Source organism: Drosophila willistoni, chromosome 3R (genome assembly GCF_018902025.1).
Source record: "Drosophila willistoni isolate 14030-0811.24 chromosome 3R, UCI_dwil_1.1, whole genome shotgun sequence".
NCBI classification, from domain to species: Eukaryota; Metazoa; Arthropoda; class Insecta; order Diptera; family Drosophilidae; genus Drosophila; species Drosophila willistoni.
The window spans coordinates 20354411-20412030 of NC_061086.1; the positions used below are offsets into that span (position 1 = coordinate 20354411).

At 35.7% G+C, this 57620-nt stretch overlaps 4 protein-coding genes across 5 annotated transcripts; 3 read left to right on the plus strand and 1 right to left on the minus strand.

The window, feature by feature from the left end:
- Nucleotides 1–2186: 2186 nt before the first annotated feature.
- Nucleotides 2187–3687, minus strand: LOC111519149 (putative odorant receptor 98b). Its single transcript, XM_047009394.1, has 4 exons — nt 3318–3687; nt 3069–3258; nt 2370–2970; nt 2187–2305 (listed from the first exon to the last, which is right to left on the minus strand). Exons 1-4 carry the CDS (start codon nt 3628–3630, stop codon nt 2255–2257), a joined length of 1155 nt encoding a protein of 384 aa, XP_046865350.1. The 5' UTR covers nt 3631–3687; the 3' UTR covers nt 2187–2254.
- Nucleotides 3688–12783: 9096 nt separating this feature from the next.
- LOC6647340 (protein fem-1 homolog CG6966) lies at nt 12784–29070 on the plus strand. Its single transcript, XM_002070457.4, has 5 exons — nt 12784–13338; nt 25977–26337; nt 26402–27002; nt 27064–27892; nt 27956–29070. The coding sequence occupies exons 1-5, from the start codon at nt 13279–13281 to the stop codon at nt 28139–28141; spliced, it is 2037 nt and encodes a 678-aa protein (XP_002070493.1). The 5' UTR covers nt 12784–13278; the 3' UTR covers nt 28142–29070.
- Nucleotides 29071–30955: 1885 nt separating this feature from the next.
- On the plus strand, nt 30956–31681 carry LOC6647339 (zinc metalloproteinase nas-13). Its single transcript, XM_002070456.2, has one exon. The coding sequence runs from the start codon at nt 30956–30958 to the stop codon at nt 31679–31681; it is 726 nt and encodes a 241-aa protein (XP_002070492.2).
- A 2533-nt stretch (nt 31682–34214) lies between these two features.
- LOC6647338 lies at nt 34215–55654 on the plus strand. 2 transcript variants are annotated; one of them, XM_023178570.2, is made up of 7 exons: nt 34215–34246; nt 39836–40792; nt 45857–46395; nt 49643–49865; nt 50593–50720; nt 51612–51780; nt 54958–55654. In XM_023178570.2, the coding sequence occupies exons 2-7, from the start codon at nt 40384–40386 to the stop codon at nt 55353–55355; spliced, it is 1866 nt and encodes a 621-aa protein (XP_023034338.1). In that variant the 5' UTR covers nt 34215–34246; nt 39836–40383; the 3' UTR covers nt 55356–55654. The 2 variants fall into 2 exon arrangements, with proteins under 2 accessions (XP_023034338.1, XP_002070491.2); XM_002070455.4 differs by having other exon boundaries at nt 54980–55351.
- The last annotated feature ends 1966 nt before the right edge of the window (nt 55655–57620 follow it).

Here is a 57620-nt window from a genome sequence, read left to right on the forward strand (position 1 = left end):
CATAATTTCTGACAAATAAAAGGAGAGGAAGAACATTTACAGATATAAACCGCAAAAATTATGGGTCCCCCACACAAATGAATGCTTGGCAAATGCTTCAATCGAGCATGAGAAGGCGAACATTTTTCAAAAAGAGAATGGAAAAAAATTGGTCAACGGAATGCTCGTTAAAACTAAAACAATTGGACAACATAAATTAGCAACATTAAAATACCAAGTCAAAGAATTGGTTGCCGGATGTGCGAGCGATTGATTCAATTAATTGGCAAATTAAAAGGGGGGAATTTCCCTCGTTAAACGACAAAGGAACAATGTTAATGGATGGGGAAAGTCAAAGAGAAAGGGCGATATTATGACAATGTTAGAAAAGCAAATAATAAACGGTTTCTCTTTCTCTCTCTGTGTGTGTGTGTTTCTGTGGGGTCGAAGAAAAATGAAGCCAAGGGCCAAAACTGGGCCCGAAATTGGGCCGACACAAAAGTGACAGACGCCCATGGGGGTCCTCTCACTGGCACAATTGAATTTATTATGGCATTTCAACTCGACAAGCATCAATTGAATGAAAGTGGTCCAATACCGTCCCCGCCCACAATTCCCTACTCTCACACACACACACACACACAGACACAAACACACACACATATAAAAATAGACAAAGAGCTGATGCAATAGCATCATTATTGGACTAAACCGAAACTATTTGCCTCAATGGGCCACACAACACGCCACGGACACACGAATCGAGAAAGCGAGAGACCAATGCAGAGACATGGAAAGTGAGAGGGACAGAGGGAATGAGGGAGGGGGACATGAGACATAGTGATAGTCCAATGCCCTCGGGGTGTATTTTTCGCCACTTTCGCCAGTTGGCAGCAAAAAGTGTTGACTGTCTTTGATTTTGTTTGTCTGCCTGCTGCCTGCAACTTGACTGCTTGGCCATGTGTGTAAGTTGTCGTTGTTGTAACCATATCCTCGACTCTGGGGACTAACTAGAACGATTACACACTGTTTGTCCCATATCGATTGAGCTATATAATTTACAAAATTCGTTTGAATTCGTCTCCATGCACTTAATTAAATGAAAGAAACTCTACAATAATTGTTAGTAAAGATTGCAGATAGAAATTAGGTGGGGGTGAAGTGGCAAAATAGGTTTTTTCATTCCACCATAGATCGGCCAATTAACTGTTTTGCCTTTTGGTTTCAAACTATGTTTGTAATCGCTCGAATAGAAGCCCCCGTCAAAAGCTTATGAAAAAAAAATACTACGAGGAATATGTGTTAGGGAAAGAAATTTTTAATCCTGCCAATTGTGCTGGGTATTCACGTGCTGGAGTCAGATATATGTACATATATACATGAACGAGGGCTGCCTCAAGAGTAAAATAAATTCGTTTATTAAAAGTATGTCTAGTTTCCCCAATTGTTTCAATTTTGTGACTGTTTAAGAGTAATTTAAATATAAAACATAAGCCAAGTGACAAGACTTAATTAAATTTTACATGATTTCTAATCGATAGTTCTGTAATTGAGATAAGTTTTATATGTAATCTCTTATGCTAAGCAAACAATTTTTATGTTAATTTACTTTAATGTGCCTAATACCCTTGAGGGTTAGGGAATTTCTACGCCAATGTCGTCTGCACGCTCATGGCGACCATATCTATGGGCACAACAAAGTTAAATCGTTAAAATCCTTTGACCATGTCACACTTTTATACATAATCGTGCTCTGGCACGTGCAGACAACCGCAATGTTGGCCGAGGATATGTATGCAACAGAAAATAAAGCAAAAAAAAAGGGGAAAAATTGGCAAATATTACGTATGCGTGCGTTCAATGTCCGGGAGGGTTGCCAACAATGCAGGCCAGGCATTAAGCGGGCACAAACAGAGGCTTTAACCAGAAACCACTGGCCTCGGGGTCATCTAGTATTATCTGTGCGGCAGATTCTATACCCTTGTAAATGCTGGATTTGATGATTGAGTTTGAAGGAAACCATTTGGCATTGTTTTCTGATGTTATTCCTGATATTCATCAATACGTAGGATTATTGAAATATTCTGAAAACTCATGGAGAAATAAAATTAAGCGTTGCATACTTTTATGCATACACCTTGGGAAGGGTATGCAATATTTAATATCCATTGTAGTTATTGCCTTTAACAAGGCTTAATTAGTGCAGCTTAAAGTTTGATTTTAATAATCAGTGAACAATTTACACACAATCAAGTTGATTACAGATTATACAATTTTAAGTGACCGAACGTAAGAGCGTTATATATGATCCAGCCTTTTGTACAATCTGCAATGAGTTATGGCACTGATTTGAGAAAACGAAATGTAATTTCTGTTAGTGTATGTCTCACCAATATAAGTGTAGCCAAATTGGCTTCAAAAAAGTAACCATCAATGTGAATGCCACGCTGGGAACGCATCATGGATATCTGTAACGAACGTCCAATGCCTGGATTATATACCCCAGGCCAGTTGCTCGCATAGATGGCCCAGGCAAAGCTTCTGCTTTCCGTTTTGACACGTTCACCGCAATAGCAATAGATGGAAACTTGAACCAGTATGGAGATTATGAATGCACCATAGAATAGCATACCGGGCTGCATCAAATTGTTGGACAACTGAAGGCACAGGACACACAAATGCAATGAAGCCGCCAGAAATTCTGTGCATATGAGTGGCCTGAAGTAGCTATTCAAAGCATAGCCAAGACTTAAGGACTCCTGATACAAATGGAAAATGTGTGCCAGTTCCTCTACAGATTCCCTAAAATGGTTGTCTTCCAAATGCAGCATTTTGTACGAAACGATTTTCAATAGTGCACACAAATTATGAGTCAGCGAACAGAATAGTGTATCCACACACACAGTTGGCAATATAACGCCCAAGGCGGCAGCAATATTCCATAAATAGGCAACTAAGTAAAAAAGTAAATGCCCATTATTCCAAGGATACCTGTAGAATAAAAGAGAAGGATATAAGAATAAGATATTTAAGAGAGTCACTCATTTTTTAAACCTACAGAGGGTTTCTATTTTGTTTCATTTACTTACATGCTCGGAAAGGGTAATATTCTTGACTCTATGTGACCAGTTTGCCAATATGAGCTGAACATACCTAAAAGAGGCATCAGGCAAGCCAAGAGTCCAGCTAAAAGAAAACAATTCTTATACAATCTGCTTATTAACTGATCACGTTGATTTTCCCTTGTGACAATCTCGGCATAATCTTTTTGTAGACATTCTGGAAAAAATAGGCAATTTTACAGCTCAGCTAATACCAAGGACTTAATCAATGCTCACCCCTTTCAAGGACGTGGCGAAACCTTTCAATGAGTTGTTGAAAATCCTTATACAAATAAATTATGAGTCCAATTTTATAGAGAGCCAATAAATCGACCAGTACAGAGCATAGAGAGTCGGTTAATTTATCCAAATTGTGTATATTATGTAGACCAAATGCTATGGTAAGGGGCAGAAATGTAATCACCGAGAAAATACTACAAATGGTTCTTCTAAGATATGGTTTTCCACAATTTCCATCCGCTTTTAGTATATCGAAACCCAAAAGTCGAAAGTAGACTGCTTGCAGACTTAGAAACTCGTCGGTCAGCATAGTTTAGAGTTAATTTAATGACTAATCTAATGACTTGACACCAGCCTTTTATAGGGTAATTTTGCTCATTAGTGACTAGAAAATCAATAGAATATGATTAAAAATTTAGAATCAGTTCAGGACAAAAGAACTTAAGTGCTTTACATTTCCATGTGATATTTGGCATTGTCCTTCACAACATATTCCCATTTCTATGCAAATTCATAAGCCTAACTAAACTTTTTGATATTTGCACAATAAATTATACTTAATTAAAAACAATTAAAACCCAATTCCATTTCTTAAATCTGGCCAGAAATCCCAGTTTCCATTTTGCGCATTGGACTTGAATATTCGGATTTGAGTATGAATTCGGTTGAATGTTGTAAAGTGCAGCAAGCAAATCTCTTGGCCATTGCAAATATTTGGCAAACGTTTCTACATAAAATCCCTTAAGTAAATAAAAGGCATCGATCTGCAAAATACCCTATAACATAATGAAATTTTTAAAATTGATTCTTATTTTAAACCAAACTATCTTTGTAATTCGTTATTGTCTTATCAACACTCTGTTAACAAATTTTACTATTAAATTTTATACAATAATTTCGTTTATTTTGTTATAATTAGATGGAATTTTTGTGAATACTTTGTAGACCTTTTTAATATTCTTCAACAGTTTTTAAAATGTTTGTTGTAGGCAAAGATTTCTGAAGTAAATATAAAGATTTAGACAATAGAAAACTCTTGCCCTTTTCTCCAGACTCCCTTTATTTGAATATACCCATTCAAGTTATCCTGTATAGGGTATGAAAATTAAACAAATCTTTGCCGCATTTCAAATGTGAAAACTTTTACTGTTGTCCCTTTTACGTTGCCTTCTCTGCTTAACTTGAGTTTTGTCTTTGTGTTCTATTTGCTCTCAACATTTCAGTTTATTTCGAAAATATTTTAATTATTCAATGTTTGCTTCTGTTGTTGTTTTTGTTACTTGCTAAGCTCGTGTCAACTTTTGCCACACATCCCCAGACCCACACACCCACACAGACACACTCACACTTGTATGCTTAGCACATACAGGGTGCGTTGTGTTGAAAGGTCCTTTCGGTGCTTTCTCGAGTTCACAGATCATGGCATTTTGCTCAAGTTTTTACTCAACAGTTGGTCAAAAACTATTTGTGCAAACATTCATTGAGTTTTGCAACAAATTAATGCAATTACACATTCAGCAAAATTTTGCTAAGCTAAGCCACTTAGATGTTTGCTAACCAAGTGCGAATTGCGGTGACAAATATTGATAGCATAATTAATATCAATTTCAGATAGCTTAATTATTAACAAAAGACATTAGACGATTACCTAGCACTTTTTGAGCAATAATTAATTAAAATTTCTACCGCAAAAGACGGAAAGATGGCTTAAGAAACCAAATTCGAAGGCTGCATCAAGAAGAAGTTTTTGCAACTTTTGCAAACTGGACCCGGTCAGTGGCTGTTCTGGCACCTAAAGCAAACATTGACAGACAACCACGCCCACACTTGGGCAAAGGCAAAATAGAGTTTAGTTTATATAGTATACATTTTGTAGCGTAAAAACTTGCTCGAAACTCACTTCTCTCAACTGGTAACTGGCGCAATTCTACAGCGGGAACTGCGAGTAGAGCAAGAGGAGTGGTGGGGTGGTGGGGGGTTGTAAAACTCCCAAGAACTTTGGCCAGTCGGCATTGTTATTGCCACTTTTGATAATGTTGTTGCTGTTATTCTTGTTGCACTTGGACTTACTCTTTCTGAGGTAAAGTGTGGCCTTTTGGCCAAGTCATAGAAATGGGATACATAATCATGGGCTTATCCCTGAACGTTGATTGCATTTCGTCTCTTTGCTCAAAGAAAACTAGTTGCCACTAGTGTTTAGCCTCTAGAAGGCAATAACTTAGGATGTGAAATTCTTTTCCTCTTTTCTATTATAAATATTTAAACTATAGGAACTTCTCATAAAGAATTAGGCTATGAAGAAAGACTTTAAAATTAATGTTTTCAATCAAATTCTTAGACTTTCCGTACGTTCTGAGATCCCATTTAACATTCTAGATATGTAAGTAAAGAAAACGAAGAACATTTTTCTACAATGTATCGTAAATGTTTAACTTGTTCAATTCAAAAAATGGCATTAAATCAAGTGTATTTGCTGTGTCGGTCCTTCTTAAGTTGTCTGTGCGTTGTGTTGGTGGCACTTTGGCTTGACTCTGGCTGGCATTGCAATGCTCGGACAGCAGTTGAATCCAAAATGAAATACTTGATTTCAGCCTCCATGGAATTTTCGTGCAAGTGCAACGGCAGCTCGAGCAGCGACAGCGACAGCAAGAAACTCCTGGCGAGAGGGCAGCCAGGCAGGATAACTTTGCTGCGCGCACACAGGAAGTCAAGTTGGCATCGTTGCCGAGCTGGTGAGCTGGTGAGCTGGTGGGGTCCCGACTGCCTTTGGCTGCCGACGCAGTTTGCTTAAAATGTTTAGTGGAAAGTGTTTTAAAATACATTAAAAAGTTCACGGCTGCCATGGCACGCATAGAATTTATGCGAATTTGGTGAACTCTTGAGTGGAAACTTTTTACATTTTCCTGGGTAGAAAGAACCACCGCCCCAATCAACTTGAATACATATTTTTGTTGAGTTGTCGCTGTCGAGCTCTCTTAAGCGCTTGCAAATCTATGGCATGCCCCCTACTCCTCTTTCCCCAACCCAAACCAATAAAGAAAAAAAAAACTTACCTGTAATTACTGTCAGTCGTAGTCCTCTCTCCAGTTTACTGTGGTTGCTAAATATACAATTTCATTCCCAGGAAATACTTACTTATCTTTTGTGTAACTGTATCTCAGTAATATACGAATGTGGTTTTGTTTTTTAATACCTTGTAAGCACATATCATTAAAAGGGTATATCAAATCTTGTTTAACACATAAAAAGTTTTCTTTGCATGGAGCTGTATAAAAGTAATTAACTCAGTGAGTCGAATTGTCAAAGAAGTGTGAGTCATTGTATTAATTTACTTGATCTTCTTGGGTATCTTAAAGTCGTAGCCTTTTGTTTTGCCGGATATTTACGCTTCATCTTGTTTGGCCTAGAGCATGTTTTTCATATTTTCCGCTGTCATCATTTAATGAGCTACTTTTACTACCCAGATCATATTTATTTGCCATTGGAGAAAAACTCAATTTTAGATACTTTCTGGGGGGGCTAGTCGCCATTTTCCACTGCTTTCATTTCGCTGCCTAAATGTGTATGTGTGTGTGTGTGTGTGTGTGTTGTGTGTGTGTATGTTTACGCTCGAAGAAAAACTGTCGAATTTGCAAATGACGAGGCCGTATTTTATTTTAGGTTTACGCTTTTTTTTCTCTCTCTCTCTTGCCTTTTGTCTACACCAAATGGGGGAAATATATTTTTGCAAATAAACAAACCAAAGTAATTTGTTTTTGGATGCTGTGGGAAAATGAACCATCCTTACAGTTATGTGTTATATGTATATTTTGTTTTTTGGTTTTTTTTTCGCTTGTTTTTCTCTGTTTGTTGTTATGTAAATACTTTTGGCGAGTTGTCAGGCCAGCTGCATTTTATCCCTAGACTTTTCATGCCAATCATCATTCTCCATTTTGTAAGTAAATCGCATTGCTGAAAGTCATTTAGTAATTTGCTCAATTGATCAATTTAATTAAAGTATTAATTCGATTTAATTAAATAACCAATTTAAAATACAAATGAGAACACAAAATGTGATAAAAGACACACGCACAGATACGAAATGAGGGCAAAGGCAAGCAACATTAATATTGCATATTGAATTAATATAACAAATGAATGTGGTTCATTTTCCCCATACACTTTCCTTCACTAGCTGTCATCAGTAGGGTATAGTTAACTTGTGAAAGTATTTGCTACAGACCAGGAAGAGTATTTTAAATATATCAAATAGAAAGGGTATATCCAAGATGGACTATTTGACTCTAAAATGTAACAAATTCCTAATTGTACGTTTTGCTATTCGAAATTTGCGTACAACAAGTCGTATGAGTAATTTGTGAAATCGAATTTAAATGAAGTAAAATTTAAACTAAACTTAAAGAATTTTCAATTTAAAAAAAAATACATAACAAATAAATAAAATTAATTATATTTTTGATTTGAACTTTTGAATTTCAATGTGTAGACCGCGTATTTATGTTTGCATGTGTATACCCAATTAGGAAAAGGTAAAAATTGAAAGAGAGAGAAAAAAATGTATATGAAATTTAATTTATTTGTGTCAATTCATTGCAATAATAGTATAAATGAAATGATAAAAAGTAAATTGAGCAAAATAACTGAATGTGAATGGAAATTGCATTAATTAGAGGGAATTGAGTGTGTCTTTACTTCGTAAGTTTATTCATTTGCTTTTATAATTTAAGTAAAGGCCACTGACTGTCATTTCCTTGTTGAATAATAAATTTGCAATAATTGATGAAAACTAATTTAATATTTGGTTTCATCAATTAGTCATATACTCGGCAATTATTCTAACAGTTGACACAAAATACTCGACAATTGACACATTTAACCAACTATTGAGTTGCAGAAACATGTAATTTACTTTCCAAATCCTTTAACTCACGCACACACCTTTTAAGTGTGTGCGTGTGTGTGTGTGTGTGTGTGTGTGTGTCAGTGTATGTGTGGGGGCCACAATGAAAGGCGTAAAGTAATCATCCAACCATAATAGACCATAATCGGTTAACGACTGAAACGAAGCTGAGCCAAACGACATGAGAAACGATATGAAATGGAAATGAAAACAAAAACCAGACATGCGCCATGGGCATCTGAAATGCTCTTTACAGAAATTTAAGAGTACTTCCTTAACGTATTAATTGAATTAGGGTGATCCATAGCTGAGGAATCTTTAAGCCAAAAAAAACAAAAATATATTAATGGCATATAAACAAAGAATGATAACAAAACGAATACGCGTAAGACTGAAAATTTTAGCATAAAATTTAATTAATTGCCATAAGAGAAATTGCCCAGAGGGGCTAGAGAAGAGTAGGTAAAGCGGAGGGGGGGAAACAAAAAAAAAAGCAGGCCCTACATTGACTCTGGCAGGTGTAATGGCCGCTGGGTAGCGAACATCACACGATTTTGATGGCCATAATGACAACAATTAAATATAAATCACCGCGCAAAGAGCAGGAGTATAAACAAGGAGATGGAGATGGAGCTGATGGAGAATCCACCATGACACGGCTTTCTGTTTCATCCACGCACGCATACAATTAGCTTTTATGGCCGCCAGGCAGAGCCGAAATGGGCGACCATGACCATGGTCATGGCCTCCGGACGCACTTGCCGTATGGTAATTTGAAAATATGGTAATTATGAAGCAGGCTTTTGCTAAAAAATGAACAAACAAAAACAATAAATACAACAAAAATGCAAAGAGAAATGGAGAAGCCAACACCAAGAAAGCGAATGAGAAAGAGAGCTAGAGAGAGAAGGGGAGGGGTATTCCACCTCTGACCCAGTCGATGTCTGTTCTAATTAGGCGTACATAAATTGCGCCACAAACAGCCACAAGAACAAATCCTAAATAACAATTAAAACAATTTTCAAGATTAAAAACACCTTACGGGGCGATGCTTTAATATTTTAATTAAAAATTCTTTAGCCGCAACATGCTGCTCCTGCTCCTGCTGCTCCTGCTGCTGCTGTTGCTGGTCTGTGTACCAACTCCAACACTCCATGCCACTCCACAATCCACTTTACGGACAGAGGTGCGAGCCATTGCGTATATGGGCCCAATGGTCGAGTACTACTCTGAATGGTCTCTGGAGGCCTATGACTTTGAATTATTGCTGGCCAAGTCATAAATTAAGTGCTGTGAAGTGCGTGGCCCAAAGCTGTGTACTGTACGAAATGGCGGGACGGTTTTTGGTCCAGAATGGAACGAGCAACCTCCGCAACCAGCAAGGTGTCCAGCCATTGGTATGCTTTGGCCATGTTCAACATTTACCAAGGCCAATTGAAGCAGATCTTGAGTTTGCTTGTTGTAGCTATCATGATTAGATGAAAACTCTAAAGTGTTGGCTTTTCGTCAAAAATTTGTCAAAAATCTGTAAAACATTTGTTTGCAAATCAAATATATTCTCAGATTCTTTAACTCGAATGACAACTGTTGTGCCCAAGGTTGCCAAATTGTTGGTAGAACGGTACTGAATTTATGATCACATAAGGACTGACTACAGAAAAGTGTTAAATTAATCAAAAAAGTCTTCATTCAATTTAACTTAGCTTGCTAATCTACGCGATTTTTTGAAAAATAATCCAATCAATTGTAACAACATAATAAGCAAACTAATAATTAATAAAAGTACACATAGATGAGTCTAAATATGGCAATAGATTGATTAAACGTTGCCATTTACATCTGATTGTGACTATGTAATTTATAGAACTTTGTACTGAACAACGAGGATCCGGGTTCGAATCCCAGGCTAGTGTATGGATGTAGTTTTCGTATAAGCCGAAGGCCTTAGTTGCCAGTGCTTGTAAAATATAGTTAGGTTGATAGTTTACAACTATATCCTATACTTTAATAATAATAATAATAATAATATAGAATTTTGTGACGTGTTTAAGAATGTTTTTATTCTAATTTAAGCACTGATTTCCACCTTGACCCACCCAAAAATTTGTTTTCTCATTAAAATAAATTCGTTGAAGTAAAGATTATATTCCATAACATGGATTCTATACTTATTATTTATTATAATTTTTATAAAGCAATTATTAAGCTTTGTTAAGTTGAGACTTTTGTGAGAAAAACAAAATTGAGTGGGCCTTTCTGAAAAACGAACTTTCACATTAATAATTGTCAACAAGACAGGTTATTTGCTTTGGAAATCTCTGCTAAGAAGGAGAAATTTTAGGAATCTGTTTCTTAATTTCGAAATTTATAGTTTCTTCTTTAAATAAAGCCTTTCGAAGTTAAATTGCGATGATTACAAGTCATTGAGATAATGAGAAATCCAAAACTATCTGTTACATTCTGGCTAGTTAATGCTTTAACTTGATTTCTTGAGATTTTTAAAACTTGTTGCTGAATCTTAAATTGCAAACTCCGCACTCACTCATAAGTATCGTCGCCTGTAATATCCTGAATATTTAAGTCCAAGAAGTGGCCCCAAAACAGTAGCAGGCAAAAAAAAAAAAAAAACAGGATAGGGGATAGCGAAACCCTCATAAATAATACCAGTGAAAACACTTCTTTTTCTTGAGGTGGAGGAAATGTTCCAGTGATGGGGAGGGGAATAAGGGTAAAGGGCGGCGCCGCCAACTCCTTAAGTCTTGCTTGCGGACGCGGACAAGATGGTGTTGCGGCCGCGCAATCAAATTCAGACATTTGAGGACTCTGTGTGAACGGCGGCTTAAGTGTCGTAAAGTCCTTCTGCGTGCACCGAAAGAGACAGAGAGACAGAGAGAGAGAGAGAGAGAGTGAGATAGGACAACAACAGCCAGCCGCACGGTTTGTATGATTTATGCAACTATCGCCTGCAGCATCAGCCAAGGATGAGAGGACCCAAACCCAAGACCCATTGCCGAAATCCTTGAGAGCGTTACCATTCCACTTTCCCCCTTTACCTTCTACCATTCCTTATTTTATTTTACTTTTTTCTTTCGTTTTTTTTTGTGTGTGTGTGTGTGTGTGTGTGCCCAAATGTCTCCGACGGAGGAGGCGCTCCAAATTGTGCAATTTTTATGGTAGTGGAGGCCGGCATTCATGAATAAAAGATTTCCAAGTGCGCCGCTACCGCCACTGCCACTGCCACTAGGCTGCCCCCGCCCCTGTCCCTGTTCCAGCAAACTATGTACCACCTATCCTATCCGGCCTTAGCCATTGCTTTCTCGATTTATTATGCTTTTGGCCTTGCCGAGTGCAAATAATAAGCAGCAGCAGCAAGAACAGCAACAGCAAGTGCACAGCCACGCCCTCAGCACCTACCTAGCCTCGTTTAGGTTGTTGTTATTGTTATTGTTAGTATTATTGTTGCTATACCCTAGCGCACTCACAACGCCCACACAATTGCCAAGAAAAAGCACAAGGCGTCCCGGAAAATTAGCAAAGCAAACGGTTAGCTGCAGTTTACTTGCCATTTAAGCTCGACACGGGCACGGGAACAGGCACGGTTCACGAGTAGGACACGGCATGGCACGGTACTTCACCAGCTGTGTTTGTCAGCGGTCTCGGAAAACGCTTGCATTCGGTTTGCTTTTATTGTTTTACTTTTGCCTAGTATTTTGTTCACAACTGTTTGCTGCCTGCCAACTGAAAATTGTCAACGCAACGCAGAGTCCGGAAAATTTACAAAATCCAGGCTTACGTCAGTTCGAAAAAGAGCGGGCAGACAGCAAGCACTGATTAGAAGATAAACACTTGGAACAAACTACGTAGAATAGAAAAAACCTTTTCGCAAATTTTAAGTTTTTCGTTTATTTTAAGAACCACATTTTGAACAATAATTGATTAAGATTTTTGTGGATTACTAAGTGATCTGTCAAAATTTTCGAAACAAAAGTTTCAACCATCAATACAATATAATAACAATAGCATTTCCCATTTTTACATTGTAAACTTTGAAAGTGGACTTGTAGTTTAAAAAAAAAGAGCATAAGGCGAAACGTTATATTGCTATAAATTAATAAATATACATGGTATTTCAGTTTCAGTACACATTATTTTGAGCTGAGTATTAAAAATATCAAGACGGTATAATTATTCAAGAAATCAAAATAGAAAGTGAGATTATTGAGTAGTTTATGGTTTTGTTATTAATCCAATATCAGCAAATTAATAGTAACATGATGCCATTTTATTTCAATAGCTTTCGTTTCAAATTGCCGGGCAAGTAGTGCTAACGATAGAATTCGAACATCGATATTCGATACCTATGCGTTAACAGCACGGTTTGAATTCTGTAAATTAAGATGTTAACAGCTTGCTCATTTTGCGTAACATGCTCATTTTGAGTCAACTCGCTGTTAAAAACGAAACTTAGCATATTACGGACCATTTCAAAGTTGGTCACACTAAATGTTGCTTTTTCACGTTAGTAAGTATTGGTCACTTTGTTGTTTTTTTTCCTGGTTATTGTTGTTTTTGTTTTCGTTGAGAGCGGTTATGTTACGGCCGGTCGTCGATAATTTCGTTTTTAAAAATCCAGATAAATAACAAAATAGTTTAATAAAATTGTTGTTAAAAACGACAAGTGACGTGAGAGCTGAAATAACGGAATTTGAAAAAAAGCGACTGTTTTCCTGGTCGTCAGCCAAGAAGAAAAGTGCGCAAATTGCAACAAATACGGAAGCAGGCAGAAAAGAAGAACAACAACAAGAAGAACGGGCAACGGGCGGCTATTGTTGTTTTATTTCATTACCGTGGCTCGGTTAAGAGTTCTTTTTTTTGTGAACAAGAAAAAGAACATACGTTCGATATAAGCACATAAAGAAGAATTAAACAAAAAAAAAAATTACCAGTAAATATAGAAGAATCTCATCTGTACACCGGCCTACGCCAGCGCCGCCCCCCTTTTGGTTCCCTGTTGGCTCTCAACAATTCATTTATGCAATTTTGAGACCAGAACAGAAAATGGATTATAAATTTCTCGTTTTTAATGCTGCACGCGATAACAATTTGGCACAGTTGAAGGTGAGTTCATGAAAGGCATCTATAGGTTAACCTAAGCTTAATTGCTTCATAAATTTTGTTTCTAAGTGCCTTTTTGCTCCACGTTGTCCAAGTCAGCAGATACCCAGCCCCTCAACACCCCCCCGCACTTGTCGCTTTTTCGATTGGTTGGAAATTAGAATTTTCGATAGTTCTCTGATTTTTAAAAAATAATCGCGTTTTTCTAACTAGAGTGGATTTTATGTTTTGCGTTTTGTGTGTGTGTGTGGGAGGCAACTTTAAGTTGTTGCAAAGAAATGAAAAAAATATATATATCCAGAATCTCAGCTGCTAGCCTTGTGACTAATCAATAAAATTCACACACACACATGCACACAAACACATAGTCTTTTCGCTAAGCCATACATACGCGCATGTTCTTCGGCCAGTGATGAGCAAGCTAAATCTCATAAATGGCTAAAATCAATTTATGGCTACAATTTTTAGATGAATTCAAAACAGTTAACGTCTCTTTTTTAATGTACTTATCATTTTCACAGTTAGTTGACTTTTTTCTATTCAAATAAGTAGATAATTGAAAGGAAATTTCAAATCAATTTATCATTTAGCTCTTTAATAGCTAAATTGAGCCGCGTTGCGGCCAATTGCTCAGCACCAACATTGCTAACTCAAAACAATAACAAATATATATGTATGTCTATACAAATGTATGTAAGTATACATACATATTTATATATAGATTTAACTATGCACACACATACATATACAAGTGTGTGTGTGTGTGTGATTGCTGATTGGTTTGTGGAGCGGGGGCGTACCAGGGCTGAAACTAGGGCCAATGCTTGGCACGCTTTTTGCATAACAAAGTTCTTAAGCTTTGCAGTGCACCCCTCGAATTGCCCCTACAACCCCAACCACCCCCTTCTTGGGCTCTTGTGAGATATCTATGTATATATGTATGTCTACTGCTCTTTATGCTTGACATTGGCACACAAAGGAAGACTCATTCCACTCCCACCGACTTGGAGGTATATATACCCTAACCAAATATGGCAATGCAAATTAAAATGTAAAAAAAAATATTCATTAATTGCTAATTTGTCTTGGCATTTTGTCGTCATCGAATGTTTTACTTTAATCTAAGTTCTTTTTTGTTTGAGCCAAAAATTTAAGGAATTTAAAGTGTATAAAATAAAAACTAAAACGCAGTGAAAACTCGACAGGTGTCCGATTTAGCTATGATTCAGACAATCTTCTTGAACTAATAAAACTTATAAATAATAATTTTATTTTTCTAGCTAAGCACCTAATCGGTAATATTCTTCCTTAATTATCTTTCTGGTTAAATTTTGTCACATCTTATATACCCTTTTTGGCTTCGAAAGTGAAAGGTATCATGTCATTAGCTAGTCAAGGGGATGGTTTATTATATTTTTAGCTCACTTTAGGTATTTCAACTAATTATTTACCACATGGGGGGATAGCAACAACAACAGCAACAGTAGCAACAAAAAGGAAAGCACAAAAATGTCATCGAATATTACTATGAATTCTTCCTCAAGAATAAACAATTTAAATGGAAATTCCCGAATTGAATTAAATTTTTTTGACGCGTTGAATCACTTCCTCAGTTTTCGTTGCTGCTGCTGCTGTGCTGCATGTCTTTTGTTTTAATCTTATCGAACAAACAAAAGACAAAAGAAGAAAAAAAAAAATGAACTTGTCTGTTTTCCATATATATACGCGTGTATGTTCCCCCCTCTCTTCCACATAGTATTTTTAGCAAATTTTATTTGGGCCACGTAGTTGTTGTTGTTGGTGTTGTGGTTAAACACGTTAAAATTAACAGCTCAAAACTCACGTCGTTGACGTCGCTTTGCATTTGCTTCCGCAATTCCGCGATTGAGTTGATCAAATTATGCTTGAGAAGCTTTACTTTAATTCTCTGTCAGAGTTACGCCCACAAAAAGTGAACGCACTTGGGAGACACACCACATAAAATATATATATAGAGAGAGAGAGAGAGTGAGAGAGAACAGGCCAGGTTTTGGGCAATTATCCTTGAAAGCGTTCAATCACCAGGAAGACGAAGGCTCGCTCTTGACTTCCTTCTCCTTCTCATTGCTCCTCTGCGTCGTCGTCGTCGTCGACGGCCCTGAAAATGTGTCACTTCATTTAGTGTGGTGAGGTGAGGTAAATGTATTGTACTCTTGCCTCGTATGTGCTGCTCTCTTCTCAAAATAGCCTCGATTTCTTATGCGTTTTTTTTTTTTTTTTTTTTTTTTTTTTTTTTGGTTATAGTCTGTCTATATATGTAAGTATGTATGTATGTATGTAGTATATATAGAAGAAGTCAAGCAACCTGCTCCTCGGATTGTGCATGCAGCATATTCTAGACCAAGAAACTGGTTTCTTTTTCTTCTCTCGCAATACCCTCTCCAAATAAGTCTATTCTTTTTGTCTAAATAAACCAAAAATAGTCAAAATACTTAAATTTTTCGTCACTCTAATGATATTTGTAGCCTTGAAATTGTTCTCCTAACCAACTGAAACTAATGGTAAAACTATTTTAGTAACTCAATTTATTGTGTTTAAAGCAATTTTCACAAGTTCTAACGAGCATTATGGCCAATTACTCCAAATAGTCAGCCAATGCATAACGTCTTTTCTCTTCCAAATTGTTTTTATCAATTCAAAAGACTAGCAAAATTGGCAGATTATATTTCTCGATCCCGTCAATTCTCAATAAGCTCAAGTGTATAGAAACTTCGGCTTTTATTTTGATATTCTACTTGGACTGGTTTGGTTTTGTTGTTGTTTATGTTTGTTCCAAAAATAAAGGAGAGAACCAACTCTATGTGATGTATAGTACATAAATAAAGTGCCACTTGAGTACATACTCAGCTAAAGTAAATGAGAAATATAGATATACAATGAGCTAGAGAGAGAGAGAGAGAAGAGAGAGGGTATCATTATATTTGTTTGACTCTACGTGATCGAGGCTAGATTGATTGATTGCTGCTGAAGACAAAGAAGAAGAAATAGCCAGTTGTTGATGGTCAAAAACACACACACTCCATGGGAAAATTTAGAGCAACCGAGCAACAACGATAAGATCATTCCTCTAGACGCCATTCTAATGATGATAACTGAAAGCGTGTGTTGTGACTTATGTTAAGGTAAACAAAATAAACTAAGCCAATGATATGCATATTATCACAAGTGATAAGCCGATTTCTGTAGATAAAGATAAAGGCATATCTGTATACCTATTGTATTTATTGTGTGTGTGTGTGTGTGTGTGTGATGGACATTCATCTTTCTGATTTGTTGTTTTAGTTAATCGTGCGACGAACTTGAAAAGCCTTAAACGGAACGTAAAACAAACGAACCGATATAAATCGACTGAATTTTATAATATATTGTATTGTATACATTGCCAACTCACAAATATAAACTAGGAGTAATGTGCGCGGTAGCACGCAATTGATAGGTGCCTTTGCCTTTCCATCCACCCCCCCGCCCTTCATTACATTACGACGTTTATAATGGTTTACTCTAAAATACACTGAGCCAAATAATTGCTGTAATATGTCAAAATTTATTTAACTTAGTCTACAATTTCTTCAAGAACTAAAGTCAGCGAAAGTTAAAGACTTAAAGTGCTTATATATAGTATTGTAAAGATAAGTCGGTCTCCTTAAACTTGATTTTCTATTAAAATTCTTTGAAAATTTCAGAGTAATGACATGATAATATTTTTTTCTCTCAGGCATTTATTTACACTCTGTTATTTAAATTTGATCAAGAGTTAACAATTTAAGAAAACGAAATAACAGTTTAAGCCTACTTACTAAGCCTTTTCTACTCAGATACACATTACCACATTACTTACCTGTTAGCATTTTGGAAAAAAGGGAGAATGGAAAAAGATAAATCCTTTTAATCCTTAGCAAAAAACGAATAGTATTTGCAAGATGTAAGACAGATTATAAAAAAGAATAAATTTGTGTATATTTTTTGTGAAAATCATAATTTGATATAATATAAAATTGAAGATACAAATTCACTTTACAATTGTTACAGAAACATACACATTTACGTATCTATATGATCTATATGATACGATCTAGTTACTACAAAAAATTGAATGAAGTACACATTTTGAGTTACAAAAAGAGATTATTTTTGAAAATTTCCCGGCATAAAATTACAAATAAATGACCTTTGGATATGTTGATAGTGATAATGCAACTTAAGTACACAGACCTTATCGATGAGTTAGAATTTTTGAAAACCTAAGCAAAGTACATTTGCCTCTGGATGGAGTGACCTTTCTGGGTTAAATTATGAGGGGGAGGAATTGGTTATGATAAAGAGAAAATAGCTGCAGTTTTGACTTGAATATTTTTGGAACAGTATATTTGTTGAGTACACTGTGACAAGAACCCAAAGATAAAGCCAATGAACGCTATCATTATACACACACACACACAGATACAGACAAACACACAGACATGAACACACTCATTCACACGGATAGAGAGTTCGAAGTGGTCGAGCCTGGGGTTTCAATTGTTTGTTATCTTTTTGTGACTGTTAATTGCCCTTCCTCGTGTTCTTCTTTGGTGTACTCAATAGGCTAAATACTATATGTACACACACACATACAGATAAAAACATATGTGTGTGTGTGTATATAGCCCCTGTTGAGTTGAATTGAGTTGGGTTCTTGTACTAAGCGAACAGCAATGACAAAGAATTGAAGTCAAAGTAAACCAGACGTCGACGACGCCAAGTAAGATTGGCTCTGACCTTACACACACACACACATATACAGTGGTACACACACACACATATACAGTGGTACACACACACACACACAAAGGCAAAACTAATAATCAAGAAGCAGTTAAATGGCAAACAAGTAGAAAAAGAAGCTGGGTCCAAGAGGCAAGACCAAGACAAGCCAAGCTTAAAAACACTTTAAGCTAAAAAAAAGCTTTAGGCAAAATAGGCACACACACTCGCGCACACACATACACACGTACATACACTTGATAGATTCGCGTTTTGAGGTTACCAAGTGAACGCAAAAGAATCCAACCTCAACCTCAAAAACAGCTGTTGACCAACTCAAATTCAACTTAACTCAACTCAACTCACTTTTGCATAAAACAAATTTGCTTTTTTAGCCTCCTCTCTCTGTCTCTCCCTCCCTCTTTCTCTCTCTCTCTCTCTCTGTCTTGCATGTATTTTTTCGCTTTTTTTCTAATTAGTTTTAATGTTATGCAGCGTGCAAATGTTATGAAAACATGAAGGAAAAAAAATGATATATGTACTTATGCATAAACAAATAGACGTCGGTTAACTATCGCTTTATGGCCACGGGGAATTTTGCACAATTTCATTCTTTACCCAAGACTTACCATAAATGTGTGTTTAGTTAAATTTTTGTTTTGAAAATCCAACAAATCATCTTGGGGTCAACCAAAAGATACAATCCCAAATCAAGTATCTACTGCCTTAAATTGAGAACCAACATTTTTGCTTCCTTACTTAACAATTAAGTTGTTCAATTACAAGCAAAAATTAAAATCTTCAAAAAACCTTCAATAAGTTTTCAAAGTGTTCGGCAGCCTTGAAATTAACTTGAAAACTTTATTATGTTGTAGGCAAAAACACTTTGAAAAGTGGGTACTAAAATTTAGAGAGAACGTTTAAGCCAAAAATGAAATCTTAATTGAAATGTTTAAGAGTTTGACTTCAAGACGATATTATATTAAAAACAAAAAGAAAAAAGAGTAGAAAGAGTAACGAATTTACGAAAGTTATCTTCAAGTATTATTATTATTTGAAGTAAATTAAGGTGATTTCTTAATATATAAATAAATTTGAATATAAATCTAATTTTCAAATCGTTCCAATGGGAATTATGCATTTACTTTGACACGTTTGAAATTGGAAATTGCATCAATTTAAATACTACGTGAATAATATTTACATTCAGCTTTCAGAGTCGTCTAGTCTCTGGGGGATTTTATTTTTTTGTTTGCTCTCATAATTTATTTCTTAATTGATTGGCACCAGAATTTCCCCGAAATTCACTTTCTGAGAATTAACCCCCCCACCTACCAAGACAGATGATTCAGAATATAGATAGACTAATATTATTTGTTATTTTTTTCACAAGGAAAGCAAGTAAATGGCATTTTTCTCACAATTTTGCAATGTTTTCATTTCAACGAGTTGAGAAAATAACATGAACAACAAAACGAAATTTGCACTTCCCGAAAAAAAAACAACAAATTTATAAATTTGCTACAAATTGTTTTTGGTTTGTTTGTGCAAATGTGAAAACAAAACAGAAAATTATAAGACCATTGGGGAGGCAGGGCGGGGCATTGACTTCCGGTACACCGACTTGGCCATACACTTTACAATGTCAAGCATTTTACTTTCCTTTTCGTTTCAGAGGTTTTAAAAGGTTTCATTTGAAATGAATTCTAGTAAGTGATTTAATATTTGATTAATTCAACCTATTTAGTGGCCAGCTAAAAGCAGTAAATATCAGCTGTTGAAACCAGTTTTCACTATAATGTGTAAATTGCCACAATGAATCAGCTGAACAAGAATACAAATAAAAGAATCGAATGTATATATGTATGTATATATTTACCTACCTACTACATACTTTTGCAGTTGATTTCTATTTTATGCAAATTGATATATCTGACAGTATTTGGCTTAGAAGTGTATTTAACTAGATGTTTCACATGCATGAGAGTGAAAGAGGGAGAGAGGGGGGAAACAGAGAACGACCTTGTCAAGAGACACATACAATATTTACCGTTATGGGAAAATGTCAGCCTAAACTCATGTTGACTTGAGTTAAAGTCTCAAGTCTATTAAATGGCGATTAAAGCATAGTTAAATTATTATTTGTTTCCGTGTAATAAACAAACTTTCCTTTGTTGTTGTTGTTGTCGTTGTTTTGCTGTAATTGCTGTTGTTGTTGTTGTTGCTGCTGCTGCTGCTATTTTATTAGTTGTTAGTTGGTTCGTTTTCGGTTTATACGCATAATTTATGATAATTTCTGACATTGAACGAGTTCAATGTCGATATCTATGCAGTAGACGAATATGTCTCGTCTCTGTCTCTCTCTCGCTCTCTCTGTCTGTCTCTTTTGCTTGGCATTAACTTGGATTCGACTCGACATTCAAATCATCAGTCAGAGAGCTCAATTATTTGGTTTATTTGTTAGCTAAACTGTGGCGTCTACGCGACTGCGCAGTCCCCTCAAGGGTGGAAGCCAACAAAACAAAAGCTTAAAAGTAAAGTTAATAAATTTTTTCTTTTTACTTTGTTTTGTTGTGTATATTTTTGCTTGAGGTCAACGGTGCTTTTAACGGGAGCATCAACCATCAGCATCATTTCGCTGTTTATATTGAGATGGGTTCACACAGCTGATGGACGACGGGCAATAATCGCCCACTCTCTAGGGTCAAGGTCAGACCGAGTTGGCTGGCTGGTTGGTTGGTCTGTTGGTTGGGAGTCTATGGAAAAATACATAAATGTAAATTAAGAAAATGCATGCTGTGGAAAATTTGAATATTTTATGGAAATATCTAGTGATTTTAATTAGTACAACAATCAAGATTAGTTAGTCAAGAGTCAAGTCAAGTGTGCTCTCTGATGAGGCGGCGACTAATTCAAAATTTGCATTCTACACTGGAAAAAAAAAAGAAATGGTTTTCAACTAAAAGTGTTTATAGTTTACTAAACGTCCTTCAAGTTATTTGCTTTCTAAATAAAATTATCTAGCCACATACATATCTTGACATAAATCCTATAGTTGATTTACTTTTATCACCTTTATAAATTGAAAATATAAAATGTTTGATTTTGGTGATTTTAATTAGTAGGTACAGCAATAAAGATTAAAGTTAGTGAGACGAGTGGCAGAAATACACTGATAAAAACCAAAAACAAAACTAAAATTAATATACAAATTCATAATATTTCTTTTATAATTTCTGAATTGGATCTTAACATAAAAAGTTTCAATTTTAAAATCATTTGGATATTCAAAAAATGAAATTAATTAATTTTTAAAGGTTCCATATTAAGAGAAAACTTAAAGATTGCCATTTTTAAAAAATTTGCTTAGGAAATGAAATGAAATAAAATAATTATTAATTTCATTTTATGCTGCATTGACTAAAAACTTAATGAATTGTTTTAATAAGCAAAAATCTATTATCAGTATGAGGCTGAGGCCAACAATGAGTTTTTCCAAGTGATCTTTCAAGTTTGATAAACAGCTAAAAGTTTTTCATTTTAAATAAACTGTAAATATTTATTTCCATAAAAAATTTGTTAATCCACAATCCTATTAGTATTTAATTCGTTTTATTTTTGTGCAATTGTAAACTAAATCCAATGTGTTGCATTTATTATTATTTAAGCTGCTCAAATTGAAGTAGTTTCTATCCACAATTCATGTATTTTTATTGTGTCTAATTCCATTCTTTAACTTAAAACTTTCTAAATGAAACTTGATGGCTTAAGCTTAAATAGTCTAACCATAAATAGTTACTAATTTGGCCTGCAGTCGTAGATTGCTTTTAAAAGTATTGAAAATGGCTTTAGGGTCCCTCTATCTGCCCTCTTGATAAACCCATGAACTTCAGGCCAATCCACATTAATAATAATAAAACAAAACAAGTTTTAACCCAGTTGTTTTTTTCTATCAATTGTTTGCAACTTAAATTACATTCTTATATGTATGTATTTTGTTTGTTTATCAGAAATGTAGAACAAGAAAAAAGGTTTCTATAAGGCAAATGAAAAAATGATAAGTAGAAGCCTTCAATCTAAATTGTAAATTATAGCCCCATCTGTTCAATTTCTCATGATTCTTTCCTCAACGCTAGATATCCAATATTATTATGCGATGTGGTGGCGGTGGGGAGGGCCGTTCGTTGAACCATTGCTATATGGGGGTCATATCTATTATCGCATAATGCTCGCAACCTGTATAAATTGATTGATTTTCCAGTCCCCGCAACGTCGAAGTTCACGTGCCATTTGCTTTTTATGCCACAGAGGCCGCCCACCATTTGCCTTCCTATTGTCAGATTTGGCTTAAACATTTTAACCGAATAAGCCAAGGTTAAAAGTGGCATGCTCTCGTCTCAGAGCCCAGCTGATTCATTCATCATGATGATAATGATCCATGCTCATAATGATTATGACGATGGGGCGGTCTTTTTTCTTTTTTTTTTTTTTTTTATTAATTTAATTGAAATGCGGAAAAGCAAACAGCTGTTTCGTTGGTCGGTTGGTTGGCTCAAAACGAAAGCGAAAAGTTCACTAGCCGCCAATGCCGATGCCGATTGAAATTAATGCGTAATTTTTCCATTGTTCAACGATTTTCTCTCTACTCTGTGCTTTTCTTCTGTGTTTGAGTGTGTGTGTGTGTTGTTTATTTTGAAAATTCACAACAATTTCTTATTTGCCAGCAAAATATGTTGCCAAAATGTTTTATTTCTTTTTCCCGTATTTTCCTTTTTTCTTTCTCTCAGTTTTATTTTTTTTTTTCGCTTGTCACGCGCTCCGAGGTGTCGATAAATGAGAGGTGGCGTGAAAGATCGCTCTGTGACGCAGAACAATATCGAGAAGAAAGAAAGAAAGAAAAGAATTCTTTGCTGTAGAAAGCAGGAAACAAAAGTTAGGTGAAGAAACGACGACAAAACAACAACGCAAAAGAGAGAGAGAGAAATTTATGTTCTTTAAGTCTTTGGTGAAACAATTCAATTTAAATGCCCTTTCTGCTAAATAACTCAAAATTCTTCGAAATAATCAAAGAAATCTTTATCCTTTGTTTGTTTTAACTGATAAAATCTAGTGGAGAAGTTCCTTAAAAAATTATGAATTAGGAATAAGAAGACTAAAATGAAAAAATTAAATTAAATGCTCAACTTTGTTGATTGTTGTCTGATTTCAACAACTATATATTCTATTGACCGAAACTTTTTAAAATACAGAGTAAGAAAAAGGGAAAAATAGATTCAGTGTATACTCTTCAGTGGAAAACCTTTAGGCTAAAAGACTTAGTGACTTCTAAATCAAAGTCTTTATGAAGTAATTTCTTTGTTTATGCTATTTAAAAATATTGATGACATGAGCCTTTTAGAATTTTCTAAACTTAATATACTTTATTAACAAATATCTGCTGGGTATTAAACAAAGAGAGAACAGCACAAAAAAAAGCCGCACGGCATTCACAAGGTCTTTTGCCAGAGTGTGTGGTTTTTTTTTGTCGTATCTGCCGTTTTTTTTTTTTATTTTCTTCTTTTTTTTTTGTGAGATTTTTATGTGAGAATATTTCTGGTTCCTGCAGAGGCGTTGTCTCTTGAAAAGGGGAGGGGGTGAGAAGTGGTGGAGGTCGTGACGAATGCATGTGACAATCTAATGTCGAATGTTCTAATTGGGTTTGATGGGTTGCATGCCCCCCCACACACACCAAACCTCATCCCCTCCCCTTTGGACTTAAGTTCCCTAGTAGTAGTATTAGTGGGGTGGTAGCAGGTTCATTCAACGGGTTTTTGGCTCTTCCAATTCCAAGGTATTTCCCTAATTGCAATCCAATCGCTCAAGTGGGTAAACCACTCCTCAAAACAATTAAATAAAAATATTTATAGTTCTTAATCGTTTGATAGTGCGGAAAATTAGTGCACACATTTTGTTTACCAACCGATCGTCTTCCTCCCCGCCACCCCCCGCTCTCGTTCTACTGGTGCTACACCTTTTACACGCGCCGCATTATAATTAACATAAAGCTTCAACGAAACACGTTTCACATAAATGAATTTCAATTTCAAATGTATATAAAATGTATAGAAAAACAAGAGATTTGAAATTAGCTTTAGCAGGCAACCAGCCACACTCAGCTGATTGGCAAGCAAACCACCCCATCATCATCCTACCCCCATTCCCCTTACCCTATTAGTCTAACATTTGTTTTTATCTTTTGCAAGTATTCTAATTAGCAGCAATGTGATGTGATGTGTATGCCCTCCATGTGTATGTGTGTGTGTGTGTGTGTGTGTATGAAATTTTAATTATAATATATCGAAATTATTTATAATTGGAAGTTATTATATATTGCATCATGATTTTTAATCACCCATAGATACCCATACATACACCTGGTAAATACATTTTCTGATAACAAACCCAACCTTTTAATAATGAATGACGCGACTATTATCTATTTCAATAAAAATAAAAACAAATGCTCAATGATGATTCAACCTACTAGGGTTTAGCTATGTTTAGATCAACAAATTAATCACAGTTCATGTAATCATACAATATATTCTCTTCCAAGTTCTACTTAAGTAACTTGATAACCTAATGTTATATATCATTTACAACCAGGAGAAGGTCTTAATTGGGACAGCTTTGATTGTTTATAATTAAGTTAGTTATGATATATGTAGTCGTTCTATTTGTCTGCTTCCTTATGCAAACTTGAATTTAAGTTCAATTTTTGGTGCATTTCATTCAATAGATGGAAAAGATTCTTTAAATTTTCTTTATTTTTAAAACTAGAACAAAGGTATATATTAAAGCATCTTGGACTATTTCAAGTATATATTCTAGATCGGAACAAGTAACTAACTTTATATACACAGCTTATTTTATGTGAAGATGCAGACGGATTAGTATATGATAAAAACTCTAAAAAGAAAACCCTTTGACTCAGTCATAACCTACTTAAATAAAATTACACCTTTTCTCATTGTTAAAAAATTTCAAACAAAATTAAAATACCTAAAAAATCCATTTATGTAAAATTTAAAAAAAGTTTTTAAATTGAATTAAATAGAAAATTAAATTCGAATTAAATAGAAAATAGAACTTGATAGGAAAAAAAAGATGGCTTAGGTTTGGCTTGAAAAATTTATGCAAAGAATTAGAATATATTGTGGTCCATGAGAATATTCAATTAAATAAAAGAAAAGTAAGAAATGTTGACCAACTTTTGTGCAAATTTTTAGTCAATAATCGAAAACTAATTAATGGCAATACAATTTGCAAAGTTTTGTTAACGGAGACCTTGTCCAAAGTTCCGTAAATTTAATATTCCATAGTTTGTTTTTGCATTGACAAATTTGTTATGTACAACATAAATTGGTGCATTAAAAGTACAAATTTTGCCACGAAATGCAGCAATTAAGTGCCAGGTGGCAGTGCCAGTTAAGAAAAGTTAAAGTTTAGACATCATTTGTGTTGTCGTTTTGCAATTTTATTGCCGACGTCATAAATCTGTTTTTATGCGAGGAATGTCGGAGATGGCGGGACTTTTGCCTTCAATTCTAGGCGGGAGGCAAGTCATTTGGGAATATTTCTTTTTATTAATATCCGAGAATAAGTTCAATGCTTTAAAAGCGACAAATTTAAGTGTAACACAAAAAGCCTTCTGTAACGAGTAAAGTAAAAAACGTGGAATTCATGGATAAATGCCAGACAAATTGTCTTGACAACAACCTTGTACCTTTGCCATTTAAATATAATCGATATACAAGTATAGAAATAATAATACATTTTGTAATAAAATTAAACGAATGGTTTTTCTTTCTTTCCTTTAGGCAACCCTTGCAAACAAAAGTGCCGCCGAAATTGCCATACTAATCTCAGCGAAAGTGAATGGAGCCACACCGTTGGTCATATCGTGTCGCAATGGACACTACGATATTGTAGAATATTTATTGACAAAGTGTCGCGCCAATGTGCAGCAAGTTGGCTCCGTTAGCTTCGATGGCGAGCCCATTGAGGATGCCCCACCATTGTGGTGTGCCGCAGCGGCAGGACATTTGGGCATTGTCAAGATGCTGGTGCGTCGGGGAGCGAATGTGAATAGCACGACAAGGACAAATTCGACACCCCTGCGAGCCGCATGCTTTGATGGACACTATGAAATAGTTAAATATCTGGTACATCATAATGCAGGTGAGTACCAAGAGAGAATTATAATCGAATTCTATACTGATTGAGTACTTTGACTCTTTGACAGATTTTGAGGTGGCCAATCGACATGGACACACCTGCCTAATGATTGCCTGCTACAAGGGACACTATCGCATTGCACAGTATTTGTTGTCACTGAATGCGGATGTGAATCGTTGCAGCATCAAGGGGAATACAGCTTTGCACGATTGTGCCGAATCGGGATCATTACAGATATTGCAATTGCTATTGAAACATGGCGCCACCATGGATGTGGATTACTATGGCATGACTCCGCTGCTGGCGGCGAGTGTCACCGGACACATGCCCATTGTGGAGCATCTGATAACATTGCCCTGTGTTAGTCGTGAGGCAAGAATCGATGCCCTGGAATTGCTGGGAGCCACCTATGTGGATAAGAAACGTGATATTGCCGTTGCCCTGACCTTGTGGCGACGAGCACTCGAGGAACGGGCCCTGAAACCGCCGCTAGAGAAGAAGGTTCAAGAACCAGTGCCAGCCTATGAATTGGTCAGTGAAGTGACCAGCATTGAGGAGCTAGAGGAGTTGGTTTTGGATCCAGATGAGATGCGTATGCAAGCTTTAGTCATCAGACAACGTATTTTAGGTCCAACACATCCGGATACCAGTTACTATATCAGATTTAGGTGAGGAATACCTTTTTATTTTAGACTTGGAAGATTATACATATTATAAATATTTTTGCAGAGGAGCCCATTATGCCGACGCTGGACGTTTTGATCGCTGCATTGAGCTCTGGTCATATGCTTTGACCATGCAACAGAAAATTCTTAAACCCCTCAGCCCCATGACCCAGTCATCGTTGCTCTCATTCGCCGAGCTCTTTAGTTTTATGCTTGTGGAGGCGGGCCGTTTGCTGCCACGAGGACGTGTAGTGCCGCCCATTGAGGCGGATGGCATGCTGACCATTTTCCACAAAGCCGTCTTGGAGGTAGAACGGGGTCAGGCCTTCACCTTGGAGCAGCAGCAACAACAGCAGCAACAGGATCCGGCGGCCAGCAAACATCTCACACAGTCACCATCATGTTCCGCCTCCTCAACACTAGCCACCTCAGCCTCCTTCTCATCAACGTCGTCATCGACCTCATCTTCATCGACGACGCTTCACTCTGCTCATCAGCATGACTGCAATCATGATCCCAATGCCCTCAGTCGCACCTTGGTGAGTGCCCTACACATTGGTTGCCTGCTTAGCTCGCTGCTGGATACGGAGAGCTTCTGTCCGGATATGAAGCATCAGGTGATGTCTGCATTATATCGACTCAACCGTCTCAAAGTTCATGTACGCTCCGGACGAACTGCTCTCCACTATGCATGCTATCGCGAGGGAACTCTAGTCGGACGCTATCCATCGTGTCAATTTCCATCCGCCACCTTGGCCAAGGCGCTACTTGAGGTGGGAGCCGATCCCAATGCAGTAGATGATGCTGGCAATACACCATTGCATATGGCGGCCACACTGCAGCCATATGTGGAGCCATTGGCACACACCCTGCTCGAAGGAGGAGCCCATTTGGTGAGTACTTGTGAGAATTTATTATTCAAAAATGTATTTTTAATCCCTTTTGTCATCTATTAGGATACGAAAAACGATGCCGGCGAAACATTTGAGTCCTTGCTGGCCCCCACACCTTTACACAAAATCATTGATCCAATGAAGTATACGACATTGGCGTGCCTGGCTGCGCGAACCATCAAACAACATGACATCAAGTACGAGCAGGCAGTGCCCGCCGCCCTCTATGAGTTCATTGAGCTGCATTAGGCTTTAAGCTGGATAAGACGAGAGTCAATCTCAACTCAATTTACCCTCAAAACTGACTCACGCACTCACTCACTGACTCGCTCGATCGCTCAATCATTCAATCACTCACTCACAAAACGCCCGCCCGCCATCCAGATCAGAATCAGAAGCTTACAAAACTACTATAACTGGGAGAGATAATGGAGCTGATGGGTGCAAGATAACCGTGAAGTAACAATGAAGTAGGAGTAAGAGCACGAGGAGGAGTTTAAGGAGGAGAGCGTTAATTAATATATGACTACGAACTGATTTGTGATGTTTGCAAGCAAAGTGCTTTGGGAATCCGTGAATTGCGGCAAGAATGGATGACCACATAAAGACGAAGATTAATGTTAACAATGATAATGAATATAGACAACGATAAATACAACAACAATGAAACAAAGAAAGCAAGAATCAACGATAGAGATGCAATTTAAAAATTTGCTTGCTTGCAAAAAATGTGTTTGGATTTTGTTTAATTTAAATATTATTATTATTATTATTATTTTATTGTGTTCTTGCTACTCTATTTTGTATGAATTATGGATAAAATAATATTATATAAATGTATACAAATGCCACCATAGCTTGTATGTGTGTGTTTGCGTGTGTGTGTGTGAGTGTTGTTTCTAATGTAACAGCTAAACTATATACTTCTCCTCATTAGCTGTTGCAATCTCACACAGTCACCACACCTGTCACCGGTTTTCATATCTACTGACACACACACACACACACACACACACATGCATACACTTTGGTCCCTATTGTAATGCATATTTAGTCTTAGCAAAAGAAAAACAAAAATGAAAATATGAAAAACCCGCCCAACTTCTTAACTGGATGCCGTTTTGTGCCCTCTCAAGCAATAAAACGAAAAACAGAGTTTTGGAAAAACAAAAATGTCATTACAATCTCTATTTATTATTCTTGTACACATCTGGTAATCGAATTACTACATACATATGCTTATATCAAATGAAAGTACTATACGTGTGTAAATGCCATACATAAATAAATAAATGAATCTAATTTGTTAGCCAAAAGGAATGTCGCGATGAATGACATGGATGCATATTTGGACTACTTAACTAGGCTAAAGGTACTTTGCATTCTTGCACTGTAAAAGACAATGCAACCCCAAGACATAAATGAAAATGTGGGTGCCCATACGATACAGTGGTGGCCATATAATATATACATATATAAATGTTAGTCCAATCCGTTTTCTTGGACCTTTCAGGATCTGACCATGTCTGTCGATGCGAATTAAGAAGGTCTAATAATCCAATAAAAAGGCATCCTGAAAGTTTTAGAAATGGCTAAGGTTTAAGAATATTTCTTTTTTTTTTTTGCGTCTTTTTTCTGACTAACCCTACCAATTATGAAGGAACATTCTTGCCTTTCCTGCGAAAATATGGCATTTTCCTATGGAAAATATTGAAAATTAATGTTCGTTTTTTAGCTTTACGATCTACAAATCTTGCCATAGGACGAAATGTTTACAGTGAAATTTAAATAGATAATTTTTCTTAATTCTCCGTATCTTAAACTTGTAATTCTTTCCTGGTCCCAAATTGAAAAACGAGTCGAAAAGTCGAAGAGAAATCACAAATTTTTTGATATCTCCGCTCTCTGTAGCAATAAGGGGATGTTTTTAACGCAAATGATAGTTTTTGATAGTAAGCATTGTTTAAGGGACTCGTGAGATAGATATAATTTTTTATCAAACAAAAAAGTCCTTATATCTCAGCTTCAACCAGAACTACAACCTGGGCAAAGTATATCCTAATCGTCCTTAAAATGTCTAAGTTACAATGACTTTTGTGTTTTTTTTTTTACTTTTTGAACTCAAACCCTTTAAAAAAATCGAGAAATGCTTTTGGGAAGGATATTGAAAATCCCGTCGGAATCGGTTACTGTCCTGCGAAAATATGGCCTCGAGTAAAATTATCCTTTCTTCGTTTTTTAGCTTTAAAATCCATAAATCTTGACACAGGTCAAAAAGTGTTGGTACTTTTGGATGTCCTTGCCAAATTTTATAGACTGGCATTAAATAATTTTGAGTCATTTAAAGTTTTTGAACTTATTTGTGAACTTTTTTGAAAAAGAGGGGCATTCCACCTAATGAAGATGTCAATCTACGCGGGCGAACAAGGACTTGAATCTGACCAAAGAATATCACAATCCGTCAAGTTATAAGTACTTTTCTAGATTTTGGACTCGTAATTTAACAAGAATTTTGATGTAACATACTTTTAGGGCGGCCTGCATGCCGCATGTCCTTTAAATAATTAGGTAAATTTGATCAATTGATAGGAAAAGAAACGCAAGTTTTTAAAATCGGCTGAGATAAAGATTTGCATAGTTGAGAATTATTTTTGGGCTAACTTCTTATAATTTTCTAAAGCAAATATTAACCTTTTTGGTTCACTAATAAAAGCATTGCCTTACCTGAATGACTTTTCTGGCCGGCACTGTGGTAGAGTCATTATTATCATGCCTGGGAATAGAAATATATAAACATTGTATCGTATGTTAAGTTATGCAAATTATATTGCAAACCTTTAGTCAAGCCAGTTAAGTCAGCTTCAACTTGGTCGTAATAGCAAATGGATATGATTTGGTTAAATTTTTGTAAATGGGAGCAGGCATATTGAGGAAGATAATTAAATAAAATTGTATAAATTAATGTGTGTAAGTAATTTCGTGCAATTAAGTATAAAAGAACCAAGTGCAATTTACGTATTTGGCAAAAGCAAAATGTATTTGAAAGTGTGTTTACCACTTCTAATGGTCGTTGGTCTCTGGGACACTTGTGTTCTGTCCCAGGGCATAGAGGACTATGAGAATTACTACAACGAAATACACGTGGATGATGAGCAGGCAGAGGTAAAGACCCGTAATGCTTTGCAATCGCCACTACAACGTTGGCCAGGACAAAGGATCTACTATCGAATAGCCAACAATTTCAGTGAAATTGAAGCCTCAAATGTTCGTTATGCTGTGTCCAGTTTCAATGATCAAACCTGCCTGCAGTTTGAGGAAATGACTGGCAATCCTCCGGCCGGTCGTCGCTATGTCTACTTCAAAAAGTCCAAAAATATGTGCGGCACTCGTGTTGGATATCAGCCATTACAATTTGGTTCCCATGATGTTCAGCTGACCGAACGTTGTCTCTCCATGCCGGGTGTCATTCAGCACGAAACGCTGCATGTGCTGGGTCTCTTTCACGAACAAAGTCGTCCGGATCGCAATGAATATGTGGAAATCGATTATGATAATATTCCACGTAAATATTGGTCACAATTCATGGCAATGGAACAGACCACCACATTCAATGTCCCCTATGACTATCAAAGCGTAATGCATTATTCGAAGAATGCCTTTGCCAAGGATCCAACTAAACCAACCATACGCGCTTTGATCGAAGGAAAGCCCGTGGAGAGAGATATGGGGCAAACGCGTGGACCATCGGAAGGCGATTTGGCTAAAATTCGTATTATGTATAATTGTTAAAGAAAAATTATGTTTTGGTGTTGGTGGGCAAAATATGACGAGAAATAAATACAAAAATGTAGTCATATCTTATTCAGCTTTTCCTTTGGAAAGAAAATTAAAAATATTAAAGAGAAATTACAACTAAAAACGCAAGAGAAAGAAAACTTCATCAATGCTAATAATTCCAGAGACGGAGCTTGGAACTTTAAACGATTTAAACAAAGTAAATTGAAAACTCTGCATAGGAAAATGTAACATTTTTAACTTCCTTAGTTAACCAAAGAAATAATGATACAGATTTTAGGTACTTATAAACATTTTTGTTTGCTATTTCGAGTTGGAACATTCTTAATACTCAACTAATTACAAATGATAAGTAAAAAAATAGTTTTTAAGAATAATTTCAATAGAATGACAGAAATTTTCATTACACTAACAACGATAGAATAAACGAATAACTAAAATCAGTTTAGAAATGCATAGGGGATTAAATAATTTAATGAAATTTCTGTGCAAATTTCGATTAGAGTTCAAAGCTCTTGAACAGATCTCTGCCGTATCCTTGAATGCGTTTGATTTGGCATAAGTGTGCGATGTGTAAGTGTCAGTTAACTCTGAGGACAGGCTGAGCCAGAGAATGGCCCTCAGCATGCCTGCTGAACTGGGCAGGCAGCCAAACGACACACAGACTCATCCACCCAATCTACCCACCAACCCCGACCTCTGAACCTACATATCTACCAACTAAACTCTATGCCAATAGCAATTCCAATCCCAAGAACAAGACCAAGTCCACTTAATGTGCACTAAGTGCTTAAGCAAAGCGGAGTGTCTGGAGCTGCCTATTTGGCTGTCTCTCTCTCTGTCTATTTATGTAAGTGAGGACTGAAAACTGCAGCCATTGGGAGAAGTGAGTCCAATTAACGCAAAGAAACAGTGTACAATGGAAAGGCAATCGTAAATCTTTCGTCAGTTGTTCAGCCGCCACAAAGATGCATCTAATGTAACTGGCGGTGGCTTGTGGTGTTTAGCCCGTGGTGCTGGCCATTAGCACGAGCCAGAGCAAACATTTTATTCTGTTTTTTATTTCGAGGCTCTTGTGAATATGTCAACAAATAACATAACTTAAGAGAGAACAAAACCGGGTGAAGAGAATGTGTGATAGTTAAGAGAGCGGTAAAGTTTTTCGAACATATCGAAACTTTCAACTGGAAGTGAGCTAAACGAGCTTGTTATTAGAGCCAATGTAACTTTGCCCCACTGTGCAACCCACCAGAAAAGCTCTCTCTCTCTTGCTCTATCTCTTTCTTGCCAACATTTGAAAGAGCTTTGGCTTCGCCTTGGTTTGGCTTGGCCCTAACAGCGAATCGGTTGCCAAACGATTTCAGTGTATTTAGTGCAGTCGTTTCGTTCGGTCGTTCTAGCGGTAACTGAAACGCCTCGCCCACGCACAGGCAAAGGCTCAGGTTCAGGCTCACTTAACATATCACACAGTGGGGCATTGAGAAAGCATAAAAGGATAAAGGGACAACCTCAATAGATTTCCACCCACTGTGAGAGAGTGACAGTGGGCCAAACTTTTAGGTGCGGCAAATTGCCAAATTTAAAATTCAAAAAATACTAAAAAACAAAAGTTCAATTCAATGTGCACTAACAAAAAGTTATTAATAATAAAACCAAAAACCAGCAAAGTTGGGGAATAAAGTAAAATAATTAAAGCCAAAGAAAAGAAAGCAAATTAAATATGCAAAGTGTGTAAAAGTGAAAAATAGTGCCAACAACTTGCAAAACAACAGCTAAAAAAAAAACAAAACAAATTAATACATTTTGATTAAGAACTTTTCGACACACAATTTGTTAATTAATAATTTCCATTAAGAGTTCACCTGTTCGTTTTGGGTACTTTCTTCTTTTTTTTACCTTCAATTCAAGGGCATTGTAAAAGTTTGAACAACATTTTTTTTTTCAACTTTCTTCTTTTCTGTTTTTTTTTGTTGTTGTTTGGCTTGAAGGCCGCCAACATTGCCCGTCAACTGGTCCTAACTTTTTTGCCTAATTTTTGGCAACTTTTCATCAGGAAAATTACAACAAAATAACCCAAAAAAAAAAAAACATTTCAGACACATAAATTAAGGCCACCACCAAACACCAAAAAAAAAACGAATAAAAATAAACCCATAACAATTTGCATTTCTAATAAAAAAGAGTGGCACGAGAAAAAGGGAACATTAAACACAGAAATCACACGGCAGAGTTCCCACACGTGTGTGTGTTTGTGTGTGTGTGTGTGTGTGGGTGGGTGGGGGTTGCTGTGTGTGTGGCTACCCTTCTACGCCCATACACAAAAGGGTTTAAGGAAATCGGTTTTTTTTTTTATTTTTTGCTTTGATTCCGTTTTCTTTTGTTATTTTTTTTACATTTTTTAAACAACCCTTTCGATGATCTATAAAAATTCCTTTTAACCAGTAGAAACTAAGACTTAAAAAAAAAATCGGAAGCCGCAAATCAATTAAATGATTATACATATACATAACAAGGACAAAAAAAAAAAACCCGAAGAGAAAACTGCTAACAAAAATAAAGGTAAAATCTGATTTCATTTAGTAGGCTAATTAATTATTTAATTATTATTTTTTATTGTCGATAATCGTTTAATATACAAAACGTCATTGGGGACATGTGTGGAAGTATTTGGAAGGGTAAGGTGGGCGTGTCCGTTTTTAATTGTTTGTTGTGGCATTGCAGTTTTTTGTATCCTTCTAAGGTCAACTGGGGATTTCCATTTCATTATGACAAATACACACCGTCTATGTGTGTGTGTGTAAACAGGTGGGTGTCCGATCAATACTTTCATTATGAAAGGATTATCTGTCTATCCACTTGAAATTATCTATGAAATTATGCTAATGAAAAAAGGTAAACGGCGCCCTGTCTACGAAAGGACATGATTAACTTCCTAGAACGGCTATAGAGACAAGATAATTAATTCATCGTCTCGATATACATACATATAGATGGATATTCAGGTAAACTAATTTTAGTTCATTGGGGTAAGGGTAAAAGTTTTCAGTTGAGAATAAACCAAACTCAATATCAATATATCAGGCTAAATATTACGTTTCTTTGGAATTGGACTTGAATTAGCCAATAGAACGGACTCCAAAATTAGACTACTATAAATTTAACTGTCAAAGAAGCTACGCACGAGTAATTCATTAACTAAGTATGAAGTAAATATTTACGAAGAACAACTTCCTACTAAATCATAGTAAGTATGTTTATGTTTCGATAGAGTTAATAATATTATTACTGCGTAGTCAGATTGTTAATTATAGCTTAACTAAAAGGTTTTATGAGATGTTTGATTCCTTTTGATTGCATACTTACTGTTAAAGTATTATTTAGATTTATATTTTTGAGTTATTTGTTGTTTATTAACCCTATTCATACTATGAATTTCTAATGTACAAATACACTTTTTGGATGTATAATAATCTGTTCAGAATCCAATGAACTGTGCTGCGCATCCGCGTTATAAATGTTGGAGGTAAAATATAAGTATTATATCATTCATTAAGAACCAGTCAATTATATTTAAAACACTGGGCGACCTTTACATTCAAGTAACTATCTAACTAACTAATAGTTCGAAAAGTCTGTTATCGTTTCGAAAAAAGGTATAATTATTTCGAATATATTGCAGTTCTCTTCTTGTTTCCCAACAGTTGCTTTGCATAGTTTTCAAACTCCATTCCAAGAGAAATGTTAAACGCTTTCGCTTTGCCCACTTTACCAACTTACAGGATTATAGAGACTCATAATTGTTTAAGTACATTTTATTTATTTGATTGATCAGCATCAGTAGGGGCTATAATCGCCGTCGTAATGTTACATGCCAAGTGACCCGTTTAATTTTAATCGTGTAATTGGTTGGCCTAGCAACCTGTCCATGTACTTACTGGAAAAAAAGTTAATCTGTCCAGCGTGGCCAGATTAGTGTCTCGGTGGAAGGACGAATTTCTGAGAAACCAGTCATAAGGCGCATGACAGACTTCAGCAACCGTTGAAAGAATTGTCTATTTCATGGTGCTGTTGTAGCATTCAAGTAAAGATTTATATTACAAACTTGTAACTGATTTTGATTCTAATCCAAATAAATTAAATAAATTTAAACATCATTTTGAACACTAAATATTAAAGCGGTTCGTAGCAAGCAGTTTCAGAATCAAAATCTGATATATTTGATATTTAAATAAGAATGCGACATAATCATTTGAAATGAATATTATTTAATTTGTTTGATAAGCCAGGCCGATAAAACTTAGACCTATATAGTAAAGTAGAATTTGCAATGAAGTGTATAATTAGAGCTTAGTCTAAATTCGCATTGCGCAATTCAAAGTGGAAAATAAATTAATTGTAAAAGGCCTCAAATAGTGTTTGCAGGTTTTTGACGGACACAATAATGTTTATAATACATAACATAACATACGATATGTCCCAAACCATGGCCAATTTGAATGTTTGAACGTATTTTCTTAGTCATATGTAAATTCTAACTAAATAAGCTTTACTATGTTAGTCATAAGTGACGTGTTTCCGTTTTTAAATGTCTAATGTTATCAAGAAAACCTTCAATTAACGTTGTAGCCCTTAGATTTCATAAATTTGCCAAAATAATATAGGCCACGGATTCGGACGTATTACGTCGGAAGAATATCTTCCTCACACAATAGAGTGTAAGGTAGGTTAACCAAAGGTTTCTACTAAAAGTAGTCAATTAGCTAAACTAAAAAATCTCTCGAAATTCAAAAATACAATTCAATAAAGTTGAGATGCAGTTTCCTAAACTTCTTGATAGTGTGGTAGGTTTATATAGAACATTTCCCATGATAATAAAACAATTTGCAAGGGTATTCACACGTTGGTATAACCATAAAATGAACTCAATACGTAATTCAGTATTTTTTTCACTTTTAGTAGGATTATCCACATGTCTTTGTTGAACTGAATATTAGGTCACTGGGGAAGTGTAAATTGGGGTTAAAGCAAGCAACCCGAATACATTATTCAGTTATACTTTCGCTGTTTTTCTCTGCAATTATATTTTCATAACAAAGGCTTTACATTGACTTTAGATAACAACAATGAATGAAAGCACCAAAATAAAAAAATATTTATATTTAAATGGTTTCCCATTCAATTGTAGTTTAGCTTTAGTTCGGCTTAATCGAACATTTCTTTTGGAGTGTCCGTTTTTTGTTTTTTATTTTGTTAGTTCACTTAATCATGGTTATTGTTTTTATGCACATTGTAAATTAATGGCATACAATTTTGAATAAAAATCATTTGTAAATATATTTGAACAAATAAATGGGAAATGCAAAGAATACAAATTGCAATTCATTTGTCGGGAACATACAAAATTGAAACATAATTAAAGTAAATTTATGGAGTTTGAGGTTTTTAATCAAACATAATTACCTGGACATTATAGATTACATTAATTAACGGGGGTTTGACCTGAGGCGATATGTGAAAAGAGAGGGAGAGGGACAAATTGCATATAAAGTCACTTTGTTGCACATGACAGCTGTCAGTTTAATATGTCAACCCAATGACCCAATGCGCTTGAATAAACATCCCAGGCAATGGGGTTGAGGCACGTGGATATAACTCGAACCGTTTTTAATGGAAATTATAATGAGGCGGCTGACTTTAATTATGCATGTCGGAAGGAACGTTGGGGCTGTGGGGATGGCATAAGGATGAGTTGGATGGCTAATGGGCTGCTTGTACAATTTAATGTCCCATCATCGTGACGTTAACCCACTGTTGCCTGCAGACCTTGGCACTAATTAAAACTAACACCTTGAAGCATGCCTCTACAAACAATTTCAACATCTCTTGCCATTGTTCTGCAGCTACAAAAAACAAAAAAAAAATGTGCAAAAACCCAAAAACCAAGCAACGTACAGAATAGAGGCAAAAATAGTTTGTGGCACATTTCACTGGAATTTGCCACGCATCGACACTTGTCTGAGGGGCCAGAGCCATGCCGGCTGCTGCATATTATGTCAAGCTCTGGCATTGCACTTGATGACTTGTCCTGTCTCCTTACCCCCGACTGTGTGTGTCCTGTGTCCTCCTTGACTTCGACATCGACATCTCGTCGTAGCTTTTTTTTCAACTTTCTTCTTGTTGTTTTTTTTTCTCTTTTTTTCGTTTTTTTAAAGGCATCTGAAAATGAAACAACAAAAAGTTTTCGCAAAGCGTTTCTCGTTTTTCCTAAAGTGCGATAGCTGCTGCTCCGACAGTTTTAAATGAAACTTTTGCTGTAACTTATACTCTGACGAGTTGCTGTGCGAGTTTGTTTTCAGTTTCCCCTCTACTCTTGCCTTTCACGGTGTCCCTCTCTTCTCTCTCTCGCTCTCTCTCTATCTCTCTATGTCTATCTATCACTATACTTTTCTCTTTTGTCTCTAGTGCCATTATTTCTCTAGCTGTCACAGGGACATTGTGTCACCGAAAATTGCTTTGCCCATTGTTTTGGCGCTGCATTTTTTTAAACATTTGTTTTTTGTTTGTTTTGCTGTGAAAATGAATAATAAAAGTTTTCTAAATAGACATAATACGATCACCTTGGGAAATGATGCTGGATAAAGTTTTTTCTCTTCTGTTAACAGTCAAATAACACATTTAATAAATTCCAATAAGGTCTCAGGAGGCAGCTTAGAAAAAAGTTGGTTATTATGACCAAATCATGATTTGATTAACTGCATTGCATACCTACTTAAAATATATACTGAATTTATTTCAACTAACAAGATCAGAACTTATACGAATCTAAAATACGGTTTTCATATGTGCTTAAAGTTTTTATGTACAAGTTTTGAATATATTTTAATGTATTTGGTCTTTAGTTTAGAAATAGTTAATTAATTTTTTTATTGTTTCACATTTTTGGACGCGTCATACTTTCAATTAGACATTATCTGTGTCTTTTCATGTATCTAATGCAAAAAATATATAGAAAAACTTCAAATAAACTTACTCACACCTCAACTTTGGTGGCCTTTAACTTAGTGAATCATTGAAAGAATTGAAAAATGTACCCTTTTCAAAATATTCGTTTACAAACATCATTTGAATCTGAAAAAGAAATTTTTAAATTAATTTTTAATAATATTTATAGCCACTATAATTTGCAAAAATCCGAAAAAATATTACTGTTCCAAATTTCTAACTCGAGTTCGAAAAGTCTAGCAAAATGAGCACTTTTTGTTGTAGCTAAAAATATACCTATATCTCAGAAAAAGACACATAACATCGGAGTACAAGCTCGTAATCAACAGAATTATAGACTTAGTTAATAAAGATTTGAGCCACAGATTAAAAAAATTGGTTAAAAGTCTTTTATGACACGATATTCTTGAAATATCGAAACAGATACTCAAATATTGCAAATTTCACTTATTGAAATAGTCAAATTTGTTACTTAAATATAATTATAAATACCACTTCTTAACAAAGCGATACCACAAAGGATCGTTTTCATTTGAATCAATCAATTTTAACTTCGATTAATTAAGAGATAGATGAAATAATTGATTCTGACAATCTGGCCGCAAAGTTTTGCTAATTCAATTTCCCAAAACTTATTCAACAACTTAAGCTTGGCATCTAAAGAGGAATTTAAATCAGGAATTTAATAATTTGATGAACAATGTGGGCCCCTTAAAAATAAAATTGTAATTCCTTTATGTATGTTGTTTTTGTGGTTCGGTTTGTCATAAAATCACATTACGATATAGGCTAAACACGCCAGCCTCTTGGTGTTTCTCTACCAAAAAAAGGAAAGACTAAAAGAAAAAACACATTCATAAAGCAAACAGCTGAAAAATCAGATGTAAAGCAATCCACAGACGCATAGCCACGCGCTGCCAGATAACAAAAAAAAAACAACAATAATGTTCCCATTCTTTGGTCTAACCTGGAGGATAAGAGCAAGGACACAGCACGTGCCGGCATACGCACACAAATTTCCATTTATTTTGACTTTGACGTTTGAATTTTTAATGAAATTCCAAACATTCTTAACGCCCCAAACTGTTTTCTCTTTTTCTCCTTACTAACTCTGCTCATCTTTCTTTCTTTGTATCTCTTTTGCAGCTGTTGGTCTAACAAACTGGTGGAAATGGCATGGCCAACAAGGGTCCCGCTAATGAAGATAAACTGATATCCCATGGAAAACCAAGAAAAAGAAAAAAAAAAAAGATATTGCCATTCGAAATTAAATAGAATATAAATCGCTAGAAAATGGCAGCGATTTGTCAGCATCAGCCAAGCAGAACAAATGCAAAGTAGTTTCAACTAGCAAAGAAAGTCACCAAATGTAATAAAAGAAAAAATCAAAAAGAACAACTTCCGCATAGAATTACATTGTCTCTCTCTCTCTTTATATACATAACGTGTTTATATATATAAAGAGATATAAATAAAGAGGCTAAATTTGGGCAATTTCACGCATCGCGGCAAAATGGCAGGCGCTAAACAGAACGCCCACCGAGGCCACGCCCCACAGTTCTACTGTTTTTCAAATAGAAAGAATTAAATCAGAAAAAGGCAGAAGCATCGAGAGTTAAATAGAGTGGGCAAGAAAAAGTGTAAGGAAAGGAAAAAAAAACGGCAGCATAAACTAAGCCTAAAAGTGAAATATTATGGCAACTTTTCAAATGGAAATGCGCCAGCAGCAACAACAACAGCAGCAGCAGCAGCAACCAACGAATTTAAAGCAACGACTAATAGCTACGAGACGACACCAGAACCCTAGGCAACACCAGCAGCAACAACAAAAGCAACAACAACAACGACTACACTTGGAGTCCCCACCAAAAGCAACAGAATCGACAGCAGATGCAATCCGCTTAACGGATTGCCCTAGACTCTGGCCCAGCACCACCAGCAGCTCATCGAGAGCAACAGCAACAGCTACAACTAGCACTTCATCCACTTCACACACCAACAACAGTCGCTACAAGAGATTCTTCTCGTGCAGCTGTCGACGAAGAGCACTGATAATGCTTAGCATGCTGGTGGTTATCGTCGCTGTGATATCTGGCAATGGTGGTAAGTTCCAAGAATTTATTTCAAATTCCATGATTAAATAGTTTAAGCAAGTTTAAGTTTGTCTAAGATGACCTAAAGACGCAGACAGTATAAACACAGAAAGAAAAGCCAAGTCATTCAATATATAAAACAAAAATCATTTAAGGTAGGGCATCAACAAGTCGTCTCACCTCTTAAATTTTGATGCTTGTATCTAACATAGGTCTTTTTTTTTTTTGGTACATCATTGCGAAGGCAGAACTTTAATCAAATTTTGTGCTCCAGTTTTTTTTTTTTTTTTTTTTTTTTGGGGTTTTTGGGCAAATTACAATTGTGTTGCCAAATTGATTTGACCAATTTCATTTATTGATTTCGATTTTCGATATCATTCATTTGGTTGTCATGCCCAAATGAGTCAGCAGAAAAAATCATTCAGTAGAAAGCAGCATCGACATCGACCTCAGGCATCGGCAATTTTTGTCCTCGTCTTTGGGGCTTCCTCTTTTATTATTATTATTTTTATTTTTTTTTTTCGCTTACATCATTTCTTTTGGCCGCTCTTTTGGGCTGCGTTTTTAGGTTAGGTAATTAATTTTGCTGTGCCTGAAAAGTCTTGGGAAATCAATGTTGTTTGGCCTAAAAGTAGGAGAGTGGGACACGAGCACAGGAGGACGGCGTTCTGCCAACTCCCAGGCGATGCGAATTCCTCATGCTCTGATTGAGTGGGTGGGCGAATCTGTTAGGAGGGTGTTTTGTTTACTTATATGTTTGTTTTTGGCATGGTTAGACTAGTATTTAACTTTCATTTTATTTTATTTTTTTTTGTTCCTTGGGTTAGCTTTTACGCTGTTGCTGATGGCTTTCGTATGCCACTGGCGGCATTGGCTTAATGAGGAAAAGTCTATTGCCATTGGGCAGCACCTGAGCGAACTCATTAGGCTTTAATAGACTGGCCAGGGTTAGGGGAACGCATATAGATAAGAAACACGCTATAATTAATCGAGTAGACAAATGAGTTCACGGTTAATTTTATTCAATTCTAGAGTTATCGCTTTTAGCAATATTCTGCGATATTATCAGCATTGGAATGTTAAAGGTCAAATATTTTTATTAGACTACCTCACCATAATGATCGCTTCTATTGAACGCCTTACGTATCTGATTCTAATTAAGTGTTCGATTTGAAATAAACACACTCATTTAAACGATCTTTTAACATTTGTTAAACTTTTCTTTGTTTATTGTAGAGAGCTGCATGAATGATAGAAAAATCAATTCGAGTTAACAACATTTAAAACCAAATAAATGAGTTGAATGACTTTGAAAATCGACTTCAACTAAATGAGTGTGCGACGTAAAAATCAGTCGCACAACATTCAAACGAAACAAAACGAATTGAATGAGTTAGAAAGTGAGTCAATGAGTTGCTATGATTCGAATGCATTCGAATTCCAATTCTGATTTTAGTATTTAGTATTTATTTGTATTGTATATTTTTTAACTATATGTGATTACTGTAACTAAAAAACTAGAGTGGTTAGTGGCTCAGTGGGGACCTACTCAGACTACAATACTGTTGTTATCGGGTTCAAACCCCCTACAGAGATAGAGAAGAATTTTTTTTCCAAATAGTGAAGTATATTAAAAAGTAGATCCATTGTGTAAATGATGGATTAAAGAATATAATTTTTTTTTTATAATATATTAGAAAGCCTTATTTATGTTTTCACGGTTCGTGGCAACTAGGAATCTAATTTAGAAAAAATAGATTTTACAAAATTTGTCCCAAATTGTCAAATCCAAAACTGTGTCCTTAAGTTTTTGGTGTATAGCATATTTTAATTTTAATAGCCCCCATTTCGCCATTATTTTCCATACATTTTTGATAAAATAATTAGTCTTTGTTGCTTTTAAACATCCCAATAAAAATGAGTCAATTCGAATAATTCTAATGATTCGAGTGCCTTAGTACAATTCGATGTTTTGACACTCAATTCATTGCCTTTCATTAAACAGAGTTACGTATTTTGCGAGATATGACAAGTACAAACTCACACTCATTAATTTCATTGTGTAGTTGTCACTCATTTATTTGAATTCAATTCGAATGGATTCATTTGACTTTGACTTTGCTTCCATTCATGCAGCCCTCTAGTTTATTGATATTGACATTAAATTTATTTCGTAATCACAAACTTGAAAACAAATTCCAAATTGAAAACCTTTGGCAATTTAAAAAGTTTAGACGACATCTGTGAATTCTCTTAACATGTTCAATAAATATTTTGTTTATGTTCACTTAAATCCATATCTTTTAAATAAAAAATTCATTTGATGTGATTCCAAAACAAAATACTTTTATACAGCTTAACAAATTTTCGTTTGAATTACTTAGATTATTTTTTTAGTACTTTTCTCAGAACAATTTCATTTTTGAAAGTAAAAATACACTTTTAAACAATTTATATCAAAAATTGTGCCATGAAATTTTATTAACAAAATGGCACACACACACAGAGAGAGACAGAATTAGAAAAGAAGCAGCGTTCATATGGCTTTTTGCCATTTAATTTAACATTTGACAAATGAAAACCTTTAAATATTTAAATAAGAAAAGTTTTGTTTGTTGGGTGGGTGGGTGTAGCGGTTTCTAATTTTTTAAGTGAATTTAAAAATTTAAAAGTTCGCCACAGACAGATACACACGAACAGCATACACAGAGTTACGTGCAAGGAGAAGACAACGTGGAAAAAGTTTTGACATTTCAAATGTTCATGACAACAACAACAACAGCAAATGGAGCAGGAGGAGCAACAACAATGAACACGGGGCCAATGTTAATAATAACTGCGCGGGCGTAAAACCAACCACAAGACGACGACGTCGTCGACTGCAAAGGAGCTGCGGCAGAGCAACAGGAACATGCCCTGCGGTCTACTTGTGTTCAAACTGCTGACGTTGACGTCGACTCAACGTAACATAGCAGCCATCCCGGACATGAACACGAATACGAACACACGGATCCGGACATGGACATGGACACGGGCACGGAGACAGCGACAGCGACTGCGACCTCGGCATATGACTTTGTGATTTCTGCAGGGCGCTTTTAAGCCAAAATACGAAAAGATGGCGGTGGGAAAGTTAGGTTGCCCCACACCCACACACACACACAAAAATGAGAGCAGGGTCGAGGGGTGAAATAAGCGAAAAAATTTTTTTCTTTTTTTGGTTCAGCTCTAATTTATGTTTGCCAGCGAACAGTTGACGTTGCGGTCTTTGTCCCAGGCAGTCAATTTATTTTAATTTCTAGCTTGAGGCATTTTATTTATTATCATGTTTTGCCAGACAAAACAGAAGGGGGGGGGGGCTTGAGAAAATGCAGAAGCTATTTGGAAGGCGGGTAAAACGGGTAAGCGAAGTTATTAGCAACATTGTTGTTTGGGTTTTGCCAATTGAACTGAGCGCATATACGCAACTAGCGGGTTCAGCTAAAAGCAGACGACAGCAACAGCAACGCAAACTGACTTTAGCTTTGGCTGTCTGTCAATAACACAAAACCACAATAGCAACAACAACAACAGTGACAGAAGCAGCAGCAGCAGCAGCTAAAATGGCAAGGATCTACCGACTTATCTGTCAGTAACATGGCCAACGGGCTAAAGCTGAAGCTAAGCTAATAGTTTGGTGTGCCCACAACGGCGGGTGTAGGAAGGACATATAACATGTGCTTGAGTCCCTGTGAGCTTGTGTCTATGTGTGTGTGTCTGTTAGAGATGTTAAATTCTACGATTCTGACATCACTGTGAACACACAGTGGCGAATTATCAAGGATAATGGGATATCCTCATGTTAATTGAGATATTTTCGCAGCTTAGGGGATTTCATTAGTATTTCAGATTAGTCCTGAGTGATTAGTGTCAGCAAAAATTAAGACTCTAATAGATCTAACATCCCCCTTTTGGTCTATCGGAATCACAATTAGAACCATATTAAAATGAGCGCAATATATAGGTACAGCTACAGTCTTTCATTGTTTAGATGGATTTTAACCATTAGGTATAAATAATTTATTGGAATTCTTTAGACGTAGGTATGAATAGGTAGCGCAATATAATGATTCTGAAGAAATAATAGCAACACATAATTCGCACGACAAATATTATTTATTCTTTGAAACATTGATATGTTGGAGCATCTCTATGCTGTATTTTTTCTCGTCTTTATGTGTGTCTGTGGCTCTGTCTCTGGGCTAACAATAACCACAGCGGCAGCAACAACAACCACAACAACAAAAACGTCATGCCCAACATGTTTAATCTAATAAAGTCGCTAGCCTGGCTTTGGCTCTATAAAATGGTTGCCGGCTAAAACTTATCCTCCTCATGCTCATCCTTGACTGAGTGTCATAAAAAGACGCTAGCTGCGACGTAATAAGCGTATCAAGTGCCCCAGAGATATATATACATAAATATATATATATATATGTGTATGTATCAAGAGATATATATAAACTGGACATATGTGTGTGTGAGTCTCAGTCTCGGGCCAGACACTGCGGCGTCCTAGCAGTTAAGTGATGGATAAATGGTTGGATAAAAATTGCTCGTAACTACAAACAACACGGGAGAAAAAGGGGTGGGAGTTGTTGCTCCGATGAGGATGAAACTTGTGTATAACATGAAAATTTGATAAACGAAAAACATAAAAACAAAAGTCAGAAAACAGTAACTAACCAACCAACTAACCAACAAAAAAAAAGAAGAAAGTTCAATGTGCCTCAGCATAACGAAGGATAACTCAAAGTGAGTGAACAGGGGAGGCAGAGGAGATGGCAAAAGTTGTTTGCCCTAAAGGTTATGTGTGTATGTGTGTGTGTTTAATTTGCTAATTACCTAAATGGCTGGTAAAAGGTATGTTCTGAATGTTAAAAGCTAGCAATTTACGAAAAATAAAGTTTTAGTAAAAAGTATAGCATAGTTTTTTGGGTAACTTTGAAAAAAATAAAGATAAATTTATAACAAAAAATCGAAATTTATATAAAATTGTAACCATCTGCTTTCTGTCTCTCTCTTTTGCTTGCAGTGCTTGCCGCTCAGCGGGACTCCTACAAATCGAAGGATATGACGAGCAGTAATAATGCCATACCAAATGCAAGCGATGTTGCTTCATCAGCAACTGCTACGTCTACTGCTGCTGCTGCTGCTGGTGCTCCCAATGGCGTTGGGTCCGGAAGCGGAAGCAGCAATAGCAACAATAGCAACGGAAATAGCAAAAATGCTCAGGCAACATCATCATTACCATCATCTTCTGCAGCAGCAGCAGGATCATCAACCGGAGGTACAGGCTCAATGACAACCGATGCCAGTAGCAGTGGCTCAACCAGCACCATAACTGGCATTGCCAGTGGCAGCTTGCATAAGGCCACTGGCAATAGCAATACAATTGCCTCGCCAGCTGGTGCTGCTGCTGCATCCGGCATCCATAGGAATAGCATTGAGCTAATCGAAGACGCACGCAACGCTGGGCCATACTTTGACAAGGCTTCTTCCAAGAATGTGACCGCCCTTTTAGGCAAGACAGCCTATTTAAATTGTCGAGTCAAGAATTTGGGCAACAAAACGGTGAGTTTATAAATATTTTAATTATCGATTGATCATTTTCGTGGTCAATTTTTCATTTCTGTTGGCCTTACTTTCGGTATGCCCTACCCATCCTTCTATTATCATGTAATTGTTATGTCATTGCCATCAAAATGCGATTTATATTAGACGACCACGATGAGCTTAGCGGGTGACGCTTTTCGTTTTTTCCTTCCTTTGGGTGGTATGTTCTTTAAGGTAATTAGCACATAAACTCCGCCCACATGCTGGGGTTTGGCTAATTGTTCTTGCCTGCCAAAAACAAAATGATTAATTATACCCAAACAGGAAAGAGATTTTACGTTATTCAACTTCAATTCCATCGTGAACGGAAGGAAATGCCGCAAGCATTTTCACTAAACACAAAAAACAACCGACATACACCTGCAATACTTCCGGTCCTGGGGCTACACCCAAAAACAAAAATCGGACCCCGAAAAAAAAAAACAACAAAAAGTGGAAGTATGAGGATTTTAGTTTTCTAACCTGTGCGGCATAGTCATTTGCCTTCCTTTGTTTCCGGCGGCGTCTATGCCATTTTTCCGATAATAATATGTTAGTTGTCCGCATTCCCAAAACTTTTGCTCTCTCCACACACACACACACATACACACACATTTGAAAAACTATGGGAATACCTAAGCTTTTGTAAAAGTTTCCTGGCAGGCTGTGATTACCTTCAGTTGAACCTCCTGCTATGGGGTCAGAGAATTGTTTGAGCTGCGGTTTTTGAAAACTAATTTGCGTGATTATTAAAATTAGAAATGGGTAAAAGGAGGGGTGAGAAAACTGTGGGGAAATTGAAAAGTTGTATATGCGAAAAGGATGTTGGTGGGCCAGGTCAGTTTAGTTCGTTAGATAAACGAGTATGTAGACGCTCGAGGGTTAACAACAGAAAGTTTAAGTTCATTAGTGAAGATATATTAATTTTCCATTATTCTTTTTACAAACTTTCCTTCACTGCTTATAGTTTACACACAATTTATCTCTTAATCTGTAGTTTTTGACTGAACGAACAAACAAACTGTGGTTCTATTCTCATACTTACGAAAATGTAGATTGCTGAAAGATTTCCATTTACTACGGTTGTCAGTTTAAAATCTAATTAGCTTTCAGTTTTGTGGACTACCACAAGGCAGCAACCGCAAGTTCAACATCAACACGCCCACCCCCATGACACCTCCGTCTGATTACCTTAAAGTAATACATCATTGCTGCTGAGATTTAACCAAAACACCTAAGTTAACCCATACAAACACAAACATAATCAAAAGGAAAAAAAAACCTTCTGTTTTATGTGTGTGCTCTGCTCAGCACTCTCCATCCACCCACCCATCCATAATGATATACACAACGAACGGATGTTGATGTTTTCTACATTATTAATGACGTTTTTCATTAGAGTTTTTCATAACCGCACTTTAGCACCTCCACCCCTCAACCCCATCAAGTCAGTTTCTTTTGCTTTCCATAGCAGGCGGTAATGAACTTAGGGAATGAGTTGCGCCAAAAAAATGTATTTGTAAAAGAAAAAACGAAACGCTTTTAAATAATTCAGTTACTACACAACTGCAAAAAAGTACTAAGAAGTTAAGCGAATACTTAACTAATGAATACCCTTTAAAATGGCTTGGGATTTGGCTTCCAATGAACTGAATTTATTAAGTTTAGACTCGATTGGGAATTTTAAAAGTTAATTTTAAAGGTTAAGATATTCCAAATTGTTTTGAAAATAATTTATTTAGTTTAGAAATACTTTTGATTAGATTTCTAACTTATATGTAAGAAAATGCTTCAAATATAATATGGCATTCGAATATACAGAAATTTGATTAAAAATAAAAGTTTTGATGCCTTCGATTAGGATTTATTCTTTAAATTTAAAAACAAAATATCTAGCTGCTAGGATTATAAAAAAATGTATTGGCAACCGTTTGGATTTAGTGGAGTTTAACTTAATATATTTCAAAGTTTATAGAGAACATCAAATTGCTTGACAGTTTTAAAATCGAGTGTTTGCAATTTCTCTATCTCTACTAAAAATACTCTACCATCAATTCAAAAGTGTAGAAAAAAACGTGCTCATGACACAATTTATTATTTTAAGGTCTGCATTCACTCTGCAAATTGAGTTGTAAAAATGTCGGAGATTTCTGGGGCTGTTTATGTGTTTGCGAAACATCAAGCGAGATGTGTATATATATGTATGTATGAATGTATGTAGATAGCTACACCTCCTATATAAAATATATATATATATTTATCGATATACCAAAATTTTACGATACTGTAAACAAGCATAATGCGCATCAAGTTTTGTTTTTGGTTGCTTTTGCTAAAGATGAAGGGCATAAAACGCGAAAAACGAAGTGTAGAAAAAGAAGAAGTTGATAAAAAGCAAATTTTGCGGTTGGTTGGGGACCTGAACTTTGAGTTTTGTGAAAAATGGTAAAGGGAGAAGAAGAGAAAAGGGAAGGAGGTTGAGACTTTGTGTTTTCTATAACCGTTTCAACACTTGGTGTTAATTACACGCAACTTTTGCTTAAGCAGCATCAAACTTTACCCTTATACCTTGCTGCTGCTAACTAACACCTGGAGCATCACCCAGTTCGCTGGCTCCTACTTAAGACCGAGTTTCTTGTCCATTAACTTTGGCGGCATCACAATCGTCGTCGTAGCCGTAGTTGTCGTTGTCGTTGTCGTTAAGCAGCATGTTGCTAAGCTGTTGTCATTGAAATTGAAAATGCTCACAGCTGACGTATGACACGAACACAGCTCCTACTCAAAGCAACCCAGGCACTCCCTTGCGAAGGAACCCTAAATCAGCGTCATTTAAAAATGTTGCGCCTGGCTGCCAAGGCAGGACACCAAAGTTAAACAGCAGGTGGTTTTTACATGGTGGGGGAGGGAGGAAGCCCACTTCAAGGGGGCCATATGTGTGGTGCTACCTTCAATTTGTCTGTAGTCATGATAAGGGCGGGTTGAGGGGGGGTTTGCCCTTTCCCTTATGTCATATGTGTTCCCAAACAAAAAAAAAAGAAGAAATATATATAAAGTATTTCAAAACAAAATTTACATTTTACACGTGCCACTGACACAAAACGAAAGCGAATTGTGCTTTCGCCAAGTCTGTATATTGACTTTTTAAACTGTTTACCTAATAAATTCAACTTTACAAATGAAATCTTTAGCATAAACTTTTTTCTCCATCTCCATTTCTCCTTCGAAGATGTTGCTGCAAGTTTCTTGGGTGCGACATCGAGATATACACTTGCTGACAGTTGGTCGTTATACCTATACATCGGATCAACGTTTTCGCGCCATACACCAACCGCAAACAGAAGACTGGATGCTGCAAATCAAATATCCTCAACATCGTGACTCGGGCGTTTACGAGTGCCAAGTATCGACAACGCCACACATGAGTCATTACATTCATCTGAATGTTGTTGGTAAGTAAAGAAAGCATCAATTAGTTGTATTTGAAATGCAATAGGTTTGCATTGTCTCTACTTCAAGAATTCATGGAATTTCATCATTGTGAAAACCCGTCAAAATTAGTACTAATTAACTGTGTATATCATGCTATTAATTTCATGCTAACATATTTCCTAATGAGAACAAATCAATTGTGATTTGAGCATGCTTAAGGGAAATGAAATAATTCGATATGCATTCGCCATTGTGATTATTTCTCTCTCGTTTACCTATGTAATTACATCTCAATGGAATGTCTTGAGTTTCTCTTGAGTTTCTCTTGAGTTTCTCTTGAGTTTCTGGTCAGGTTTCAATCATTTGCATATTCCTTAGTCATCATTTCAACTTGTATCATTAAAGTTAAATGCAATTAAGGTAAACTCATCTTAAATTAAAATGCCATTCGCATTAAATAACACTAAAATGCTGAATATTTTCTCGCATTTCGTGCTTCGCCACCTCGTTTTCACTTGTTCAGCATTTCAATTGGTTTCTTTGAAAATTAACTCAATGCAAATGCGGTGTAGCGGTCGGGAATGGGGGAAAGGTTTAAAAACGTTTCTCTGATTTCTACTGATTGTGAGTAAAATTCATTTGCAAATTTGCCTAAATCTCTACAACAAATCAAATAAAGAAATAACTGTGAGACTGAAAATTAAAACAATAATTAATTAACATTTCCGTCTCTAAATTACTTTGCAGAACCATCGACCGAGATTATCGGTGCACCCGATTTGTATATAGAAAGCGGCTCAACTATAAATCTCACCTGTGTCATACTCAATTCACCAGAGCCTCCGGCCTATATCTTTTGGAATCATAACAATGCTGTAAGTTTGTTTTGTTTTTTTGCAACTTTTGTCAATTTGACAATTACTTTGCCCAATGAGTATCGCTTCCTTAGTAACCAACAAAAAAATCTATATACTTATATATATATGCATGTATATAAATAGAAAAGGAAAAAATAAAGACCCTTTAGTGTTCAATTTAGTAACTTTTAAATTAGCTTTGCTAGGGGAAAAAAGTTTTACCCCAATTTTTTTGCTCATGTTGTTGTTGTTGTATTAGAAAATGCCATTTAACGGGAAAAAAGGTTGGAACAAAAAAAAAAGATGACAGAGAAAGTGAGAGAGAAAAAAGGGTTTGAAAATGGATTTTGGTTTTTCTTTGTTGCTGTCTCAGCCACGTTTTAGTTTTCCACTTTAGGTGTTTTCCACACACTTCATGCTTTTGGATCCTAGCTTATTGTATGGGGAATTTAGACAACAGTTGGTAGGGAAGGAGCTGGAGGAACAGCCATGCAGGCTAGGGTTAAGGCTATTGTTATGCCTTTTCTATAGAGAAGTTGCCATTAGTGCCCGTTTTTACTTCTTTTTTCTCTTCATTTTTTTTTTTTTTTCCTTTTGCCTGGAACGGATTTAATTTTATTGTTTTCCTTTGGCTTTTATGCGCAATCTTTCTTTTCGTGTCCTTTTGCTTTGTTGAATTCTATATTCCTTCTTGGGTTTGCATTTGGGTTGTTCCACCCTATTTTAATTTTCCCCAACTGTGCAACAGTGCGTATGCGTAATCTGTCCCTCAGTTTTATGACTTAGAAAATGAACAAACAGCAGAAAGTAAGCAACGATGAATGAGCAAAGAAATCTAATTTCAAATAACAAATTGTAATTTCCCCATTTTCATTCATTCCCTATCTCTTTGCTCTTTGTTATTCACAGATTATCAACTATGATTCGCCGCGTGGTGGTGTCTCGGTTGTAACCAATAAAGGTGATACAACGACATCATTCCTTTTGATTAAATCAGCGCGTCCATCGGATTCAGGGCATTATCAATGTAATCCATCAAATGCAAAAGCCAAAAGCGTAACGGTACATGTGCTGAATGGTAAGTAAAATGAACGACAACACAACAAACAACCAAACTGACAACATCACGAACAAAGAAAGGACATACAATGAGTGAAGGACAACGTGAAGCAAAAATATGAATACCAAAATAAAAAGATAACTGTAAAAAGTAAAAGCCAAAGTAAAAGCTTTAACAAATGAAGAGAATGTAGCTTAACTCTGAGATGGATAAAAGAATAAGTCGGAGCAACAGAATGAAATCTCAATCAGCGACTCACTAATGAAGTAGACAAAGGAGCTAGGACAGTCTGACCTTAAGTATTCTGATGTTAGAAATATGAATTAAAAAAAAGTCTTACCTTCTTACTGAAATAGTTTAAAAACTTACTTGCTATAAACCATTTTAACCATTCACTATTATTTGAATATATTAACCGTTCTTTGACTACAAAAGAGATTACGTGCAAGCCTCTCCATTCTCAGTAATTTGACCTAAAACCAAGCACAAGTTTGTGACTTTGTTATGTCGCCTACAATCAGTGGTTTAGTCTAAATTAGTCTCTTATTTTGGGTCACTTTTTCTTGCTGTAGCATTCGTTTTTGCGCTTAGTCAGCATATCAATCGAAAATCTAGACGAAAAGGAAGCCATAGAAATAGCCACGTAACCCAAGAAATGCACATAATCAGGTCAAAAAGTTCAATACAAAAAACCAAACGAGTGTTTAAAAGCAAGTATTAGGTGTTGACAATAAGTCTTGCCGTTGTCTGTCGTAAATTGTAGTTTTAAGAGTCTTTACAAACTAAGCGAAAACCTTAACAAAAGAACTTTAAACTAAGACAGAACAAAACTAGTTGGTAAAATACTGCTCAACACTTGAGCAACTTTACGTTAGCCGTAGAATGACAAAACGAAGTACAAATATTGATTTAAAAGTGTCATTCCAAGGGCGATGAAATGTTACTAATTGACAGTTTGCAGAGGAGTGAAGAAAAAGGTGGCTAAGGTAACTGTTTCAATATTCTGGATTTCCTGTCAAAAGATGACACTATGGAGAGAGAAAGAAAATGTGAAGAGAGAGGGAGTGTGAGTGAGCTGGGTTAAGTGAAAATCGCAAAAAAGTGGCACGTGAAAATTAAACAGAATGTCAGAGTGGCAAACTCTGTTCGGAAGGTTGAATATTGTGTGCGCAGCAGTAATCATTATGCTCACTACCACATAAACTCCTCTATCCCACTGCCCTTGCCTCTCCCCTTCTGCTACTCTAATTTACCAAAGAAATGTAGCTACAGGGGCATACTCTGCTCTTTACTTTGCGAACTCTTCTCTTTTATAGAGTATTTTTGCTTTACGAATTATATTTTCTCTAACTTTAATAGGCTCATCCTAATTATATTATTCTACATTCAATTGCATTTCGTTAGGCATATGAATGTTTCCATTTAATCTTTTTCAATTGGATTTATTTCTATTACTACCTAGTCTAGTTAAATGTTTGTAAAAGTGAATTTAGAAGTCGATGTCACTCGCATTTTTCTATGTTTGAGTTTTTTTTTCTCTTGCTTTTGTTTTTAGCCCCAAAACGTTGCGACATTTTCCCGCATGCAGCAGTATCTGGCACGCGTGGCACATGAAAATTATGTTTATGTTGCGCTCCAGCCGCCACATACTCATACAACTTGTCCCCCACATCCAGCCGCATCCTTCCACAATCCTACATACACTTATATCCCACTTCACTCTTTGCTGCATGCCACTTCCTTTGCGACTTTCACTAATGTCAAGTTGTCGTTGCCGTTGTCGTCGTTGTCTTCGTCGTAGTCATCGTCGTCGTCGTCGTCGTCGCAGCAACCGTGTCTGCTAGATAATGTCACAGGGCCTTGCTTTCACCATTTACCACTCGAATGAGAGGAGTGTGGGTAATGGTGGTGTTTCTGCTGGTGCTGGTTCTAGTGTGGGTACTCATCCTTGTCACCATATTGTGCATGCAATGCGCGTTGCTTCCGTTAACTGCTTTGGCACACTTGTTTCTGATTATTATTATGTATTTTTCTTTCGCTTTTCGTCGTTTTTGTTTCTCTGCTACTTTTGCTAGTTATTGTTGTTCGCCGTTACATTTTGTTTGTTATTATTATTACCTACTATTATTTCTATTATGTGTACGCCGCCCGTCAACATTGTTCAGTTTGTTTTGTGTTTTCCCTTTGTGTTGTGCCATCATGTTGCAGTGGCAACTTTTCCACTAACATTTCCCTTGCCTGACCCCCTTATTCCTTGTTTCCCTCATTGTTACCTGGAGTGTTAGTAAGAGCAAAACAACAGAAAGAGTCAGAGAGAGACAGAGAGAGAGAGAGAGAGAAATAGAGGGGAGCGAAAGTGAAGCCAAGGAATTGTTTTGTGCTTTTACTCTTTGTGAGGCTTACCGCATCAATATCGACTGCCAACGACATTTGACGTACCAAAGACTCTTTCAGTTCTAACATTCAGCGGTAAAGTTAAAGTGCTCGTGGGAAAATAATTCATATATGACATTACTGTATGTATATTCCTTTATGGATAATGCAAAGTTGAAAGTTGCTTAGTTGAGTTTTCTGTAAAACTGTAACTAGAATTGAAACTGGAAAACTTCTTGTAGCTCGAGCAAGATTTCTGACTTTAAGTTTACCATCTGTTCTCTCAACTATCTGGTAATAGAGAATTTTGAACACCTGTCTTAGGTTAAACTAGCAGAAGTTACTTTGGTATTGTTGTAAGTCGGCTGCTTTAACTTTAGTTTGCTTTTGTTCTTCGACAGTTTTGTGGCTTTTTAACCTATTGTATGACACTCTTTCTGCTTTCTTTTACACGCCGTTTTGTTTATTTCATTCCTTTTTCTTTTAGTTTCTATTTTGTATTGTTGTCTAACAACTGAAAAGCTGTCAAAGTAGTTTTTTTTTTTGACAAGGGATTACATAGACCAAACGAAATACTCAATGATTTTTTCAAAATAAGAAACATTTCCTTTCTAAATGAAAATTGTTTTTTGTGAGGTGAAGATGATTGGTAACGGTACAAAAGGAGGGTATTTTTTAGTTTATTATTCTACACAAAGAGATACATATACATGCACACACACACACAAAGAAACCCACATGACAAGTTAACAACTTTTAATTTTAGCACAAACCCCAAAATGTCTGAGTATGAGAACAGCAATAAAGATGTAAATTAAACAGGTGTTTCTCATTCCGTTTCCAGGGGAGTTCCCAGCAGCAATGCAGCACGCGGCACCAATGCATCCTCCCAACTCGGCCATTCGATATCTCTTGGTGTACCTGTTTGTGTGCTTCTGCAGTTGGGCATGTGTCGGACGCTTGCCACGCTCTTGGGAGACTTCATCTCCTCCCTCATCCACCACAGGCAAGATAATGCGAATATCAAAACAACCAGGACGAGAGGGCACAACCAACAACGCCGTCAATGTGGAGATGCGACAACAGGGACTGAATGTCTTTTTGGCAAACGACATTTCCTTGTCGAGTGCATTTTAAGACTTTTCTTTTGGCTGCGAACACAACGGCAACTACAATCAAGGAATACGTTTGGTCGAATCTATGAGGCAGACATAAGGTGAGCGTTGAAAAGACAAAGGACTTGAAATTACAACTATGAATTACAATAAACTCTAGAATCTTTAACTCGAAGAAAAACACAACTATACACAGACAGACATAGACAGGATCTACATACATATAAGCATCTGTAACTATATATATATATGATAACTATAATATATTGAAACCTATGGGCTATTTGGAGTTTTCTATAAATCAGCGACGTATACGTAATATTTAGCACAAAACATAAACTAGAAATCAGAAATGAAAACACAAAAACAATGCCAAGTTGTCGCCTTTTTTATGTACGACTTTGTATCATACAAAACTTCTTTAGGTTTCCTTATGTAAAACTTTAATTTTTGTTTTCTTGTTTATAAATATTAAATCATTTATTTTGAATGTAAATAGTCTGCTTTTCTATATTGATTTATATCTAAGATCTAATCAAGGACTAAACTTTCAGTGTAATTTGTGAAGAAATAAAACAAAAACTAACACTGCTCAAAAATTACAAAATCTAATCGAAAAATTGCGGACGAAGCTTTTTTAGATGCCATTTGCATATTGTAAAATTCGAATAGTCTGTCGAATAGACATAAATGTTTGGTAACTTAACCCAAGAAACAAAAAAAAAACTTTAAACAAGAAGATAAAGCAAAGAATCATGTTCATCTTGCAAACATTTCAAGTACTGACTCAAAACGAAAGTGAATACATATAAAAACAACTCACACACTGTAAAGAAATAAATATATAAATAAATTTTAAGCGTACCTTTACAATACATTACATAAAAGCCCCCTCCCCAAAGAAATACCGAAAGTTTCAAAAGAAAAACAAAACATTTTTCAAACCGTTTTGTTTCTTGAACTCGGTTTCGTAAATGTTTTTTTCTTTTTATGTGTGTACAAACAAAATAAGAAGGATAAATAAATAAATATATATGTATATAGACATATATGTATATTTATGAATATTATGTATAGATAATAAATGGGTCTGAATTCAAGTGAAAGATATTTAATTGATTGGTTTAAAATGCTAAATTGTTGCACATTCTCAGAGAAAGAAATAAATATTTATTTGTTGTTAAGAAAAAAAAAACCATACACACACAAAACGAAAAAAAAAAAGAAAAATCATTAGACAAAGTGTTAAAAAAGTGAAAACAAAAGTAAAACTAAAAGTTATAGTTTGCCAAGCAACAGAAACTCAAAAAAAAAAAAAATGAAGAAATAAAAGGACTTTAACTGTGTAGCAAATTTTTTTCCAAATATACATTTGTTTGTGTTCATATTTTTTCAAATTATCTTCAATGTGTTCTCTTCGTTTACGCTAAGTTCTATCATCACACCGAGAAAAAAAAAAACCAATAAAATCTTTGCCATGGAGCACATCAAACTAACCAGAATGAAACTAAATCGTATAGAGATAAAAACATATATAAATAAATGAATCCATTTCAGTGTTTAGATAACCAGGTAAACAATAAGACAAAACAGCAGCAAAACAAAAAGAAAAAAAAAGAAAAACCAAAAAAAGACAAGTTGATAAACCTATTGATAGAATTTAACGAAAAGATACACAAAACGTTTCATTAATCAAGCTAAGCAGAAACATATAAAATGAAGTAACAAAGAGAAAAACGATACGAATCAAGTTAAATGCCTATGTTCTACAGTTCCCTTCTCCTCTTCCATCAGCCAATTTTGTCAATATCTCGTCTATAGCTTTTTCATGTGAAAATTCATTAAAAATTGCACAAAAATGTAAAAATGCAAGGAAAAAAAAAAAATAATCGATAAAAAAATTCCGAATTGAAAATTCGTTCTATTGTGTTTGGTCAGGCATTTTATGGGCAATTTTGCATTTATTGGAAATTTTTGTCAAAGCTAAAATGTTAACAATGCTTTACACATATAGTTTTTCTGTTTTTTTTTTTTTGATACTTTTATTCAATTTATATTTTTTCTATTGTGAGCAAAATTTTCATTTTAACAATTTTCACTCATAGTTTCATCAACACTTTTCATAGACTAAGCGAGTGAATGAAAAAAAATAAACATGGAAAATTAAAACTGAGGTAAATATTGTATATGTAAATGTGTATTTATAATATTATTATAATAAACAAATAGTTTATTTCATTAAACGAAACCCATAAGAAAAAAATTAAAAATGTTATTAAAGCTAAAAAAAAAACTCACAGACACACACAAACACAATACAAAACGAAAACCAAACAAAATTTGAAAGTAACTTTCAATTAAATATGAGAA

Coding starts and splice junctions, on each gene's coding strand:
- LOC111519149 (XM_047009394.1), bottom strand. CDS start 3,630: ATGCTGACCGACGAGTTTCTAAGTCTGCAAGCAGTCTACTTTCGACTT. Junction 2,971..3,068: donor ATATTACCCTTTCCGAGCAT/GTAAGTAAATGA, acceptor TTTATTCTACAG/GTATCCTTGGAATAATGGGC. Junction 2,306..2,369: donor ATTTGGCTACACTTATATTG/GTGAGACATACA, acceptor AACTCATTGCAG/ATTGTACAAAAGGCTGGATC.
- LOC6647340 (XM_002070457.4), top strand. CDS start 13,279: ATGGATTATAAATTTCTCGTTTTTAATGCTGCACGCGATAACAATTTG. Junction 26,338..26,401: donor TCTGGTACATCATAATGCAG/GTGAGTACCAAG, acceptor ACTCTTTGACAG/ATTTTGAGGTGGCCAATCGA. Junction 27,893..27,955: donor TCGAAGGAGGAGCCCATTTG/GTGAGTACTTGT, acceptor GTCATCTATTAG/GATACGAAAAACGATGCCGG.
- LOC6647339 (XM_002070456.2), top strand. CDS start 30,956: ATGGTCGTTGGTCTCTGGGACACTTGTGTTCTGTCCCAGGGCATAGAG.
- LOC6647338 (XM_023178570.2), top strand. CDS start 40,384: ATGGCAACTTTTCAAATGGAAATGCGCCAGCAGCAACAACAACAGCAG. Junction 40,793..45,856: donor TGTGATATCTGGCAATGGTG/GTAAGTTCCAAG, acceptor TTTTGCTTGCAG/TGCTTGCCGCTCAGCGGGAC. Junction 46,396..49,642: donor AGAATTTGGGCAACAAAACG/GTGAGTTTATAA, acceptor TCTCCTTCGAAG/ATGTTGCTGCAAGTTTCTTG.